Raw genomic sequence first — 72089 nt, forward strand, 5'->3', positions numbered from 1 at the left:
GTGCCGGCTCTGTTGCGATGAGCGACCGCAGTAGCGTACCCAGGAATTTATTTCGGGGGGGGGGTCCAAACAAAATATGAAGGTATTTTATATTAAAATTCCTAAAATTGCCCCTAAAATTAGGCTAAATTTTTAAAAAGTCGAAATGTGGGGGGTCCGGACCCCCAGGTACGTTCCCTGGGCGACCCCTGCGTACGTTCCTGAGCGACCGGCCAGGTGAGCTATCGGCTCGATTGGGGTGAGCTTTTGGCTTAGCTCACTTCTCGGTTCGGCTCGGTGGTGACTGAGCCGTGAGTCGAGCCGCTCGAGCCATTGACAACACTACCACATGCGGTAAAGGCAAACATAATTAGCTGTTATATTGGTGGAAGGAGCATTGGCAGAGGCTGAATGTATTCCTAGGTCCCATTTGGACAATGCATCAATGGAGCAAACACTTAGATTTAAAATATTTTTGGCATTACTCGAGTTTCTTACATTTTCAGGTTAGGTTAGAGCTTTGTACTTCTTTTAGCAGATCATACACTAAATGAAGAGCTGCGTTTAAATACAGGTGTGGACATATGGCATAAAAAATATAGTGCATAAAACGCGAACCAACTTGTGCTAGGAGGCCACTAAAAAGCACGAATGATATCTAACCGAGTAAGGCCACAGGCGAAGCAGGTGGGCCCGAGCTGTAGCGAGGTGATGCGTCCGCAGGGAGCAGGCTCGTCAGCGAGGGTGTATACGCATAAATGAGGATAATGGAACAACACACACTTACATATACAATACTTTCACTATCACTAAAAATTCATTTCAATATGCTGTGCACTGACAGTAATTACTTATATTCACACTCTCATTGCTTCACAAAAAAAAAAAAAGTTTCACATTGTATTTTACCTATAAATTTTCTATTGTGTAGAACCGGCTGCTCGAGTGAACCCATACTTTTTAATTTTATTTTTTTCTCTTAACTAATTAGTTGTCAATATGTGTTAGTTACCACCTGAGACTAACAGAACTCCAGTTTCAAACTATGTTGATTGGAAGATAATGGAGGGTCATTGTAGGAGAGAAAGTAGGAAAAATTCACTTAAATATGGAATACATTTTCATCTCTTTTGGGTTGGTCAAGGTCAAGGTGTAATGGACGGGTTATTAATAGTATTGAGTCCATACCTCAAACTCATACTATTCAAAGTTCCATACCTCATATTTGTATTGGTGATGATATCATGAAGTTAATCCAGACAATGTAATGAGTATGAGGCGGAGACCGAGGCCGACTCATGTGGAGCATGACAAGGTCCTTGACGAATCAATCAATCAATCAATCAATCAATAATAACTTTTCTCTGCCAAGCAGGCAGAGACGGGCTTCTAGCAATTCATGCTATTTTGCCCAATGCAATGGTATGAAGTTTTGGCAAGATGAGGTGATGAAACAAGTCATTGTCACAGGTCTGATTCTGGTTGATGTTCTTGGTGTGGTCCCGATGTTGTTTGTTGCCGATGATATATAGCTTTTGCATGGGAAGTGGTCCTCTACCGGTGGTCCTGTACGTGGCTGGGTGGTGATGTCTTGTTCGGAGGTGTACTTGCATCCGTGGAGAATTGCAGGTAGTTCAAGAAGTTGTGGTCTTCAGTCCAAAACCACTCGATGGGTGATGGTGTTCTTCAGTTTTATTTTGGCTTCTCGGACAGGAGATTCTTCTTGCGTGCTGTGTTCTTCAATGAAGTTTGCTGATGGTAGATGTAAATGTCTCCTGCTGTTGTAGTTATGGCTCTGAGGTGAGATTGAAAGATGGTTCTTGAAGCTTTTTCAATAATTGCTGTATGACCGGTTTTGATTAAGAGAAGGATTCTATGGAGTGACACGATTGGGTAAGTTGAATGAGACTAGCTAATCATGATTGGTGCTCTAAGTAGCCAATCAGCACTAGAGGAAATGGCCCTCATAAGGGTTGTGGTCCTGAATGCGTGAGAACAAATGATGTTTAAATTTAGTTCATTTCATCCAAAATTTAACATACAATGGATAATTTTGCAAAAATATCATCTGCTGCTTTAATTCGGACAAGTCTTTTTTGTAGATAGAACAGCATTTTCTTGAGTTGAGGATCTTGCAATAGTTGTAGTATGTCTGTCACATCATTGTCAATCAGATCAGTAGTGTTTTCTTGTGAAGATTGGTTTAACTGCGATGACGTGAAAGAAACGTATAATAGTAGAAGTGAGATAATAAGTTTTCTTCAACATTTAAACTCAGAAATGAAAAAGTGAGAACTCAAATATTATCAATTTAATGAGATATAAGATTTCCATTCATTCTACAGTATTTTTTTCTCCTGTTCTGTCTTGTTCATTCCAAGGTTAAATATCATCTTGAGATGCACATAGGAAACATCTACCGTGAATAAGTTCAAAAATTTGCAACTTTTGGTTCCTGAGCCCAAAGTATCCTACAAACCAGTGTTGCCAGACCAGTCAGTTGGAAAAGGAGGAGATTCGAAGATAAAAAAAAGGAGAAAGCAGTAGACACATACAGTGGTGGCGTTTGAATGTAAATCCGGGGTAGGAGCAATAAAATTTGCCATTATTACGGGCGCAGTAGTCAAAACAAGCAGTTCAGAATTCATTTCCGATGAACTATGTTGAGCAAATAAAAGGGAAAAGTCCCGATTTATATTAATATTATTTGATACACATATATGTGACGTAAAACGTAGTGAAAGAGCAAAGTGGAGTGGGAAAATGTCTTTTCATGCACGTAGCGATAACGTAGCTACATGGTGCAGTCACACGTGACCGTGGCGTAAGATGATTTCTTGCTGACGATCGTGGAGAAACGATCTAAGCCACTCTTCCAACCGAAGTCCCAATCTAAACAACACTTATTTGTAAATCTTACAGAAAGTCATAAAAACGCTAACCATAATGCATATAGAAGATGACATACAGTTGTATTCCTTTGGATTCATATTATATACAGTAAAGCTCTATAACTATATGCTCTACAGAGCTTTGTGTATTATAACAGAGAAATTTCACCTTTTTATGTGAGGAAACATTGAAAATTTAATATTAATAATAATATATTTCTTTAACTTCTCCTCTCGAAGTAAGGAAAAAGCAGAAGATTGTTTACTTTTCATTTTCTTTCGCAGTAGATCAGAAGAACGTAGAAAAATCAGGAGGTCTCCTGCAAAATCAGTAGATCTGGCAACACTGCTACAAACAAGAGTTAGCCCTTTCCGCTATGTGAGTAATCAAATAGAGGTAAGAATGATGCATAAGAATCTTGTTTCGAAATAAACATTGGGTAACAATGAACCAGTTGAAAATGACAATGATTACACCGAAGCATGCGCGCACCCAGAAATGTTTGCTGTAGAGACCTGTACGGACCGAATTTTTCGGCCCGAGCCCAATTCAGCCCGAATGTACCTAGGCCCGGTCCAGCCCGGGCCCGAAAAGTTTTGGAGATTTTCGGCTCGAGCTCGGCCCGGCCCGATAAGTTTTATAAAATTCTTGGCCCAAGCCCGGCCCGGGGCCGATAAATTTTAAAAGTTTCATTTTGTAACATTTTTCACGGACACACTTCTTCAATGTTTGCCTTTATTCTAATTATCGTTTAATGAAAGTCAATAATTATTAAAGAATTGCAATTAATCAGCCCCAGCCCAGCCCGACCTGAAGAGAAATTAGTGTCGGCCCGCCCAAGCCCGGCCCGGTCCAAAGAAATACCAGAGTCGGCCCGCCCCAGCCCGGCCCGCGGGCTGGGTCGGTCTTCGGGCTGAGCCCGGCCCGTGCAGGTCTATAGTTTGCTGGGAGGAGTCCAAAGTAATTTTTGGAAGATCCAATACATTTATGTAATACCATTGAACCTTTGTTATTCTGCATCCGAAAATACGATACGTAGTTGTTAATTACTGTCACCTATATTTTTACAAAAAATGGTAGAACTAGATTATATTTTATAAGAAAAGAAAGAGTACAGATAAGGCGTAAAATCAAACCTTTAGCCTACGTCAATCATTTATCTGTTAAGAAAGTCTACAAATGATAGTCGAATTTGGTGGAGGGGCCCGTTCCCGGTGGACCCCCGTGGATGCGCTCCTGAGCCGAAAATTTGGTAAACAATGTCGAAGAATTGAGTAAAGCAAGGGTACGCCGTGATGCCATCCCCTACCATTTCAGATCCACTTTTATCCCCGCGCAAAAGTAGATTTTCATTATTTTCCACGACGTTGTTTTATTTTTTAACCTTTTAATATTATCAAATTGGCTTGGTCGAATAAACCATTGACTCTCTAGGTAAGACTAACAAGCGTGCCAATTTTTAAGTTTCCAGCTAAATTTTTTCAAGTTATTTAGTTTTGAACACCTTTTTTTTTTTAATTTTTTGTCCCAAAGCGCGACGATAGAGTCGCAGAATAAATCTTACCCTCACCAGGAATAGAAAATGAAATGAATTGAAATCTTTCGTTTAACGTCCTACGATTATGTCCTTCAAGCTATAGGAGAGACGGATAACGAAGGTAAGTGAATAATGAAGGAAGCATTTGTGAAATGAAAATGTAGGAGGAAACAGGAGTACCCCCCCAACAAAAAACCGCGGATACGATGTTGTCCACCACAAACTTACTTCGCAGGGGATTGAACCAGGAATCCTACATACCAGAAATAAGCGCTCAACCATTGAAACCACCTTGTCCCCCCACAAAGAATATAATTTAGCACCTTACTGATCATACCATTGCAGCTATATCATCTATAACCTATGTATTTATTAAGCCTCGTAAATTTCTCGTCTCGGAAAGAGAGAAGAGTCAAGACGAGACGTACCTTTCCAAATTCGAGACGAGATGAGAAATAGTATCTAATATTTTCGTCTCGATAACGAGACGAGATATTCCACAAGTCTCGGGGGCAGCACTGTAGTTTATTCAAATCTTATATCTGAAACACTGTTTCAGTGTTACGTGATTCATAGTGTAAAAGCTATAAATTGATAAAATGATTCTATGAACACAATGAAGAGTTTTATTCATATTTAAATATATTCAAGTCATTACACAATATACTCGCATTATAAACATAATGTGAATATTATGGTATCACGCCATTTGTGGGGTTCTCTTGACATGGAGAGATTCTCGTAGCTTCTAAATCAAATTAAGATTAAATCAAAAGATAAATTTAGAACATAAAATTTTTAAAAAAGAAAACAAGACGAGAAGAGAATTTTATTTTTGAGAATCGAGGTGAGAGGAGAAAAAAAATCTTTGAGAATCGAGATGAGACGAGAAAGAATTCCTTGAGAATCGAGATGAAAGGAGAAAGAATTCTTTGAGAATCGAGATGAGACGAGAAAAAATTCTTTGAGAGTCGATATGAGACGAGAAAGAATTCCTTGAGAATCGAGGTGAAAGGAGAAAGAATTCTTTGAGAATCGAGGTGAGAGGAGAAAGAAAGCTTCAAGAATCGAGATGAAACGAGAAAGAACTCTTTGAGAATCGAGATGAAAGGAGAAATAATTCTATGAGAATCGAGGTGAAAGGAGAAGGAATTGTTCGCGAATCGTGATGAGACGAGGAAGAATTCCTTGAGGATCGAGATGAAAGGTGAAAAAATTCTTTAAGAATTGAGGTGAGACGAGAAAGATTTCTTTGAGAATCCAGGTGAAAGGAGAAAGAATTCTTCGAGAATCGAGATTAGACAAGAAAGTATTCTTTGCGATTGGAGGTGAGTGGAGAAAGAATTCTTTGAGAATTGAGGTGAGAGGAGAAAGAATTCTTCGAGAATCGAGATGAGACGAGAAAGAATTCTTTGAGAGTCGATATGAGACGAGAAATAATTCCTTGAGAATCGAGATGAAAGGAGAAAGAATTCTTTGAGAGTCGATATGAGACGAGAAAGAATTCTTCGATAATCGAGATGAGACGAGAAAGAATTCTTCGAGAATCAAAATGAGACGAGAAAGAATTCTTCGAGAATCGAGATGAAAGGAGAAAGAATTCTTTGAGAATCGAGGTTAGAGGAGGAATAATTCTTCGAGAATCGAGATTAGACAAGAAAGTATTCTTTGCGATTGGAGGTGAGTGGAGAAAGAATTCTTTGAGAATTGAGGTGAGAGGAGAAAGAATTCTTCGAGAATCGAGATGAAAGGAGAAAGAATTCTTCAAGAATCGAAATGAGACGAGAAAGAATTCTTCGAGATTCGAGATGAAAGGAGAAAGAATTCTATAAGAATCGAGGTTAGAGGAGAAATAATTCTTCAAGAATCGAGATGAGACGAGAAAGAATTCTTTGAGAATTGAGGAGAGAGGAAAAAAAATCTTTGAGATGAGAAAGAATTCTTTGAGAATAGAAACTAGACAAGAAAGAATTTTTCTAGAATCCAACAAGACCAGAAAACCGTCTGGATATGAATTTTTGGAAATAAATAAATATTATAGATAATGAATAATAGTGTAAATATTGTTAAGTGTGAGACAAAGCATCACCATATAAGGGGAAACAAAATTAATTAATTCTTCATGGGTACATTAAAAGGTAGAAAGTAATTTGTAAACAAGAAAATAATATAATTAAAATAATTTGTTATAGATGGCGCAATTAAGCAATTATTTGTTATTTAAATGAGAAAAGACAACATTACATAAGCGTTAGAATCTATTACACATGCGAAGCAATCTAATAATAGCAGCGAATAAGTTTAAAATTAAAAGAGTAACTAAACCATGATATAGAATTGTATTGAAATGTAATGAAAAACTTCCTATATATTTATTTCAAGTTTACTCTTAAAAATAAGCTTTTCATTCACAGAATTACACATACAGGATGAATCATTGCAATTATTAATGCGATAAGATCAACAAAGTAGGTAGATAGACATGATTTTTAATTTTCATTTGTAGTTAATTCGTACGGAAGGGAATACAGTAAAATCCCTCTAATCCGTCACCTTTGAGATTGGGGTATGGTCGGAAACCAAAAAGAAGGTCGGATGATTAGAAATTGCAGGAAAACACGGATTTACAACAAAACATAAAATATCTTAACTTTAAAAATGACTATATTGTTCTCTTCAGTAAAAACAAACTAAGAATAAGCACTAAAAACTGTACATTAAGGGGGCAGACTACTAAATATTTTTCAAAAGCTAACAAAGTTTCTTTTGCCCGATTTTCGTCAGTGAAAAGAGATAATGAAATGTAACTTACCAGAATAATAGATAATGGTATTCTACATCCGAAAATACGAATCGGAAGAATTATCAGTGTTGGTATCCATAGAAATTACAGTGTGCCCAAAATTTGAATTACCCAAAAATCTAGGTTAAGGCAGCGACTAGAAAAATGAACTCAACGGTAGTTGATTAATTATCATGTTGTCTTGGTTTCTTGTTTACTACTTTTTAAATAATATTTGTGTTTATTTTGTAATAACTTATTTATTTTGTAATAACTTCTGTAAGTATTTACAAAATAAATACAAACATTATTTAAAAAGTAGTAAACAAGGAACCAAGACAACATGATAAATAATCAACTACCGTTGAGTTCATTTTTCTAGTCACTGCCTTAACCTAGATTTTTGGGTAATTCAAATTTTGGACACACTGTAATTTCTATGGATGGCAACACTGATAATTCTTCCGATTCATATTTTCGCATGTAGAATACCATTATCTATCATTCTGGTAAGTTACATTTCATTATCTCTTTTCACTTACGAAACACGGGCAAAAGAAAATTTGTTAGCTTTTCAAAAATATTTAGTAGTCTGGCCCCTTAACTACAGTACAGAAAACACCCACTAAGGAAGAAACAATACAAGAGATGATGGGGCACTAAAGCAGAGAAGCAGTAACAGCAAGTAAACAACAATGCCGCAACGGCAGTAAACGACAATGGGCTTCATAAGTCAGCGAAGAGTCGGTATAAGTTCTGCTCGAGCACGGTCGGATCAACCGCAGTGGCGGACCAGCCGAGGGCAGACGAGAAGGGTTCTACTGTACCAGGCAAGTAGCCAGGATTTCGTGAAGGGGGGGGGGGGTCCGTGACATGAAATACTGTGGTCATCACACTAGAGGCTCGATCATTCTAAACAATTTTACTGGAACATATATTGGTTCGTTTAGCCAGGAATTCGTAACGGGGGGAGGGGGGAGGGCGTGACATGAAATTCTGAAGGCTCAGGAGCTCGATCGATCTAAACTATTTTACTATCAACATATATTGGTTTGTGAGGATATGTTGGTAAGTATTTTAATAAACTATGAATAAATCTCGAATAAAATTTTAAAAAATCTTATTGAAAAAGATTATACAATATTTACATCCTTCCTCTGTTTATTCAAATATAACAATTTTCCTTTCATTATGACCTCAACTATTATAAAAAGTACTGTACATATTCAATAATGTCTTGCAGTGGCGGCATAAGGCTAACTGGGGCCCGGGGCCAGTGAAGTAGATCGGGGCCTTTTTCGAACAATCGTGATTTGCACACTTCTTTTTTTGACAATCATTTACATAATCATTTTTTCTGTTTACTCCTCCCCCTTTCCCGTTGGTGTGGTGTTTAGATCGTTTTAATCTGATATATATATATATATATATATATATATATATATATATATATATATATATATATATATATATATATATATTAAACAAATGGGGTGACATTCAGCATCCCTGTCTACTTTTTAATACTTAGTTTTATTTATTTTTATTCATTTTAAACCAGGGTTGGCTGGTTTTAACCATGGTTTAAACCAGCAGGTTTTTTCAAAAAAACCAACTGGTTTAAACCAAAAAACGAAAATGTTCGTAAAAGTGTAAGTGTTTGTGAAATCTTGATGAACACACATTTGTGGGTTATCACGTTTCACTCCCGTATATTATTCGTATTACATTCAGACCTAAATTCCCCATTCATTACTCAAAAAGATTATACTACAAAAGCAACTTTTTTTATATTTATTCGTATTATATTCAGACCTAAATTCCCCATTCATTACTCAAAAAGATTATACTACAAAAGCAACTTTTTTTATATAAGTTTATAAATGTTTGTTTTGTGATCTTTTTTGTAGTTATTATTGTTATGTAATTGCAATCAAAGAAAAATTCTAAATATTGTTTTGTTTCAATGTTTACTATTGATAAAATACATCGAAATGCCGTACTTTGTGTGTGGGGGGGGAGGGTCATACAGACCTCATGAGAGACATTTAGTGAAATGAGAAGTATCTTCGATATTTATTTATGTATAAATGAGTCTGAGCCAAAGTGGACTCAAATAATTCGTATCTTTGTGATATGCAAATTAAGTCGTTGTATTTCTTTAATTTGGACCAATAAAAGTCGTTGTTAACTAACTTGAATTAAATTAGTTCTTCTGTACTCCGTAGTACTTTGAAATTGTCCATATGTAATTCAGTATAATGATTTCACTTGTGCAACTGTTTATCTTTTTGTCCTTCTGAAATGACTCTTGAGAGCTATATTAAGAAGCATGTAAAGATCAGTAGAACGTATTTTTATCAGGATTCCTTCGTGAGTGAGTCGGCAGACGTATCGCATTTGTGGCCAATTAGTCCTGGTTCCGAGTTCAAATGGAGGACAATTTCTGTCGGATGTAACTCGAGAAGCAGTTTTTATTCCGCTTTAAGCTTATGTGACCCCTTCCAGCATAACCCGGCTGTTGCATAATAACATCAAGGCGAAACAAACTTATTTCTGTCCATATATGATATGAATATATAGAGCAAATTATTTATACCAAATAAATCTGGTTTAAACAAAAAAAAAAAAAAAACTGGTTTAAACCAAAAAACCGTTTTTTTTTTCAATAAAAACCATGGTTTTTCCCAACCCTGTTTTAAACAAAGGACACGATAGAAAAGGATTAGGGATACAAGTGTAACGGAAACTACAACCCAGGACAAAAATAACATAATCTTAAGAACAAACAAAACGTAATAATCAAGAATCCAGAATTTATCCTACACCTATACTATCCTAGTATCAACGCGTACTGTAATTAGATGGAATAGTGGAATTAATGCTCCTAATAATACATTTAGAGAAAAATTTACTTACAAAATGTAACAATGAGCTGATATTGAAAAAAAAATGCAAATAATAATATAACCGATGCGATTTCTAAATGTAGGCTCTATGTTTTCTAGAATTCTTTGTTCGGTTCTCTCCTTTGGTGTTTCTCCTGTGCAATTTCTCATATGAGCCAGTTTATTCATAGTTTCTCCCTGTCTGAATTTGCGCTACATGGGTTTTATTTGATTAGATTTTTCTTCTACAATTAGCCCCATTCACTTTAACATTAGGTACCTCTCCAGTGATCATACACAATACTTAAACACTTTTTTTAAACCGAACTATCAGTAAATAATGGCTAGAATAGATTTCTCTCCTGGGTGTCTTTTTCATTTATCTTTCACTAGGTTTCTCTCCAGTGATAATGCACTATAAATCACTACTTTCGCCGAAGTATCAATGAATAGTTAAGCACTATAATATTTCTCTCCTGCTTGTCTATTTTATTATTTCCAGATTTCATACTTGTTTTATGATTATATTATTTTGTATTTAATAATTCAGTCATGTTTATATTCTATCACTTATGACTATTTCCTTTACCACTTACTAACATACTTAGTATTAGAATATATTATAACAAAAATTCCTGGATATATTGAATAATTGGGGATATATTTTAGATTAAATATGTGAGCACAGAATTCCACTACGGGTTATACCATCCTACTTTTCATTAACACCTATCACCAGTCAATTGACATATCGTGATGGCTTCTTATTACTCTTTCGGTACTTTTGTATTCTTATTACCTTAATTTGAAACATGAAACTACTTTCGACAGTAGTTTCACTACCATATTAGCCTGTGTTCCACCAACATTCATAATGATACCTTCCTTGCTTTGGTAACAGCGAAAGTCTCAACTATATTATCAAAATCCAAAGTGGACGCTATTTCGTTTTCGATAGAAAGAATGGCCAGATTCGTGAATCTTTCCTGACTCATTGTGGAACGCAAGTATGATTTTATCAATTTCATTTCGCTGAAAGACTTTCACACGATGCCACAGATACGTGTAGTGTTATCAAAATCTGAAGAGCGGTTGGCAAACTTTAGTAAATTTCAAGCCCCATTGAAGATACATATTTCAGGATGCTTTGTGGGGAAACGTCAAGCTGTTCTTTAGCTTTCTGAGCACACCTTACTGAACGGATTATATCCTTACAATCCTGAAATAATTCTAAGCCATCCAGGTCACTCGGGTAGAACAAAGCCAAGTCAGAGCAACATGCTTTTAGCCTTTCCTTGCTCTCATCATCTAGCTGCAGCACAAAGTTGGCCATGGAACACAGGAATCCAAAGCTGTCGTTCAGGTCATGCATCTGAGTAAAATGATCATACATTTGTTGTCTCATCTCATCTAGAATGTCATTGATAGAGCGCTTTACTTCGGCCTGTGCAGTCAGGGGTTCATTCTTTGCTTCTCCGGGCATGTATCTCTTTCTCCTGTGTGTATCTACAATTATGTTCCATGCCCTGCAACTTCCTTCAGCTGCAGATATGGTTTCCTTGCCCAGTTCAAGTCTCCAGGTATCAATGGTGTCAACCAGGCTCTGTAACTGAATAAGAGTTTGATTGAAACTCATATCCTGATATTGAAGGCATTTTTGGGTCCGACCAATATATGAGAGATCTACAGACGAGAAATATTGTAAAGCGATGAAGTTAAATGACTGGATGCTTGCAAGAAGAAGACCAGCATCTCCTCTAGTATCAAGTGTTTCAGTCGAAGTGTCATGCAGATCTTCCAACAGATCAATTACTTCATTCAATTGACTAGAAAGTGTCTTCAAAGCTTCTGCTTTTGAACTCCATCTAGTGTCAGTTTTACGTTTCAGACCAATCTTTACGTGGTTTTGCAGTACATTCCATCGGTGAGTAGATATAGAGAAGAATACCAAAAACGTTCCATTGCTCCAAACAGTGCTCGCCAGAACGTTAACGTGCGCAGCATGTAAGCCACAAGGTAGGGCTGTTCCGATAATCGAGTAATCGATAACAATTCGATAAAATTTCAAAACCGTTTCATCGATAAAGAATTTTAATTTTATCGAATTATCGAACTTTCAAGACTCCCGAAATGTTCGAGACTCCCGAAGTGTTCGAGGAACTCGAAATGTAAGAAACATTAGACAACTTCGAGACACTCGAACTGTTCTCGAATTGTTTGAAAGCAGCAAATACAGAAATATATCAATATGATCGTATTTGTCGAGTCGCTTGAATATTTAAATAAGTTCGGGATTATCGGAGTGTTCGAAAGAAACGATGTATTCGAGGTTATCATAGTTGTATATAATATGCAGAGAGTTCATTTTAAAACTTCTCTCCTTAGCAATGTAGTAAAGGAAAAGTTTTTCCCCCACAGATCTGTACAAGGTTTAAGCAGTCTGTCAGAAGAGAGAAAGAGGAAGAGAAAACATGCATCACCCGAATGAAATTGGAATCCAAGACAACATTAGTCTACTAATAGTCACTTTGCCAATTGCGCCAATAACGGGGCAGGCAGAAAAATAATTTTACATATGATTTCAACAAATACAACTTTGCAATAACTTATCATGAAAAAAGTTGTTTGACTAGTTTGGCTGAAAGAAGAAATCATTGGAGAGGTGAGGGAACCGAACTGTTCATCACTACTTTTGATAATACACGAAACTTCGATAATACTCGAAATGTTGATAATACCCGAAACTTCGATAATACTCGAAATTTCGATAATACCCGAAACTTCGATAATACCCTAAATTTCGATAATACCCGAAACTTTGACAATACTCGAAATTTCGATAATACCCGAAACTTCGATAATTTCAAATACACGAACGGTTTCGAGTAACCGATGACAACTCGATAAATTTTCACTCGCGAAGTTCGATAGGTCTTCAGCCTTATCGAACACCCCTACCAGAAGGTTCAATGAATTATTGTTACAAGGAACGAAAATGGCCAAAGGACTATGTTCCGTATCAAAGATTGAACTCCAGAATATTGCCCGGTCGTTGTAGGCTGATTTTATCACAAGATTGGCCTCTGCAATCTTAATATAAAGCATGTAACGTTGTAGTTACTTCATTATTTCAGCAGAAATACTATCAAAAGTCTTTCCTTTGACAGAGATAAAATCAATAAATGTTTCCTGAACTTGAACAGAATCACGTTGTATGTCAACAAATCGAATGATTTGTGACAACTGTTCCACATGAGAACAATCAGAAGTTGAGTTAAATATAATGCTGAAGTATTTTGAATATTTGAACACTTGTGTTCTTATTGAACATTTTCTTCATTCTAAATTTGTGGGCTGAAATGTAAACTCATACGCCAAAAAACAAGAGCAGAAATGGGGGAAACCAGCTGAGCAAAGGGGTTTTGCTCGCTGAAAATCCGACTTGTAAAGGACAAAAGAAAAAGACAGAAGAAAAAGAAGTGAATCTGCGACTATAGCGTCTGCACCTAAGAGCTTTCAGTTAGCAACAGAATAGTAGTACCCTAATAAAGCATTACGTTAATCCCTTCTTTCTACCCTTCTCTTGAACTGATATGTGAATAAATAAATAAATAAACAGTGATGTTTTAGGAAGCAGGCTAGCAGATGGGGCCCCATTACTTCCATCATTATACCTTAGAATGTAAACAACACAATATACTTTAACTTTCTTTTATTATATTTTAACCTACACAGGTTTTTCCTTTAAATTTCTCTGTGGCTATTGAACAAAGTGAAACTTTTATTTTATTCATATTTTAATCCACATACATTTTTTCCTTTAAATTTCTTTGGGGCCCCAAGAGAGTGAAACTTTTATTTTGTTTATTTTTCATCTACATTCAACTTTCTTCTTTGATATTCTTGGGGGTCACAAGACAGTGAAACGTTTACTTTATTTTTCACCTATATTCAGAGCTTTTTCCTTTAAATTTCTTTGGAAGCCTCCAAGATAATGAAACTGTTATTTTATTTATTTTTAATCTACATTCAGTTTTTTTCTTTAAATTTCTTTCGGGTCTCCAAGAGAGTGAGGCCCGAAGCTTATAGCTTGTAGGCCTATAGCTTATACCGAAATCCGGCACTGATGAGTTTTATTAGACAGATATTTTTGTTTTTTCATCCGTCATTTGGTGTAATATTGATTGACAATTAATTTCGTTTCCTTTTATGGAAGGTGTGGATTATGAACCTTGACAGCCCTTGTACGGCTCATGCTAACAAAGGTCCTAAGTAATTGTTTTTTACCTACCGTCGGGGGCCCCCAGAAAGTGGGGCCCGGGGCGAGGGCACCACTCGCCCCGCCCTTACGCCGCCACTGATGTCTTGTAAAATCTTTTACAATATCTGCGTTCCTTTTTCTGTGAATCAAATGTTAACAGAACTTTCTTTTCACATATATTTTTGTTTTTATTATTCTGTCAACTACTGTCTGTTTCAAATGACAGGTTAAAGGAGCAGTTGAAAATTGTTTTTGAAATAACATGTTTGATATTGCAAGGATGCGATGACGAAAAAATGTGATTAAAAATGCCCACGCTGTTACAAAACGGTACCATGCTTTCGGAAGCTTGAAATCTCCCTGACTAGTAGCAGAAATTCTGAGAATCCCGCAACGTTTCTAGAAGTTTCAAATTCCCTGACTCTTCCAGGATATCTCGCTCACTACGCCACCATGTATTGTAAGTAATAAAAATCTCTCCATAAGGAAGAGTAACCAAAAGCTTCCTGTAGTTTATTTTTAACGTTGATCCTTCATTTTGTTTCATCCTTCCTTAATTTTTTTTCTATTTCTGGTCTCGAATGGAGGGGTCCGGACCCCCCCCCCCTTTGGCTACGTGCCTGACTGTACTACCAAAAAACCTATGATGAAACAATAATAGGAAGAAAATACATGTTAATTTTCTTAAAGGAATCATAAGATAAGGAAAAAGAGTGAGAAAAATAGGAGAGTTAATTAATCGGGCAACTTCACACATATCTTACAAGTAACCGACCAAACTGTGGTACGCGCAGAAGAAATTCGTATATTGAACTGAAAAAAATTGCCTTGGAAAAAAAAACGGGAAAAAATCTTCTGAGAAAGGGAGATCGCTGGTTCGTCTCTTGGGACCTTTCCATCTTGACCAAACCATCTCCAGTCAATGTGACGGTTAAAGAGGTCCGATTCCGGAGGTAATTTGCAGCCAATCCAACCTTGGGGACTATTCCCATTTCTCTGTCTCTCTGCCTTTTATTTCGTTTTGGGAACCTTTATTTTCTTTTCCCTCTTCTTTCTCTCTATTCGAATTGTATGTGCGTTTGTGCCCTTGTGACACCCTTTCTCGCTGGCACTTGTGAACGAATCTTCAGAGCCTTTTCTTCGGGTTCTTTTGGTCACCCTCTCCTACACTTGTCATTGTCGAGTGTCCGCTTTTTCTTTCTTTCTTTCTTTCTCGTTTCGTTTTCGTGTCTTCCATTCCTTAGTGGTCCCAGGACACTTTTCTGTCTTTGGTTCGCAACCTCAAGTCCACTAACAATGTCACCTTGATTTATCAAGACTGACATGTCACACCCATCCCATCTTTTGTCCTTTCTGCGGATCAAACAATACATTTCTTCTTAACAGTCTTCACGGCGAAATTAAAATACCGCTAATTTTACAGTAATTATGTGATATCTTCAAATAGATAAAAGATAATCGAAATGTGGAACAAGTGCGCCCTAGACAATATTATTTTAGATGAGAAACCGTTATCACGACTCACTTATCTGCTTTCGATTTCGAGCCATTTTGAAAATCGGCATTTATTTTCGCGTTTCTAAACAGCTGAAAACGGAAAGCCACTAGGTGACTTGTGATAACGGTACCTCACGCAAAATAATATTGTCTAGGGCGTGCTCGTTCCATATTTCAATTATCTTTTATCTATTTGAAGATATCACATAATTACTGTAAAATTAGTGGTATTTTAATTTCTCCGGGATGAAGACTCTTAAGAGCAGTGCGTAAAATTCTACTTTTTAAAACTGTTTAAAAAAACTTCAAAATTCAAAATCTTTGACATTTTTGAGTTTAACGTCGCAGGATTATTCCCTTTAAGCTAAGGATGTTTCGGTAAATTAATGTTAATAAGTTTGTTTTGTTGTTTTAAATGACCTAATATAGTTAATTTGAATACAGACTTTTACTTATGGTAGCATAGTTGAAATACAAGACCTAATTCATATTATTTCATGGGGGGCGCGGTGGCTCAATGGTAGAGCGTTCACCTCCGGTGCTTGGGGTCCCTGGTTCGACCCCAGCTCGCGCTACGTGAAGTTTGTGGTGGACAAACACCGTGCTCGTGGTTTTTCTTGGGGTTCTCCTGTTTCCTCCCACTTTCTTCACTCCCACCATTTCATTCATTTCTCATAATCACCGTCTCCTTTAGCCTAACCGGCATAATCGTGGGACGTAAAACTGAAATATTCCATTTTATTTCATATTATTTCATAGTTATGAAAAGTAAACACAAACAATATGCCTACGCCAATAGATTTATTAACAATTATAATTGAGTCGTCTAGTTCCAGAACGGCTCTTGTTCATTTATAGAAAATTACGGAAAACTTAGAAAAAATGTAGAATCTGAATGATTTGTATAACTGGGAATACTTCAGTATGTTCATGTGAAAAACTTCATCATCAAATATTTCCGGTTCTAAAAAAAGATCATCAAATATTTCTGGTTCTACAAAACGCATCGATCCCACAGTTTTTCTCGGTTTTCTAGGATTTTATATAAATAGACAAAAGCCGCTTTGGGAGAACTCAATTGCAACTATTATTTAAATAGGAATAAAGCATAACTACTTGAGTCTTAGGTTTTTATAGTGAGAGTTTGTACTGTCTGCGCAAGACCTCCGCATTTCTTCCAGCTTCTTGTTTAGATGTTTACATACCATTATACTTAACAAAAGTGTAACTTACAGGATTGAGGTTAACAAGTCCTGGTTTCTGAGCACCATCCTATCTAGTTCCAAACCAAAAAGTAATAGAATATATGAGCCTTTGTGAATTTCTATAGACCGACGAAGAAGGAGCCCACTTGTCCAGTTTGGAAACCGTTTATACTAAGGATGTTATAAAATAGAGGATCTGGCCATATGTATTTTCATCTTATTAAATCAAAGAAGCCAAAAAACAACCGAGCATCGGGACGTCTGATTGGCTACTATCGTTTCCGCCATCGTCTGATTCGCTACTTTCGTTTCCGCCATGATCGTTAGCTCAAAACATTGCGATTTTATTGGGCGGAGTGGGCAAAGTAGGGGTGACGTATGGCTTCAAAATTTTGTTGTAAGGGCAGATCCTCTATTTTATAATATCCTTGGTTTATACTGTATACTCGTCGGTCTTGGTTTTCACTTGTTTACTTACTATTTTCATATTTTATTTTAAGGTTTTATCTAGTTGTTTACACCTGTATTCCTGGCTTTCCAGGAAACGAGATTGGTTGTTTGATTTGATTTCAGTTGATTTTGAGTTTAGCGTCCCTTTTAGTATCAAGGCTTTATGAGACGTTGACCTACTGATTAACGTGGAATCCGAACCACATGAGCTCCCGACGGGAATCGAGCCCGGGTCTCCCACGCCAAAGGCACATACGCTAAGATTGGCTGTTTTTCTCTTTTAAAATACAAAAATACATTTGCAGAAAAAAATATAAAATTGGATATACATAAGCTTGAATTATATTACAGGCAAATGATGATTAAAGCAAGTGAATGTTTATGGAAGAATTGGTGGAATGAGAAAGTGAGAGGTAAAGGGAATACCCCGGGAAAACAGAGGGCACGATGTTGTCCACCACAAACTTACCTGACCGGGCACCGAACCAGGGACCCCATGCACTAGAGATTTGCTCGGCACTCTACCATTGACCCACCGTATCTTCATTTCCAAACTCAATTCTGCATAGTATGGGAAGTCTGGTAGAACAATTGTCCATAGGTAACAAAGCAAAATCCTAAAAGTAAAATACCGAAGAATGGTTCCTTGAAATTGATTCAGCGTTCTAAGAATAGCTTATATTTCTTTTCTTAATCCTATTTGCGAAACCGGAAATGGTTGATCCACGATTTCCGGTCTCAGCATTGAATTTCTAAGGGATGGGCAAAACCGGTTTTTATAAAAACCGAAAACCGGTTTCTATAAAAACCGAAGCCCGAAAAAACATTTCGGTTTTCTCCAAAACCGGTTCGGCTTTTCACCAAAATCGGTTTCGGTTTTCCCCAAAACCGGTTCGGTTTTCACCGAAACTGGTTTCGGTGAAAACTTTTCGAAAACACACAAAATTATTTCTGTGGAAATGGATTCGGTTTCCGAAGAACAACGAAACACCATTCTCGTCAGAAATAGAATAAATTTTGGAGAAAAAAACGGAATCGGTTTTGAAGAAAACCGAAACCGAATCAGGTGAAAAAACGAACCGGTTTTGGAGAAAACCCAAACCGGTTTCGGTGAAAAACCGAAAAACCGGTTTTTTTGCCCACCTATAAGTTGGAAATCTTTCAATTTAACGTTCCTCAATTTAAATGCCCGTTCAGCTAAGGTAGACGGATGATTAAGGCAAGAGAATAATGATGCAATAATCAGTGAAATGAAAATGTAGAAGGAAATCGGAGTATCGAAGGAAAACCCACAGACACGATGTTGTCTACCACAAATTTACTTGACCGGGGATCAAACCAAGGACCCTATGCACCAGAAGTAAGCGCTCTACCACTGGGACACCGTGTTCCCGAAGATTGGAAATCAAATATAGTTTCGAAAAGAGAAACAAAATTCATATATTTTATACCCGGTAATTGTTAAAAGTGTGGTATTTAGTTTCTCCCCCGCAATTGTTTGGTTATTTTAGAGTAGCGAAACAGATTTTCAGATTTTCAGAATAAAAAGTGGAACACCCTACGAAAATTTACAATACATTCAAAGTTATTCGTCTGTTTTTTTTTTTTTTTTTTAAATACTAGAACTGATTATATAACAAGTCAACACTCACCAAAACTGAATGACAAAATGCAGCCTACATTATTCCAATCAGTTAAGTATTAATTAATTAATAACAGCGTGATTTTTTGAATATCGTACGAATGTTATTAACTCATTTTCTGGAGAAAAGCGAGACATTTGGAGTTCTGAACACACTGGGAAATAAAAACCGTATGTGACATACGTGAAAACGTAAGTTACATGCGTAAATCCTGTGGTTTCTGAATTTAAGTACTAATATAGGAATATCCTGCAAGAAAAGTATAACCAAAAACGTATGTTTTATAATGTTCCATCTATATGTACTTTCTATGTGGAAGTAATAATTGTGTATATAGTCGGTATGGATCTCACATACAGATGAACGTATAAACCATATAACTGAAATATATGATATACTGAAGACTGTTAGATATCAGACATGCTGCAGCGGTATAATGCAATCTAAGAGGGGGAAAAGGCAGTACGTGTGTAACATGTAGGTAAGCATGCTTTGCAGAGATTTACGTAGTAAACATACTGAATTCTTATATTTGTAATATACGGCTGTCCGGATAACGGATTTTTTTGTGCAATTTTTTAGGGCTACGGATGTTGTAAATCCGGAGTTGTCTCTACCAAACCTTGACGTCTGAAAACTCTAGTTTAGAGTTTTAATATCGCTTCGGACTACTGAAGCTACGGTACGTATTAACCGTTCAGTTACAGTTTTAATGTAGTATCCGAAGTACACGAGCTTCCGCCAGGGAAGTTGATTTCGGGTTCCTCCTCGCTGCACATGAAAAAAAAAAACTTCGTTATCTTATCTGCATGAAGCCAAGAAGAGTCTAAAATATTCGGACATGACGCAAAAGTGCGTCATTCATCAAAAAGACTAGTAAGTGTGTCACTTAGCGAGACGACCATCTAGAAAACCAAAACTGCTTCTATTGTTTGGGAAAACCAAACATTTACAAGAGACACTATTAACTCTTTACGTGCCTCAATGTAAAAAGTATTTTTCGCTGTTAGGAGTACGAGTAAATGTATTATTCCTGAGTAGTATTATCCAGAAAACGAGAAGTACAGTTTTAAATAACAGGTGAGACGACAAACATAATTTTTTGTCTCGTTTTCGAGGCAGGATGAGAAACAAAATTTTTGTCTCGTTTTCGAGAGCAAGACTAGAAACAAAATTTTGTTTCGTTTTCGAGACGACTAGAAACAAAATTTGTGTTTCGTAATCGAGACAAAGCAAGAAACAACATTTTTGTTTCGTTTTCGAGACAAGTCTAGAAACATTTTTTTTCTTTTTCGAGAGCAAGACTAGAAACAAAATTTTTGTTTCGTTATCGAGACAAGGCAAGAAACAAAATTTTTGTTTCGTTTACGAGAGCAAGACTAGAAACAAAATTTGTTTCGTTTTCGAGGCGGGATGAGAAACAAAATTTTTGTTTCGCTTTCGAGAGCAAGATTAGAAACAAAATTTTGTTTCGTTTTTGAGACGACTAGAAACAAAATTTTTGTTTCGTAATCGAGACAAAGCAAGAAACAACATTTTTGTTTCGTTTTCGAGACAAGTCTAGAAACATTTTTTTTCTTTTTCGAGAGCAAAACTAGAAACAAAATTTTTGTTTTGTTATCGAGACAAGGCAAGAAACAACATTTTTGTTTCGTAATCGAGAGCAAGACTAGAAACAAAATTTGTTTCGTTTTCGAGGCGGAATGAGAAACAAAATTTTTGTTTCGTTTTCGAGAGCAAGACTAGAAACAAAATTTTGTTTCGTTTTCGAGACGACTAGAAACAAAATTTGTGTTTCGTAATCGAGACAAAGCAAGAAACAACATTTTTGTTTCGTTTTCGAGACAAGTCTAGAAATATTTTTTTCTTTTTCGAGAGAAGAGGAGAAACAAAATTTTTGTTTCGTTTTCCAGACAAGACGAGAAACATAAAATTTTTGTCTTGTTTACTTTCAGCTTCTCATACTACCAATTCTTCCATTATTATCTCATTCCTTAATCATCCGTCTCTCATAGCCTAAAGGGCATAACCGTGTGACGTTAAACTGAAAGACAAAATACAAACAAATCATTACGTAATATCCTCTAATAATAAGTATGGTTTAAATGTTTTATAAAACACCCTTAATAGGTCTCTCATGACATACAAGAATTCTCATAGCGTGTGGATGAAATTAGAAGAAAAAATATATTATGACATAAATTTTGTCAAAATCAAACTTCAAAAAATATTTTCGATTTTCTCGGTGCTCTTTCCATCCCCATAATACTATTATGGAGTCAGGCCCGTAGCCAGCCCGAAAATGTAGGGGGGCTGGTGAAAGTTAGGGGGCACGATCAAAAAATATTATAGTTCATCGCCATATTATAGTTCATTTGCAAGCCTACTGTGAAAATTTTAGAGGGGGTAGTAAAAATTTAGGGGAGCCCGGCCCCCTACACCCCCCTGGATACGGGCCTGTATGGAGTGTAGCAAGTAGAATCTATTTAACTTTTCCGGAACTGTTTTCTATATCATTATCAAAAGTTATTGATAGCATGTTTTACAGTATCAGTTTCATCTCACTAGGTGGCACACTTGTTGTGATTCATGAATCTTTAGGTTTGAAGCAAATTCTTTTCGGTCGATATTCTCGAAAACTACGCATGAGGATGTATATTTACTCATATAATTTTATTCATCTCGATTTTATCTATCGTTTAGTATATATATCTTATGTCTAGCTACTTCGTTAAACTCTGGTAGACAGTAAAAATGATCACACACTACAAGTTTCAATTTCATCCGGCAGATGTCATCTGTTGGAGGGTATTTACTGCCATCTAACGGTTAGATGAGTAACTTCTAATCCCTTTGTTTCTCAATAGTAGAATACGTGATATGGATAACTACCGTTAAACTTGCCGTTATCCGTTAAGATGTTAACGGACTCCGTTAACGAACCCAGCCAAGATAATTGATGTAGCTATCTGTTGCTAAACAAAATGCAAAACTCTCTTTCGTTCAAGTGTTGTCATGTGTACTAACGGACAGTCGTCGTTATCTGTTAAGATTGTAACAGCTTTTAACGCCACTAATGAAGCCAGGCTGTAGCTATGTGTTGCAAAACACATAATTCAAAAATTCGAGTCTGTTCAAGACTTATCATTTGGAGGAACAAACAGAGAGACGGACAGGACACTCTTATAGGTCTAATTATTACAATGTTGTGAGTTCCATCTGCGTGATCCTAATGAAACAAAGAACTCTTTTTATTAATTCTCATTATTAGGGCGCGGATTTCTATGTGCTAACAAAACTGGAAAATATTTAGTTCTTATGTGCTAAAAATAACAAAAAATATTTGCTAAAAATTTAAAAAAAAATAGTTAACAAAAAGTAACAAGGAAAAGTATGGGAAAACGCCTAACATAAGAAAAATAAATACTGGTAGTCACCAAAAGCTCCTATTCATCAGATGTCGAAGTTCCATGAGCATTGCTGTGAATAACTACCATCTTTTCCAAAATGTCCATCGTAAAGTCATACCTATTGCCACGGAATAATGCCTTATATTGAGAAAAAGAACGTTCTATATCACACGTTGTTAACCTCGAGTATTTGAAAAGGGGCATATCACGAATATTCACACGACCATCAATTTCACTAGTGTTTTGGTTTTCCAATACTACATATATTTTACATTCGGTTTTATAGCCAATGTTTTTCTCAAATAAATTCTTATATTTTTTTTTCTTACGAGTTCATGTTTCGAAGCAGAAAGAACATTTAGTTGTCTTTCAACGCACTGTACTTCTTTAACCGAAATCTCCCGTAGTTTCTAGTTTCATTATAGAGTGAGTTAGGAAACCAAAATTGGCTGATATGAAAGCAAAGTCACAATCAAGCAACTGTCACTTACCAAAGTTTGAACGATTTCAATGGATGAAGCAATTGACTGGGCAGAATTTATGACGACGTTGCTTCTGCAGGTGGGAAATTGCTTGTAAATACGATGGATAGATTTATGTAGCCTATTCTTTTCTCGAAATGAATTTCTTTCGAGAAAAAGAAAACACTTCGTTGTGAAATTTAGAATAAAATAACGGAAAATTGTTGAAAATATGTACTTATTACAAAAAATGTCCAAAATATTTATTTACATAACTTTTTTTTTTTAAAAAAATATGTATTTTATATGAAATAAAATTTGTAATTTACACTTGCAGACTCTTAATTGGGATAATAAACTTTGTTTTGGGCTTGTACGTGTTTGAAAAAAAAAAAATGTTTTTACATACAAATCCGGGCATTACTTATTATAAAGCAAAACACCGATTAGTCTATGAGTAATGCTAGTATGCAAACTTCAAAACATTAAAGAGATACGGATTGCATAAACATCTAGGCGAAAATGTTTTGATATTCCTAATCTGTATATATATATAAAAAAGAAAGTAACTATGTCTGTGACTTAATAACCCTTGAAATACCCAACCGATCTCGATCAAATTTTTAACATAGATGAGGTTCTGGCCTCTGATGGGTTTTATCATTTCACTTTAACGGTACAACGTACGGGAGAAGGAGGGGAAATATTTAAAAATGACCGATATTAGTTTTCGGGGTCACTGAGATGAACAGTGACACTTCCGATGCAGTTTAAATCCAAATTCAGTCCCGCAAGTTGAGGGGAAGGGGAGATATTCATACAAATGATCGAAAATGATTGATATTACTGTCGAGTCGATAGTTTTTGTGGTCGCTGAGATGAAGAGTGATACTTCCGATGCAGTTTAAATCCAATTTCAGCTCTTTATCTCCAAAATGAAACTATTCTCCCCGTACGAAGAACGGGTATTCTGCTAGTCATTAATAACGCCGCGGTCGTTCATGCTAATTCTCAGTGATTCACAGTCACACTAATAGATGTTGCTAGCTTAGCTGCTTTCTACCTGACTCCAAAAGATGTTCTATTTGCAGACCAGTCGAAGGATTGGAGAAGAACTAGTTATTATAATAAACACAAAGCCGCACTCTATACGTCCATCAGATGGCAATTCAATTTATCTGTAGATGCTTGTTATCTACTTGAAATCTTGGATTTTCTTTTGAATATAGTTATGAAGAATAGTAACAAAATTTATTTCTAAATTTGATAAGGCTAATTTAATATATTAAATTTGTCAGACGTGCTAAATATTGTTGTCTCTGTTGTAATACTTCGAAGAAAGTGCTGTTCAAATTTTCTTATTCTCTTAATTAAAAGTAACTTTATTATACAATGACTATCTGCTATTGTTCCCGTCATCTAAAAAGTTCTTATTTTACTTTGTAATACATTCTTAAATTTCGTTAACACTTCACTGAAACGAAAAGAAAGGAAGGATTTTTTAAAAAATCTTGTGAAATTTTTACCTTAGACATTTTGTACAATTCAAGGCATAGAAAATGCTTAAAATTGTTAGGAAAATATATTGGATCACCACAAACTTCGAACCACTTCCAACAAAATTTTCTGGGTGCACGCCTGTATATATATATATATATACTATATATATATACCACTGCCCCCTATATATATATATATATATATATATATATATATATATATATATATATATATATATATATATATATATATTGCCACATTCCTGGGTCGTTCATGTATGCTCAAAAACTACAATTTTGACCCTTATGAATTTTGATGAGAATGGTATATTATTTTTATAAATTACCGAAATTTAAGGGGAAACAAAATCAGAATTTTCGATAAGGTTTGTGCGTGTCTAATCAACAATGCTTGAAGCGGAGAATTAATTTGCGTGTAGTTTCACTCAAATTTCATTGAATAGCTTAACAAAAAGTATGTTTTGAAAAGCATGGATATTCTCTCCTTAAAGTTTAACAATTCTTTTAGCGGGCTCATGGGTAAAACCACAAAATTCACCACGGCACTAAACGTGTTGGCACTTAACTAACTAACTAACTAACTCTATGGCCTATGGAACCCGGAGGTTCAGTGCCGCGTTCACAAAAGCTCTCCACTGACTTCTATCCTTAGCTAATTGCATCCAGTTTCTACTTTGTATTCCTATCTCTGCGAGATCCATCTTAATATTGTCCTCCCATCTTCGCCTAGGTCTTCCTAATGGTCGTTTTCCTATGGGTCTACCAGTCAAGACTTTGAAAGCGTTTCTACTTTCTTCCATTCTAGCTACATGACCTGTACACCTAAGCCTCCTAGACTTGACGATCCTAACAATGTTGGGTAAACCGTATAAATTATGTAGTTCTTCGTTATGAAGTTTCCGCCATTCCCCATTCCCGTTCCTCTTGGATCTGAATATTCGTCTCCGGATTTTGTTCTCAACTACTTATGTTCTTCCCTCAGAGTAAGCGACCATGTTTCGCAACCATACAGAACAACAGGCATGATTATCGTTTTATATATTTTAAGCTTAAAATTCCACGACTGAATTCACGACAACAGGAGATTTTCAGGTGAATAATAACACAAATTCCCTGCTTTAGTCGACATGCCTAATATGAAGTCATAGGAGCTAGGGGCACACCCAGGGAGGGGAGCACCGAACCCCCAAAACTTTCTAACTCAACATATATTTTTAGACCTTTTCAATAAAACTATACTTGTTTAACCAGGAAATGATTCAATACGTAGTGGCTTTTAGTGTTCGACTTCCCCGAAGCTTGGACCCCCCCCCTCCCAACAAAAAAAAATTCTACTTGTGGGCCTGACAGGAGCCTTCAAGTTTAAAGTTTAAGCAATGCATATTCCAAATATATACATAACTTTCGTAATAATATTGCCTGATTTGTAAGTTCCAGTTTTTTTAACGTACACATATCTTTCTTACCAACTGAACCACTTCTTTGTTTCTTAGTTTTTAAGCTTCCATTTCGGATTGGCAGATGGCGCTATCAGCTGTCATTATGATCATTACACAAACTGAACAAAAGAAGAAGAAGAAGAAGAAGAAGAAGAAGAAGAAGAAATAAAAGTTGATCTGGCGCCACAGCATACGATGAGTAACTTGCAAAGAATAGGTACGTATTAAGTAAGAACTCTGCTGTAGGCCTCAAAATATGTATACTTTAATTTTATTCTTTTTCTTAAAGAAAAAAAGACGGAAGGTAATAGGAACATATTATTTCAAGGAACCTGCCCCATCTAACGTGAGCTTTTATTTCCAAAACAAGGCAAGATAATATCGCAGAATCCTGGGTTACGATACGGTTATAGACATGTTATCACAAAGTACAGACCATTACGTGATAATGTTTTTGTTTAGACAAGCTTATTAACGAAAACAAGATTTTTCTTTTAAACAAAAAACAATCTACTTCCGCCTTTCTAGGTATCCATGTAGTCAAAGCCATCTAAAAATTAAAAAAAAAAATCTTATAGAAAATAATAATGGGCTCATCCCATAATTCTGTGAAAATAATTGCGTTTTTTCTTTTTTTTCTTTTCTTTTCTTTCTTTTCTTTTCTTTTTTTTTTTTTTTAATCATTTAAGTTTGATGTCCTCTTTCAGTTCCGATATTGGTTTAGACTAGATTTCCCAGTTTTCTGAAGCTCCAAACTAGGACATTGTTAATGCTAATATTTTATCAAAAGTTCTCGTGATAAATTCTCAACTTAACAAGACACATACATGCATAATGAAAATTTATAGTGCATGTTTTTCAAAATTGTAATGTAAGATCTTACACACCACTTAGAATTCAAACTTAGACACTAAATAAATATTAATATGCACAAAAATAGTATTATGATTTGTAGTGCAAATAATAATAATAATAATAATAATAATAATAATAATAATAATAATAATAATAATAATAATAATAATAATAATAATAATAATGAGAAAATCAATCTGAGGGAATTCTTTCTTCAGATCATCATTAAACTACACAATATTTTAGGCATTGTGAGTCAACTAATAGTAATGCTCAATTACATACACTCTGTACACTACAACACGACGACTCGATGCACGACTATAGTTGCCAACTCGTAGAAATTAAAATGGTTGCCAGATCGTAGATCTAAAATGATACTAGATCACAATGGAAAAAGGCACTAGAAGCTGTCAAATAATTATGAGTAGAAACTAAATTTGTCCGGCTGACCAGGACACGGACACGAAACCGAGCTGGACTTTGGCACCGGACCCCTTAAAACCGGAACTGTTCCGGTTAAACCGGGACGTCTGGCAAGTCTAGTTGAGGCGGATACAGTTACAGTTTAAAATAGAATCCGCAACTTTTAGGGTTTGTTTGCGTAACAAGTACATATTCTGAGAATCGAACCCGGTACCATGCACACTCGAAATTTGTCCACAAAGAAACATTATTTGTTTCTTCAGTTTTATTTGTCCTAGGTGTGGTTTCTCTTTTCATTACTAAGCTCGAACCTACGCTCTGAGATTGTATGTAACAAGTAGGGAGTGTCCTGTGCCCACATATGCAGGAGGAGTATGTTAAAACTGAAAGTGGCCGATTTCTGCACTTCAGGTTTGAATGGAGGGTTAAAAGAGAAAAGATCTAGGCCTACATACTGTTGAAACGCTAAATGGTTTACAGGAAACTGGTTCTCTGAATAAAGGTCAATACTGAATCAGAAATTACGGATTTTCATAACTTCCAGTTTTAATAAACAATTAAGGATGAAGAGATACATATTCTAGGATGGTTTAATTGATTGCATCCTATTTATTACTGTTTTTGCTATATAATGCTCAATGTTGAAATCGAAAATGGACGATTTCTACTGCTTCTACTTCGAATATAAACTCCATTATCGAAATTGGTTCCTAACTTTGACTAGTGTTGCCACGAGACGAGACGAGACGAGACTTCAGGCTGTCTCGTCTCGTCTCGTCTCGTGTAAAGCATGTCTCGTCTCGAAAAAATGCGCTCGTCCCGTCTTGTGTCTCGTCTCGTCTCGTGCAAAGCATGTCTCGTCTCGAAAAAATGCGCTCGTCTCGTCTTGTGTCTCGTCTCGAGAGGTTCTGTCTCGTCTCGTCTCGTTTTGTCTCATCTTGTCTCGTAAAAAATATAGCAGCATACCATGGGAACGAAAGTAAAATGTAGCAGACTGCACCATGCTAATCAAGATACAACTAAGTTACAAGTATTACCCAGAACACACAAGACAAGAAATGTCACGGTAGCTACACCGTGAAGCCTTCACCTCTGGTGTATGTGGTAGTCGGTTCGATCTCGGTTAGTGCCATGTGAACTTTGTGGTGGACAAACGTCGAATGTGTGTGGGGGCCGCGGTAGGTCAGTGGTAGAGCGTTCACCTCTGGTGCTTGGGGTCTCGGGTTCGATCCCAGCCAAGTGAACTTTGTGATGGACAAACACCATGTGCGTGGGTTTTCTCGGGGTTCTCCCGTTTCCTCCCACTTTCTTCATTCCACCATTTCATTCATTACTGATCATCACCGTCTCCTTTAGCCTAACCGGCATAACCGTGAGACGTAAAACTCAAAGATTTCATTTCATTTTTCGAATGTTTGTGTTTTCTCGAAGTTGTCTAGTATCCTACCACTTTCTTCATTCCACTAATTTTCCCATCAACATCCATTCGGGGTGGGCCAAAGTTGCCTAAAGGTCTTAAAAATAAATTCAAATAAACTCACAAGGCAAGGACAAATAGTTTACAAGATAATATAACTCTGCTGTTAGTTGTCTGAGACTTCTCGACCCTGGCTTCTCTTCTTCTTCTTCTTCTTTCTTTTTTTTAACATTCTGAAACATTGTAATTTGTTTCACCAGTTTCAATACACGAATATACAGTAAATTGCTCATAGGTACGTCGAAGATGAAGACACTAATGTCAAATAATGTTTACACGACAAGCAAAGTTCGATGTAAAGGTGTCACCATCCCCGGCACTATCGTCAGCCCACTTGCTTTATAGTGTCTATATATATATATATATATATATATATATATATAGAGAGAGAGAGAGAGATGGAAAGATATATAGATAAATAGAGAGATAGATATGTGTGTACACTTTGATTTCATATATTCCAGCCTTTAGGTTTCCATACCAATCCAAAAACTACTTTCCATTTTAGAATATTTAGATTTCTTGCAATTCTTCTTCTTCTTCTTCTTCTTTTTTTTTTAAAAAAAAAAGCTCGGAACCAAATAATTTTATTGAGTAATGGAAAGTATTTGATTGAAATGTTATATGTTACTGCACAGTAAGCTCTACTTAAAGTGCCATAGTAATGGTAGCTGAAAGACATCGGACCAAAGAATGCTTGGGGCCAGTCTTCACCTCCACGGTACATATCTGTTCCCATAACCGCGGGGTGTGTGCCACTATATGGTGGTTGCCCCGTTTGTGTAACAAACTCATGACAGTACACCCAGATTAGCTAGTGGTCTAAAAAAAGTTGATTTTTGGGTGGCCATTTTGAATTAAAGTTTCTTATATTGTCGTGATTTATTCGCAATCATACAACGTACATCTTCATACCAAGCTGAGCGGTCTGCGGCGATAGACCATCGGCTTCAAGGCCCCGGGTTCAGTCCCGGAAGGGTCATGTGTATGGATTTTAACAGCATTTGTTTTTTCGTATTGTGTCAGGGGGCGAAATCGTACGGGATAAAAGGATTTCAGTCTGAAAAAATTGGAAAGAATATCCTCCCCAGGATACTTTCATGGGAGTAAGAAATTAGTAAAAATATAGGATATACATTTTTTATAGCAGGTTTAAAATTATGGGTATCCTATTTCTTTTCTGTTAATTATGTTCTTCAATGTTCGAATTTTGATCATTCTCATGATATTTTCTGCTTTCAACGGAGTTCAATGAATATTATACCAAAACATTCTGTAAGAAACCATTTCTGAAGATAATTTAGGTCCTAATGAATACTATTCACTAGGAAAGGGAAGTATTCCCCTCCTCTCAACATGGAAGCAGAGGGCAATTTCACAGAGGTCAGATCAAACATTTCCGCGTAACAAAACGAAGGTCCCGCTGTGAAACCTCTTCACTTAAAGTGTTATTGTTAGTATCATAAATTTGCTGAAAGCAAACAATTTGAAGGGTTCGTCGATAATATCTTTGCTTGTTTTGTCCTTCGACCGCCTTCCAAACAAAGAGGTGAATTTTACAACATGACTGCTGTATAATAAGCGAGCGATTGGTAAAATGGTAAAAGTGTGTTTTTATGTGTATGTGTATGTGTGTGTGTGTGTGTGTGTGTGTGTGTGTGTGTGTGTGAGAGAGAGAGAGAGAGAGAGAGAGAGAGAAAACAAAATTTTAGTTGCAAGATGACATAGTTCAATTGATGTTTTCGGTTCATATAGCAAAAAGAATACCGCCACCAGAGAATAAAGACAAGTGTAGTGTGTTCTGTTCTCTTCCGCCATCTCAGCCAGAACTTTCAACTACAGCCTGTAATGAGTGTAGACCTTATCCAGTTTTTAAATTGAATAGATTGTCGTGGTAGTTCGGTTTCTTGACTTTGTAAAAATCTTCCCTGTCTTTGATTTTGTTTGTCATCATTTCAGCCAGAAATGAAAAAAATGAGAATTCCTCAGTTTACAGCAAGGGGAATTGAGGACAAGACATTAAGGATGATATTCCTGGAAGCTCATGTATCACGATTGTTTCATTCAATAGACAGAGGACACTTTTCTATGAAGGCTTTCAACATGTTTTCACACAAACATGTCTTCTCCTTTTGCAATCTATATGACTACTGGCAATTTCAATCTTGGCCATTTCCGCCAGCGTTTTCATTTTCGAGACACGAGACGAGACGAGACATTAAAGAGACGTCCCGTCTCGTCTCGTTTTCGAGACGGGACAAGTAGTCTGTCTCGTCTAAAAGGTTCTGTCTCGTCTCGTATCCCGTCTCGTTTACGAGACGAGACGAGACAAGACACGAGAAATGTCTCGTCTCGTGGCAACACTAACTTTGACCAGCTACATCCTTGTCAAAATGTACCCTGATCCAACAAAGTCGTTCTTGAGACTTTTTTGACTCCCGGATAACGGACACAGGGTAAATAATTATATATATAAATAAAGGAGTTTAAACGGACACATGGACAGAGTAAATATATAAAGAAGTTTGGACGGAGATATGGGCAGACAGGGTAAATATATAAAGAAATTTCGACGGACACATGTTCAGGCAGGGTAAATATATACAGGAGTTTGGACGGACACATAGACAGACAGGGTAAATATATAAAGGAGTTTGGACGGACACATGGACAGACAGGGTAAATATATAAAGAAATTTCGAGGACACATGATCAGACAGGAAAATATATAAAGGAGTTTGGACGGACATATGAGCAGACAGGGTACATATATAAAGGAGTTTGGACGGACACATGGACAGACAGGGTAAATATATAAAGAAATTTCGAGGACACATGATCAGACAGGAAAAATATATAAAGGAGTTTGGACGAACACATGGACAGACAGGGTAAATATATAAAGGAGTTTGGACGGGCACATGGAAAATAGAGTAAACATAAAGGAGTTTGGACGAACACATAGACAGACAGGGTAAATATATAAAGGAGTTTAGACGGACATATGAGCAGACAGGGTACATATATAAAGGAGTTTGGACGGACACATGGACAGACAGGGTAAATATATAAAGAAATTTCGAGGACACATGATCAGACAGGAAAAATATATAAAGGAGTTTGGACGAACACATGGACAGACAGGGTAAATATATAAAGGAGTTTGGACGGCCACATGGACAGACAGGGTAAATATATAAAGGAGTTTGGACGGACACATAGACAGACAGGGTAAATATATAAAGGAGTTTGGACGGACACATGGACAGACAGGGTAAATATATAAAGAAATTTCTAGGACACATGATCAGACAGGAAAAATATATAAAGGAGTTTGGACGAACACATGGACAGACAGGGTAAATATATAAAGAAATTTCGAGGACAAATGATCAGACAGGAAAAATATATAAAGGAGTTTGGACGGACACATGGACAGACAGGGTAAGTATATAAAGAAATTTCGAGGACACATGATCAGACAGGAAAAATATATAAAGGAGTTTGGACGAACACGTAGACAAGCAGGGTAAATATATGCAGGAGTTTGGACGAACACATGGAAAATAGAGTAAATACATAAAGGATTTTGGACGAACACATAGACAGACAGAGTAAATATACAAAGGAGTTTCGATGAACACATAGACAGACAGGGTAAATATATAAAGGAGTTTCGACGGACACATGGACAAATAGGGTAAATATATAAAGGAATTTGGACGGACACATGGGCAGACAAGGTAAATATATAAAGGAGTTTCGACTAACATATAGGCAGACAGGGTAAATATATAAAAGCGTTTGGACTAACACAGACAGACAGGGTAAATATATAAAGAAGTTTAGACGGACACATGGGCAGACAGGGCAAATACTTAACCCTTAGAATCCCGGGAAATAATACTGACGAACTGTCAAACATAGTTTGACACTGGGGGTCCTAGGGTTAAAGGCGTTTGGACGAACACATAGACAGAGAGTAAATATTTAAACGAGTTTTGAGGGACACATGGACATACAGGATAAATGTATAAAGAAGTTTAGAGGGACACAGATAGACAGGGTAAATATACAAAGGATTTTTTGACGAACACGTGGATAGAGAGGATAAATCTTGTTTTTTTGTTTCTCAATACTTCCTTCGTGCGTATTTTTTTTTTTGGCTCCCAGTATTTGTAATAAAATCCATATTGATGTATCGTTTGATGAAGTCTGACAAGGAAATTTCATCTGAACGGTCCCCCCTCAAAAAGAACTTACACAGAAATTGATGTCGCTGCCAAATTTTACCAAACTTTCGTCGCTGACTACCGTGTATCAGATATTTTCTTTCTGTAATTTGTAGACGTCAAAATCTAATTTTTCCGATGCGACTTCGCTGAAGAGCTCCGAATGCCTTATATGTTTCCAAATACAATGCCTTGCAATAAAACACTTGTAACTCGTATTTCAGTAGCGAAAGTAAATTGTTTCCTCTGAGAGGGGGAGATCTGAAGAGGAGAAGATTCTAACAATATTAAAAAAGCAAAATTTTCATTAACGTATTTAGGAAATTGTTTCTATTTCTTTCTTTTGTTAAATAAATTTTAGTATAAAACAATAAAGATATATTTTTTCTAAATGTATGCAAAATTAAATATGCAGTGCCCCGTAGTTTGTGTTTCATTCATTCCAGGAGCCCATTTGAACTTAGAAGTTTTGGAAATCCAAATTAAGAATTACGTACATAAGAAATAATGGATAGTGAACGTAATTCGTTACTGTATCCAAAGCAGGATGTTCGTAGGATTATTTCCAAGAGGGTGGCGGGATGATAGAAGATTGACACACAAGCGAATTCGCAAATATACACACTTTGAAGATTCAGGTACGTAACAGAACTGTTTTTTTTTTTAAAATTAGATATTGTGTTTTTTCATTTTGTATGATTAAACAATCTTTGTTTTCTGGAAGACCCCTCGTAAAATCAGTTTGCTCTGCTCAGCGAGACAAGAAGCATATTTTTAAATTCGAGAGGAGAAAGAGATATGATAATTCTTGACGCGTGTCAAGTTACACCAACCACCAACACTAAAACGACCGAAACATATCTCAGAATTATGGGCTATTTATGGGCTAATTAGGTGCTCTAATCCCAATTTTTGGGCTCATACTGTTTAATGGAAAATCGGATTCAAAATGGGCGAATCTAGCTTGATATCAAGCTAGAACCCCCCATATGGTTACAATGGCCCGATTGAAAAAAATCAAACGCCAGAATTATTGGCTATTTATGGGCTAATTAGGTGCTCTAATCCCAATTTTTGGGCTCATACTGTTTAATGGGAAATCGGATTCAAAATGGGCGAGTCTAGCTTGATATCAAGCTAGAACCCCCCATATGGTTACAATGGCCCGATTGAAAAAATTCAAACGCCAGAATTATTGGCTATTTATGGGCTAATTAGGTGCTCTAATCCCAATTTTTGGGCTCCCAATGTTTAATGGGAAATCGGATTTAAATGGGCGAGTTTAGCTTGATATCGAGCTAGAACCCCCCATATGGTTACGGTTACAATGGTCTGTTTGAAAAAATTCGAACTCCAGAATTATTGGCTATTTATGGGCTAATTAGTTGCTCTAATCCCAATTTTGGGGCTCCTAGTGTTTAGCGTGAAATCGGAATCAAAATGGACGAGTGTTGCTCGACATCAAGCTAGACCACCCCCCTATATGGTCACAATGGTCCGATCGAAAAAATTCAAACGCCAGAATTATGGGCTATTTATGGGCTAATTAGTTGCTCTAATCCCAATTTTTGGGCTCCTACTATAGCGGGAAATCGGATTCAAAATGGGCTAGTCTAGCTTGTCACCAAGCAAAAAAAAAAAAAAAAAAAGTACGGTTACAATTGTCCGACCCTAAAAATTCGAAAGCTAGATTTGTGGGCTATTTATGGGCTAATTAGTTGCTATAATCCTGATTTTTGGACTCGTAGCTTTTAGCGGGAAATCGGAATCAAAGTGGGCGAGTCTAGCTTGACATGAAGTAAGAACTCTCCTTACGGTTAGACGTCTCGAATCGAAGAAAATCAAACGTTAGAAATATCGGCTATTTATGGGGTAATTGATGCTGTAATTCCGAGTTTGGGGCTGCTACCTTTTAGCAGGAATTCTTTATCAAATTTTGAGATTTGGCTTAACTTCTATAACTATAAACAAAATATACATAAATAAAATTAAATGATAATGCTATTTAAAAAGTAGTTCACAGGATTCCAAGTCAGCATGATACGTAATCAAATGCAGTTGAGTTCGTTCCTCTAGTCGCTGCCTTAATTTAGATTTTGGGGGAAATGTTATTCTAGCAACACTGTAATCTCTATGAATTGCAACACTGAAAATTCTTTAGGTTCGTATTTTCCGTTATAGAATAACATTCTCTATGATAGTAGTAAGTTGCATTTCATTATCTCCTTTCACTTATGAAAAGACAAGCAAAAGAAAAATGGTAAATTTTGTGTTATTTGTAGCCTAGTATGTCAGGCTTTTAATCAGGATATATACTTAAAATATAGGACCTTATGCAGGGTAGTTTTGACGTATGATTAGTGTCATACTGAAGGCCTGGCTACTGCAGAAAACATATGTTAGCTGAACTTCTTAGTATGACACTAATCTCGCATCAGAACGACTCTGCATTAACCACATAGTTTTTATTTTCTCCCTCCTATATGATGCGTTAGGTGGAAGAAACACCGTGTTTTAGTTGATGTAATATGATTTAGCACTTTGTAAATCTTAACTTAAACCAGAACAGGGGAGGGGGCAGAAAAGTCATAATTTTTTTGTCTTGTTAGCGTGAGTTAGGTAGGTACCTAGGTAGAAAGGTGTTTGATTCATAGTTAAGTAGTACTGGTTTCGACCAATTATCTACCTTTTTTTCTGCACTAACAGAAGGCGGTCCTCCGCCTGCTTGTTTAGACAATAAACATAGCATAGGAATAAAACGGGAGAATTATGTGCAAAGAACAAAAGCTGGTTTGTTTTAACTGCTAAGAAAAAGGAATAAAAACAAACATCCCACATTTCTCAGTATGTGTGATGGACCAAAATGAGAAGACAAAAAAAGTAACAGTGAATAGACTTAAAAAAAAAAAAGTCAGTAATTTTTCCATTGTTACCTTTATTTAGTGTGTCTTGGCTCTTCGCGAAAAGAACTCCCCCTCGTAGAAAGCTGTTAAAACTTCCCCTCCGCTGCAGGAGGTAATACATTGTGCTAAAATTAGGGCTATTAGCGAACACACCTTTCAGTACCAGCCTCGTTGAATAGAGCTGTAAATATTCTCGTTTTAACCCAAAATGGCGATCAAATAATTGAGCCTAAATTAAGTTAGTGAAACCTGAAAATGGAGGTGTTTTCACATTCTTCTTTTCTTTATTTTATTCCCTTCCTCCCCATTCGTCTTCCTTTCTCTCACTTTTTCTGTCTTCTTTAATCTTTATTCTTTCAGTTCTTTTATTCTAGCCATGTTCCTACGTATTACCTATTCCTTTCGGAACAGTATAGTAAGAGAGGGGAATGAATGAAGAATTCCCGAGAGAGAATTTATTGCTGGCACAGAAGAAGTGTTGGTTTGCGCTTTTTTCAAATTACAGTTTTGTGCAAATAGAATGGTCAACAGGGAGATTTACTCGATGTATTTATCTCCTTAAAATTACTTTTATTTTCCTTTGTCACCACTATTTCTAACGTTTTTATCTACTTTTTCCCTTGATGCATATAGGACGAAACGAAATAGAACAGAAACTGGTTTTAGTTAGCTGTCGACACTAGCGCCATCACATGATCCAACTTGGCTCTTTTTAGCTAGCAATAGCCTACTCCTCTTTGGCAGCGGTTCCCAACCTTTCTATCATTCGAACTCACAACGGAGATCATGATACAAAGTATGTAATTGAAATTTTAGTTGTATTGAGTAGTCTGTGTTGTTGTCTATAGTTGATAAATCTGTTAAAGAAGCATAGATGTAAAACAGAGAATATTTCAAGCAAAAAAGGCTTTCGAAGAAAATAGAAGGTTCTTAGTGGAAATTGTCGACATGCAGCTCAAAGCATACACATTGAAGCAAATGCAATATGGTGTTGTATGGATGCAGGGCAAAACTTGGGAAGGAGGGGCTGACAATTGCCCCTCCATTTAAGGACCCCACTGGTCAAGGAGGCCGCATTTCAATATATGTATAACTTTCTTACTCCCTATGATACAGTACAAACAGGAGAGTATAAATGAAGCATAGAAGACATTCACCACATCCCAAAAACAAAAACAGAAAGGACTTCTATATGTGTGAAACGAAGCTCTGTCCATCTCAGTAAAATATCTAATATTAGAGTTTCCAGAAATTTGTATACTTACATAGTTCTTAATGCTGTAAACTGTGTCAAATATTATTACTTCCAATTAACTAGCGAATTATGGAATGGTCTACTATACTATTTCAAAAATAAATAAATAAATAAATAAATAATTTAAGGTGTTGCTGCTATCACATCATCCTGAGCAAAACGAATTTCCCTAAGATGAACAGAAGTGTAACCTGACCTCTACTTCAGATATACGCCTACTGGGAAATCAAAGAGTAATAAAAATAAAGTTATTAAGGTTTTAAATTCTACTGGGGACGTAAATTTCATGCATCATATTTTTATTGGGACTGAAATTCATATTTTTTCTGGAGGGTCAAAATAGTAGGGCTAATGTTTGTCCCTCCACTAAAAGCTCCAAGTTATGGCATTGTAGACCCCTATAGATATTAAGTAGAATTTTAGGGGAAGAAAAGCTTGAGAATGGAAGTTTTGAAATATTAGACAAAATGATAATATATATATGGGGTGCTAATGAACTATACCGACTAACTTTAAGAGGTGATTCCTCACATCAAAATAAGAGAAAAAGTTCATATGGACCTATGGCGAATAGTGCATAGTTTCAGAGCTAGGGCTGTCCAAAATCACGAAAAAGCCAAATTTCAAGAGGCCCTATTTCGAATTTGAGAGACTGTGGATTGTGGTCCTTATCAGCGTAAAGGAAGTAACGCATACGCAATCCAAAAATGCATATTTCATTAATGTTCAATGGATGTACGGATTATATCCTGCAGGGTGAAATTCCCAGACATGCCATGAACCGAATTTTGACATATGCTCTGACTTTATGATTGGTCCAAAGCAGGCAAACGAGAAGCCTTGATAGCAATGAACACGGAATCTTTTAGCGCGATGTCATAAGTATTAAGGATCGTCAGCAGCACGATCTCTCGTACTCGGAACAACGCATGGTGCGACGTTTTCTTTCACGCTTATAAGTGAAGAATACATGAAATATACCGTGACGAAATACGTATCACCACAGAAACATGGAGCTGTCGGTTCCTAACACTTCCGCCTTTCCTCCGAAGTATTAGATGTCCATTGTCGTCAAGAGTTTACCTCCTGCCTACTTTGGACCCTTCTTAAAACAGGGTATATCTGAAAACACTATTGAAAACATATCTGAGAATTACACCGTGTAGGGAATAACATTTACACCTATTGTCAATTGATGAAATATGCACTTTTCGATTGTGTATGCCTGGCTTAATTTGTGCTGATAAGAACCACCATTCACAGTCTCTCGAATTCGAAATAGGTCCTCTTGACATTTGACATTTTCGCGATTTTGTACATCCCTAGCTCTGAAACTATGCACTTTTGGCCATAGGTCCATATGAACTTTTCCTCTTATTTCGATGTGAGGACTCACCTCTTAAAGTTTGTCGATATAGTTCATTAATACCCTATATATATATATATCGTCGCGTAAGAACCAGATGAACGTAACTCCAAAAATGCGGTTTTCGTTTTCTTCAAGTTTGGACATAATTTTGAAAGCCCCACTTCGTGTAAATGGGACGTAACGCCATCTGTTCTCCTTGTCCATCATCTGTTGTAATGAAGCTCAATTATCATCTTATTAAAAACACATCTTTCTAAGAAAATAATATTTTGTCGTCTCGCCTGTAAACCAATGAAAATGGAATTACGTTTCTCTGATTCTCATGCGACGATATGTGGGTACCGTGTAAAGTACGAGAGAGAAATGTACGCAGCAAGGAAACGTGTTGATAAACAATTAGAGGATATCGAAAATTAAGATATTGGATAACTGAATACATTATGGATCATGGCGGAATCACGCTGTTTTTGAGTATAGAGGAAATGGTACAAGGAAAGACATCCAGAGGAAGGCCATGACTGAAATATGTACATAAACAAAACAAAACAAAAAAAATATGTACAAAAAAGAACTACAAGGAAATAAACAAAAGACTTGTTTAGGGTAAAAAAGTATGAAAAGCAGTATCAAACTAATCAAGAGATACTTGACTCAAGAAAGCAAGATAATAATCGTTATCAGCCCACGAAAAATCTTGGGATTGTATAACGACAAATGCCCGTAACACGATGAAGGTGTCCTAGTTTCATCTTGTAAGTGTTATAAAAGCTTTGTCTCGTCTCGACTCAAAAAATTTTCTCGTCTCGTTTTGTAAGTTTTTCTACAAGATTTATCTCTCTACATTTTCTTTTTTAATTGTATCTAGAATTTATCAAATTCCTTCTGCGTCACGAGAGGCTCACGAAGGGTGTGGTATAAAACAACACTTAAACCATATTTATTGTTGGAGTATATTGTATAATGACTTGCTTTATCTTTAAACGTTGATAAATGGTCTTCATTGTATTCGGACAATCACTTTATCAATGTATTGATTTTATATTATGAGCTATGTGACACTAAAACAGTGTTTGAGATCTAAGACCTGAATCATCTAGTGTTCTCCACGAGACGAGAATTTTCATGTTTTTGTCTTGTCTCGAATATATATTATTTTCGTTTAGACTTTTGTCTCGTTGGAAACAGTAATAAGGATTAACTCCTACTCAAGTTTCCAGCCTCTTTGTAATTGCGTAACTATCACACAACGGGGTCTCCTTTAGCTTATATGAACTTATAAAATAAATTCGTTATTATTTTTTTTTTAAAAAAAAGGTAAACCCTCGTAACATTCAGGACATTGTGCCCCATTAGGTGAAATAGTGGTGTTGAGTTCAAAAGTCCTGAATCTCTATAGGTTCTTAAGTTTACAAGTAATACGTACGTCCAAGGGTGTAAACATTAATCGAAAAATAATTAAAATTAAAGAGTACTCTCTTTTTGCTACTGTCGTAATGAAAGGCTTCGTTGTAGCGGGGGGAAGGGGGGACTGTACAATCAGTTTCATTTTTATATGTGGGAGACTTTTAGGCCTGTTACTCTAGGCTACGAGTGATGCATGAGTAGCACTATAACACTTTATTATGGTCGATTTTCTCGAAAACTTATAACATAACTCGTTATACACAGGTTCTCAGTCATAATTATAGCTAGATTAAATTACTAAAATTACTTAAAACAATTTATGCTGCTTTTATTGTGGCACACACACTGATTGAAATAGATACATACCTTTGTGATTATGCGTGCATCCCTTTTTATGATGGTTCCAGAATTGTGTCGTTTAATTACAAAACGTTGCTATGACAACGTAAAGACAAAAACTCATCACAAATCATCATATTAGAATCCATTTTGATTCTCCTTCCTTTTTCGTATTTTCTTCTTCTTCTTCAAACTGGTTAGTGCATATTTTAAAATCATACATTGCCCGGAAGTACAAGAAAAGATATTTAAAATTACACTGAAAATACAAGATGTTGCAAACTCTGCATGAGAAAATGAAATTCATCCCAAAATTAGTTTTACTTCCCAAAATTTATGCGCTGTTGGCTAAAAAAGGCAGATCAGCAGTCATTTCAAATTTTACTTTGGAAAGGAAGAACAAGATTCTCCGATACCAGTAGAATTTCACATATTTCTTAACTATTTTATTATAAAACTAACCTTTGGCTACCTGGTGTTCCTCCCCCAGACCCCCGCATTTTCTCGACCTACGGCCTGGCATCTCTTAAGTATCAGCCTTTGCATCAAAAGTGAATTTCGTTCATTTGCTCTTAATATTTCCTGAATTTGGCCAGCTGGGGGCTTTGCCTCCAGACCCCCGCGTTTTCGTATGGCTATGCACCTCTTAAACCTACAATTCTACCGAACTTCAAGTTCTTTTCGTAGTTCAACTACCTAAAAGATAAGATTTTGTATCCCAAGAAAACGCTGATTTAAATAACATGGAGATTTTTTATTTACCATTTAGACCCCCTAAAAACTAAAAATATTCAGTTTTGGCAATTTTCCTATGGGTTACTCCTGGAAAGATATAATCATGCCAAATTTCATCATTGTAGTTCTACAGGAAGTGCCTAAACACTTTAGGGTGTTGAAGATGTCCCACATAAATAACATGGGAAAGATTTTTAAGTTTCCCATAAAACTACTCTAAAATTAGAAATTTTTATTTTTAGTTATATTGTTAAATAATCCTAGATCTATAGAAAACGTACAAGCATACTGAATTTCAAGTTTTAGTTCCAATTCCAAGTACCTAAAACATGATATTATAGGCCCAAAAAAGATTCTTTTAAATAACGTTGAGAATTTCTTCATCCCCCTTTAGACCCTAAAACTTGAAAATATTCACTTTTGGCAATTTTCCTGTTGTTTAGTCCCGAAAATCTTCAATCATGCCAGATTTCAATTTTTCACGTCAATCGTAAGTACCAGTTATTTTGTGCTACTGAGTCCATGTAGTTTTATATATAGTTAGGAAGGATTTTTTAAAAATAATATATAGTTACAGTATTGATTAACCCTAAAATCATGGGAAGCAATTATACACCTGTGGCCCTAAATGACGCCCCTGAGAGACAATTCATAAAAATAAATTATCATAAAATTAATCGTATTAGAATGTGGAAGGAAAGAAGAGAACTTCGAAAATATCCACGGACATGAGGTTGTCTACCAAAAGATTACAAGTCCTGAGATAGAACCAGGGGTCCCCCACACGTTGAGATTCACCCTGGCCCAATTACGTATGAAGATTTACCTTAAGAGCGTCATTCTGTTTATGTCGGAGAAATGAGTTGAGTTGATTTTGAGTTTAACGTCCCTTTTCAGCAGCGAGGCTATATGAGACGTGGACCTACTGATTAACGTGGAATCCGAACCACGTGAGCTCCCGCCGGGAATTGAACCCGGATCTCCCGCGCCTGTCGGAGAGATGTATCGATCACAATGTCTTTCATTTTGGAACATGTCTTTTTCATTAAACGCTATCCATTGCTGTGGAATTTTATTCTGGCGCCATGTTTTACCTACCCAGTCTATTGTTTATATATCTACGTATAACCAGTGAATTATTCTGCCAAAGACTGTCATGTGTTTATCATCTTGAAGGAAGTGAAGATATCGCAATGTAAGTCCAAATAGCCGTGGTAAGATAACATGTTCGAGTCTTCCGCAAGGGGCAATTAAAACCATGCTAGCAGCTATGCTGTGTAGTTAAATATAAGTTTCAAGGGAGTTGCGTGACACATGCACTTTGAAACATGGAAGATTGACAACCTTGCAACAGGAAGCTGGTAAAGGCTTTTTCTTTTTTTTTAAAAAAAATATACAAAGCACAAATAATATATATAAAAGAAAAATAAAAACTTGTGCGCTTAAAAAAAATTCCCGTTGGCACATATACGTCATTCAAGTGGGAAAATCATTTTGTTCACTTCCCATTTTCTATACGTCGGCCATTATGCCATTTTTTTCCCTCGCGCATACCTACGTACACACTGCTGTTTTTCTTTACAGAGACAGTTCAACTTTGTTTTATATTACTTATACTTTGAGTTTTCTCTTTCTGCTGAAGTAGTCATTAGTCAAAAAAAAAAAAAAAAAAAAAAGTTGAGAATTCTCCTAATGCAATGCAACTAATAACAATGTTATAGCCAATCAATTCATAATCATATTGCAACTAATAACAATGTTATAACTAATCGATTCATAATCATATTGCAACTAATAACAATGTTATAGCCAATCAATTCATAATCATATTGCAACTAATAACAATGTTATAACTAATCGATTCATAATCATATTGCAACTAATAACAATGTTATAACCAATCGATTCATAATCATATTGCAACTAATAATAATGTTATAACCAATCGATTCATAATCGTATTGCAACTAAATAACAATAATCATATTGCAACTAATAATAATGTTATAACCAATCGATTCATAATCATATTGCAACTAAATAATAATGTTATAACCAATCGATTCATAATCATATTGCAACTAATAACAATGTTATGACCAATCGATTCATAATCATATTGCAACTAATAACAATGTTATAACCAATCGATTCATAATCATATTGCAACTAATAATAATGTTATAACCAATCGATTCATAATCGTATTGCAACTAAATAACAATAATCATATTGCAACTAATAATAATGTTATAACAAATCGATTCATAATCATATTGCAACTAAATAACAATGTTATAACCAATCGATTCATAATCATATTGCAACTAAATAACAATGTTATAACCAATCGATTCATAATCATATTGCAACTAAATAACAATGTTATAACCAATCGATTCATAATCATATTGCAACTAAATAATAATGTTATAACCAATCGATTCATAATCATATTGCAACTAAATAATAATGTTATAACCAATCGATTCATAATCATATTGCAACTAAATAATAATGTTATAACCAATCGATTCATAATCATATTGCAACTAATAACAATGCTATAACCAATCGATTCATAATCATATTGCAACTAATAACAATGCTATAACCAATCGATTCATAATCATATTGCAACTAATAACAATGATATAACCAATCGATTCATAATCATATTGCAACTAATAACAATGCTATAACCAATCAATTCATAATCATATTGCAACTAATAACAATGTTATGACCAATCAATTCATAATCATATTGCAACTAATAACAATTTTAGAACCAATCGATTCATAATCATATTGCAACTAATAACAATGTTATGACCAATCGATTCATAATCATATTGCAACTAATAACAATGTTATAGCCAATCAATTCATAATCATATTGCAACTAATAACAATGTTATAACTAATCGATTCATAATCATATTGCAACTAATAACAATGTTATAGCCAATCAATTCATAATCATATTGCAACTAATAACAATGTTATAACTAATCGATTCATAATCATATTGCAACTAATAACAATGTTATAGCCAATCGATTCATAATCATATTGCAACTAATAACAATGTTATAACTAATCGATTCATAATCATATTGCAACTAATAACAATGTTATAGCCAATCAATTCATAATCATATTGCAACTAATAACAATGTTATGACCAATCGATTCATAATCATATTGCAACTAATAACAATGTTATGACCAATCGATTCATAATCATATTGCAACTAATAACAATGTTATAGCCAATCAATTCATAATCATATTGCAACTAATAACAATGTTATAACTAATCGATTCATAATCATATTGCAACTAATAACAATTTTAGAACCAATCGATTCATAATCATATTGCAACTAAATAATAATGTTATAACCAATCGATTCATAATCATATTGCAACTAATAACAATGTTATGACCAATCGATTCATAATCATATTGCAACTAATAACAATGTTATAACCAATCGATTCATAATCATATTGCAACTAATAATAATGTTATAACCAATCGATTCATAATCGTATTGCAACTAAATAACAATAATCATATTGCAACTAATAATAATGTTATAACCAATCGATTCATAATCATATTGCAACTAAATAACAATGTTATAACCAATCGATTCATAATCATATTGCAACTAATAATAATGTTATAACCAATCGATTTATAATCGTATTGCAACTAAATAACAATAATCATATTGCAACTAATAATAATGTTATAACCAATCGATTCATAATCATATTGCAACTAATAATAATGTTATAACCAATCGATTCATAATCGTATTGCAACTAAATAACAATAATCATATTGCAACTAATAATAATGTTATAACCAATCGATTCATAATCATATTGCAACTAAATAATAATGTTATAACCAATCGATTCATAATCATATTGCAACTAATAACAATGTTATGACCAATCGATTCATAATCATATTGCAACTAATAACAATGTTATAACCAATCGATTCATAATCATATTGCAACTAATAATAATGTTATAACCAATCGATTCATAATCGTATTGCAACTAAATAACAATAATCATATTGCAACTAATAATAATGTTATAACAAATCGATTCATAATCATATTGCAACTAAATAACAATGTTATAACCAATCGATTCATAATCATATTGCAACTAAATAACAATGTTATAACCAATCGATTCATAATCATATTGCAACTAAATAACAATGTTATAACCAATCGATTCATAATCATATTGCAACTAAATAATAATGTTATAACCAATCGATTCATAATCATATTGCAACTAAATAATAATGTTATAACCAATCGATTCATAATCATATTGCAACTAAATAATAATGTTATAACCAATCGATTCATAATCATATTGCAACTAAATAATAATGTTATAACCAATCGATTCATAATCATATTGCAACTAATAACAATGCTATAACCAATCGATTCATAATCATATTGCAACTAATAACAATGATATAACCAATCGATTCATAATCATATTGCAACTAATAACAATGCTATAACCAATCAATTCATAATCATATTGCAACTAATAACAATGTTATGACCAATCAATTCATAATCATATTGCAACTAATAACAATTTTAGAACCAATCGATTCATAATCATATTGCAACTAATAACAATGTTATGACCAATCGATTCATAATCATATTGCAACTAATAACAATGTTATAGCCAATCAATTCATAATCATATTGCAACTAATAACAATGTTATAACTAATCGATTCATAATCATATTGCAACTAATAACAATGTTATAGCCAATCAATTCATAATCATATTGCAACTAATAACAATGTTATAACTAATCGATTCATAATCATATTGCAACTAATAACAATGTTATAGCCAATCGATTCATAATCATATTGCAACTAATAACAATGTTATAACTAAACGATTCATAATCATATTGCAACTAATAACAATGTTATAGCCAATCAATTCATAATCATATTGCAACTAATAACAATGTTATGACCAATCGATTCATAATCATATTGCAACTAATAACAATGTTATGACCAATCGATTCATAATCATATTGCAACTAATAACAATGTTATAGCCAATCAATTCATAATCATATTGCAACTAATAACAATGTTATAACTAATCGATTCATAATCATATTGCAACTAATAACAATTTTAGAACCAATCGATTCATAATCATATTGCAACTAAATAATAATGTTATAACCAATCGATTCATAATCATATTGCAACTAATAACAATGTTATGACCAATCGATTCATAATCATATTGCAACTAATAACAATGTTATAACCAATCGATTCATAATCATATTGCAACTAATAATAATGTTATAACCAATCGATTCATAATCGTATTGCAACTAAATAACAATAATCATATTGCAACTAATAATAATGTTATAACCAATCGATTCATAATCATATTGCAACTAAATAACAATGTTATAACCAATCGATTCATAATCATATTGCAACTAAATAACAATGTTATAACCAATCGATTCATAATGATATTGCAACTAAATAACAATGTTATAACCAATCGATTCATAATCATATTGCAACTAAATAATAATGTTATAACCAATCGATTCATAATCATATTGCAACTAAATAATAATGTTATAACCAATCGATTCATAATCATATTGCAACTAATAACAATGTTAGAACCAATCGATTCATAATCATATTGCGACTAATAACAATGTTATAACCAATCGATTCATAATCATATTGCAACTAATAACAATGTTATAACCAATCGATTCATAATCATATTGCAACTAATAACAATGCTATAACCAATCGATTCATAATCATATTGCAACTAATAACAATGCTATAACCAATCGATTCATAATCATATTGCAACTAATAACAATGCTATAACCAATCGATTCATAATCATATTGCGACTAATAACAATGTTATAACCAATCGATTCATAATCATATTGCAACTAATAACAACGTTATAACCAATCGATTCATAATCATATTGCGACTAATGTTATAACAATATGTACAAAACTTATGAATCAGTAGATCTCATTGGGCTGAACAATGTGATATGAATGAGCATGAATTCTTATGATCAGTTTTCGAAAAAAAATCAAGAAAAATGAATTTGCTTGTAAACCTAAAATACTCGATTTTGTATGTTAATTGTGCTGCATTGCTAAGGTAAAACAAATCTCGAGATACACCCTTATGAAGCTGTTAATTTGTGAAACTAGTAAGTTAACAGTGTATAATAATATGGCGAATATGACATATAACAAAATGATTATTAACTCTAAAACTTTTATTTCTAAGTTAAAATAATGTCCGAAGTTAAAACATATTGTTCATCAGTCAATAAATTACATGAAGTCAAATACAGTGATTTGTTTGTGGTTAAATTCCCAGACAATTTTCGAGAGGAATGGAGAATAACATAAAAATGGCGCTCCAAAGTATGTCATTCGCTGCCAATATCAGAATACGAGGGAGGATCAGAAACTAAAGTTAGTGTGTGTTAATTTTAGTACATTGCATTGGCAACTATGCAGACTATCAGCCAGCTGTCATGTCTGGCCCTAGTTGTATGTAAATACAAATGGCGACTCGTTTGGAAAACTGCTCTTGCGAAGAAGTCCGATCAGTTATTCGATTTCTGTGAGGGAAACATGAAACCACGGTTGAAATTCACGGCAGCTGGTAGAGGTTTATGGAGAAACTGTAATGTCTAGTCAGTATGTTACAGAATGGTGTTGAAAGTTAGCAGCTGGTAGAGAAAACGTCACCGACGAGAACGCAACCGAGAAGACCACCACACTGTTAAGGCAGTTTCGCAGGGATATCATCGACAACCCTCCCTACAGCCTGGACCTCGTTCCGAGCCCTGCCATCTGTTCCCACACGTTTCAGAAGACGAGGAAATGAAACACTTCGTGACAACGTGGCTGAACACTCAAGGGTAGGATTTTTACCACTAGGATATCTTCAAACTTATTCGTCTGCACGACAAGTGCCTCAACTGACATGAAAACTATATTGTAAAATTCTTTCAGTTTATAAGGGTACAGCAATTAATGTACTCGGGGTTTTGGAGTTTCCCTTCAAGTTTTATTGTAAGAAGTCTTCTTAAATACAAAGATTATAATAAGTAGTTCCTCTAATATAATGGGTTAGATTAAGATAGGAACCCGGTGACCAAGCGTCATGGGCCTTTGCAGGTGAGCTTTCTCTCGGTGACCAAGCGTCGTGAGAGGGGTTAAGATGAGGTTTCTTTCTCGGTGACCAGGCGTCGTAAGAGAGGGTAGGAACCCGGTGACCAAGCGTCGTGGGCTTAAGGAAAGGTACCTCTCGCTGACCAAGCGTCGGGAGAGGGGTGGTTCGATCAACCTGGGCAGATTGATGCTCGATGGTGCGTGCTGCCCTCTTTTATCCTAGAGTGTCGGCTGCCATCGGTGATCTCCGTCTTGCCGACTGCTGACGAATGTGGGCGACTCCTCTTCGGGTCCGTCGTCTGTGATGTTTTTGTTTATTATTAGCACGTGTTAGTACTCATGGTTATCACATGTTATGGGGACATGCGGAACCTTACAATATCGAGAAATAACGTAATGCATGTACTATCAGTTGGCTGTATTGGTTGTATGAGATAATAGACGTTTCACTTCAGGCTATATAGACGTTTCACTTCAGGCTTTGTAACCATACTTTCTGATTTCTCCTCGTAATAGCAAGTTCGTATTCTGCTAGAAAATATTGTTTATTTATTTATGTACAGTACACGTGAGAAACTAGCGTTTTAACTAATACATTGTGTGCATTGTTATATGTGATCTCCAAATGGTGACACTTACATGCCTAACAATGGCACAGATACACCTAAACGTTACGTGCATATTACATATATTAATAATGGTAATAATAACAATTATTTGAACAACTGTTTGTAGTGGTAAATGTAACCTTAAACCGCACGCAATTGTAATAGAAACTTTATTGTATTACAGTATTATTCTTTCAAGGACATAAACAACGGAAAACTAGAATATTTTTTTATCGACTAGAAGCCTCCATTTTTTTAAACTTAGGAGACCTCCTTTCTACAACTGATACCCTATTATTACTGTGTACGTGACAAGTGCATTTATTAAAATATCACTTGTCATTAAGAAGTACTCATCTTTGTTGAAAGATAGATTAACCTACTGGGAGAATTCATGTCGTGTTTGCTAAAGAGACAGAGAGAAAAAAGAGTACTGTGTACCTTTATTTGTTTATATTTTGCTATGATCTTATCTATTTTGATGTAACACAACTACCATCTTCTTTAGAGTTTAACAGAAAGTACTTTCTAAACACTTTGGTTTGTCCTTTATATACTTACCCTGTCTGTCCATATGTCCGTCCAAACTTCTTTATATATTTACCCTGTCTGAACATGTGTCCATCCAAACTCCTTTATATATTTACCTTGTCTGTCCTCGTGTGTGTGTGTCCAAACTCCTTTATATATTTACCCTGTCTGCCCATGCGTCCGTCTAAACTCCGTTATATATTTACCTTGTCTGTCCATATGCCTGTGTCCAAACTCCTTTATATATTTACCCTGTCTGTCCATATGTGTGTGTGTCCAAACTCCTGTATATATTTACCTTGTCTGTCCACATGTGTGTCCGTCCAAACTCATTTACCCTATATGTCTATATGTGTGTGTGTCCAAACTCCTTTATATATTTACCCTGTCTGTCCATATATGTGCGTGTCGAAACTCCTATATATATTTATCTTGCCTGCTCATGTGTCCGTCCAAACTCCTTTATATATTTACCTTGTCTGTCTAAACTTCTTTATATATTTACCCTGTTGCCCAGGTGTCCGTCCAAACTCCTTTATATATTTACTCTACTGTCCATGTGTCCGTTCAAACTCCTTTATATACATTTACTGTGTCTGTCCATGTGTCCGTTAAAATTCCTTTATATATTTACTCTGTCTATCCATGTGGCCGTCTGTCCGGAAGACAAAAAAATCAAGAACAAATTAGTGAAACACCATTAATTTTTGCCAGGATGTAAAAGATAAAAAATTAGGATTGAAGCACATTGATATTCAAACCGGAAGTGGTAGAAATCAACCATTTCCGGTTTTCATGTAAATGATTATAGAGCAAAAAACGGTAGTAGCGGTTTCCCGTAATCAATTGTGTCCCAAGAATACATCTCCATTCTCAACTCTACTAAAACCGAAAGTAAATGAAATCTAGTATAACTTCCAGTTTCAATATTGATCCTACATAGAGCAAACGCGATAGGATATGGCGAGAAGTAGTTTCATTAAAATCTATTTAGCATTCTAAAAATAGATACCATATCTGTTAAAATACTCTATTCAAACCAGAGTTGGCAGAAATCAACCACTTCCAGTTTTAACATTATTTGAGAAAATATCATGCCATTCGAACCAAATTTCTTCACGTGGTGTACACGTGACGTGACTACTTGTTTTTTCTGCATTTATTTAAAAATAAATTTTAAAAACAGAAAAAGTATTCGTCCAAATTGTTTGGAAATACAAACTAAAATTTTAGGAATAAAATTCTTAATTTATTTATTTATTTGAACATAAGTCTATATACATCAGTGGAATAACGTGGTTGCCAACTTAAGGGAAGGCAAGCTGTTATTTTTAATGTATTATTTTCTAAATATTTAATGCGTTAGTCTTAAATCTTTATTGCATTATTCTAGATATTTAATATGTTAGTCTGAAATCTTTATTGCAATATTCTAAACATTTAATGCGTTTGTCTTAAATCTTAATTACATTATTCTAAATATTTAATGCGGTATGCTTAAATATTTATTGCATTATTCTAAATATTTAATGCGTTAGGCTTAAATCTTTATTGCATTATTCTAGATATTTAATATGTTAGTCTTAAATCTTTATTGCAATATTATAAATATTTAATGCATTTGTTTTAAAACTTAATTGCATTGTTCTAAGTATTTAATGATTAAGATTTAAATCTTTATTGCATTATTCTAAATATTTAATGCGTTAGGCTTAAATCTGTGCTGCATTATTCTAAACATTTAATGTGTTAGTCTTAAATTTTTATTACATTATTCTAAACATTTAATGCGTTAGTCTTAAATCATTATTGCATTATTCTGTTTACACAGGGGAAATGGTGCTTTGCCGCAACTTTGAAGCTTCCATGCTTCGTCTTCATTTACGATTTTTCTGTATTGATATCATCCATTAATTGTAGTCTCCTACGCCTCCTCCCTCTTTTTCCTGCTACCATAACCTCTAAAACGTTCATGATTCAGTTCCTTCTTAGCCAATGTTTCAACCTGTTTCTCTTCCTCTTCTTAATAATATCTAAAATTGTTCTTTTCTCCCCTACTATTTCTAACACCCTGTCATTCGTTTTCCGCTCGACAAAGCTAATTCTCTCTATTCTTCTCTATACCCACATTTCGAAAGCTTTTAGTTGTTTTTCATCACATTTGCGTAATACCAATGTTTCTGCTCCATACAATACAATACTCCACACGAGGAATTTTATGAGCCTTTACTCAATTCTTTATTCAAGATTCCAGATAGTATCTCCTTCCTCCTAATGGCTTCTTTTGCCGTTCCTATAGGCCTACTTGCTTTTATTTCACGTTCATACTTCATATTATCAGTAATAATACTAGGTATCGAAAACTAGTTATATGTTCTATTTTCTCCACTCCCATTTCTATATTTCATACCGACTTCTTCGTTCTAATCACCATGGCTTTTCTCTTCCTAACATTTATTTTCATCCCATATTCTTCACAGCCCTTCCTCCAATTTTCTAACAACTTATTCATTTTCTCTTCAGAGTCAACAAACGCCATATCATTTGCAAATCACATACACCTATTCATTCTACCTCCTACCGAAATGCAGTCTTGTTTATGTAGGCTCTTTTTCACTATCTCTTCTAGGTAGATATTAAATACTTATAGTAATTATTAATAAATCGCTTTTCTATATGTTATTTACATAGACACAATTTTTAAGGAGCTTGGTGTGCCAAGCTCTTCTTTACATATTTACTCTGACAGTTTTAGTATCCATTCAGGAGACACTAAATCTCAACGGATTGCCATCAAGTTTGGCCAGGGTGTACATAAATCGTCAATAGTTAGGAATAGAATTCGTTGGCGAAGGTGATGCATCCAGTTGATCCAAACATATGTCCAATTAGAAATCGGTTCCCCATGTATTCCTATAGGAGTTATGAGGTCATCCTTGCTTGATATACTACCCGCAGCGCTGCTAAGATTAGTGGGTTAGTATAACCTCCAGGATACAAGACACGAAATCTGTCAGTGCAATTCAACACTGAAATAAAACTAAATGATTTTTTACTCGAGAAATCTAAAAACTTAAATATTTTCTATTTTCAAATATTCATCAGTCTTAATATTCAGCAATCTTAAACTATAGATCATTTAATTTGAGATACGAGAAAAACAATGCTATACTTAAGCCCAGGTGTGGTAAAATTTAGCTTGTTCAGGACTTTGGCTTACCAGAAACCAAATCAAACTTTTTATGTGGTATACACTGTGAAAAACGCTGTTATGTACAGCCTTGTTCAAAAATTTCTGCCTATCTACCGCAGTACAATGATCATATTCCTACAACAATCTGAAGGACATTTTAATACTGCTTGAAATAAGCTCAATTAACTACTAAAGATTGACATAATTTGACGTAATTTCGTCTACGGTAAAGAATATAGTGCTTTCTCCAAACAAAGATAAGGTCTCAAGTATTTTTCTTTATCTTATCTTTTCTCTTTTTTTTTTTTAAAAAAAAAACAAGACTGTAGTTGAACTTTTCAGAATGTAGAGATGACCATTTTCCAAAGGGTGTTCGCCCAGGCTTAGATTTGGTATTCTCAATAAACCTCGCCCACAAGGGGTTCACATTAGCTCAGGCTAGGGGTTTACTTTAGCTTAAAACTCGTTATTGTCACATGAGGCTCGCAGTTTCTCGTTCTCACGCACACTAACTTTATTGGAAAATGATGAAATGAAATCTCTAAGTTTTACGTCCCACGCATATACCGGCTAGGCTAAAGGACAGGGTGATGAGGAATGAAATGGTGGAATGAAGAAAGTGGGAGAAAACGGGAGAATCACCAGGAACCCACACAGACTGTGTTTGTCCAACACAAAGCTCAGTTGGCGCGAGCCGGGATCAAACCAAGGACCCCATACACCAGAAGTGAACACTCTACCAGTGAGCAACCGCGACCCCCACTCACTTTATTGCACGTAGCGTTAGAGATAAGAGTATATATTTTTCGTTTCGTCTCGAAAATGAGACCAGAATTATAATTTTAGAAAATCGAGACGAGACGAGAAATGTGCCAATTCTTGTCTTGAAAACAAGACGGGGCAGGAAATTTCGCAGGTCTCGTGGACAGCACTAGTTCACCCAAGTCTTAAATCTCAAATTCTATTTCAGTATTAAAAAAATCATAGTGTAAAAGACAATTAATAAACAAAGTCATTGTATGAACACAATGAAAAGTATTTATCAACATTTAACGATACACAAGTTATTAAAAGATATATTCGAATAATAAATATGATTTAATTGTTCTTATATTACACCCTTCGTGAACCTCTCGTAAAGCGGAAACATAAAATTTAGAAAAGAAAACAAAATTTAGAAAAGAAAACATAAAATTTATAGAAGAAAACATAAAATTTAGAAAAGAAATAAAATTTATAAAAGAAAACATAAAGTTTAGAAAAGAAAACATAAAATTTATAAAAGAAAACATAAAATTTATAAAAGAAAACAAAATTTAGAAAACATAAAGTTTAGAAAAGAAAACATAAAATTTAGAAAAAAAATAAAATTTAGAAAAGAAAACATAAAGTTTAGAAAAGAAAACATAAAATTTAAACATAAATTTACACAGCGAAACGACGAAAATTTCGAGACGAAATTAGAAAAAAAATTCCGAGAATTCAGGTGAGGCGAGAAAGAAATCTTTGAGAATCTAGACGAGATAAGACTTGTACAAAATTTACGAGACCCAGATGAGACAGCCTTACGTCTCGTCTCGTACACAACGCTACTCATTGGGCTTGAGTTCGCTAAGCGTTTGAGCTCGCATCTTCAATGGGGTTCATATTAGTTCATGTTCGCATTCACTGACTCACTGGAACTCGTGCTCACTGGAATTCGGGCTCTGGCACGTTATCCGGTTATAAACTTCGCGCTTTCACGGGCTGGCTCTCAATTCAATTGTCAGTTTTAAGAAGAGGATAAGTCCAAATAAGAAAATGATGAGAAGTAGAAGAAAAATGAAATGAAATGAAATGAAATATTTCAGTTAACATAATATGATTATGCTCTTAAGGCTAAGGAAGACGGATGATGGAAGAATTGGTAAAGTGGGAGTAAGCGGGAGTATCCAGAGAAAACCCACGGACATGATGTCCAGCACAAATGTACTTGACCGGGGATTAAATCTTAGACCTCAGACACGAGAGGTAAGCGCTCTACCATTGAGCCACCATGCGCCGCAGGAGTCGAAGAAAAAACTTTATAAGGTGGTATAGATTTCATTATATAACCACCAAGTTTGTACTACAACTTGAGAACTACCGTATACACTATACATCTCACGTATAGAGCAAAGCTTGGAGATAACGTCAGATACATTGTAGAGTATTAAGTAATTTTGCCATTTTTTCTCTTCATTTCCTTCTCTAAAACTGAGGATTCTATTATTAACTTTAAACCTGAGAGTTTGGCTTTCGAACAGTGTTTCTTTCAGGCATAGACCTACTTCTGGGAAGAGATGGGGGGGGGGGGAGGCTTTGATTTTTTTCCCCTTCATATTTTGATTTTGTTTCTTTTAAGATAACATTTTCTGCAAGAAAGAAAGTGTGCTTGAGAATTTCGACAACTTTGATTAGCAATACACGCTATATGAGTATAAAATAAACGTTCTCCTAACCAGGGACGTACGCAGGGTGTGGGTCCCTGGGGGTCCGAACCCTCCCCCGAAATTTCGACTTTTGTGTAAATTTAACCTAGGAATTTTAATATAAAATATCCTCATATTGAGTTTGAACTCCCCCTCCCCCCGAAATAAATTCCTGCGTACGCTGCTGCTCCTAACAAACGATTTATCTAGCATATTTGATCATTGTTTCGTTGCTAGTGTTGTTCAGGAGACCAGTAATACATTTTTAAATCCAACAAGAGAAAGATAAAAACTCTCGTCTCATTTTCGAAACGAGACGAGACGAGAAATTTCACGACAACAACACTAGTACGCCCGAGTTTCAGATTTTAAACGCTCATTTACTGTTACACGATTTATAGTATAAAAACATTAAATCAAAAAATGATTGAATGTTTAAAGATACTTAAGTACTTACACAAAATATTCCAATAATAAATAAGATTTAAATGTTGTTATACCATACGCATCGTGGGCCTCTCGTGATGTGTAAAGATTCTGATAGCTTCTGGATGAAATTAAGAGAAAAAAAAATCCGGTCATAAACTTTGAACATAAATTTGAAAAAGTTCTGACAAAGAGTTCCTCGAGAACGACAAGATGAGACTTACATAAAATTTACAAGCCGAAACGAAAATAAACTATTTCTCGTCTTGTCTCATGCCGTAGGCAACACCAATGACAATACATACTATATATTTAATAATATTTAGTAACCTAAAACTACTATTAACACTTATATCGATAACATTTATAAATATGTATATGTTGGTATGGACAACAGTCTGTAACATATGATTGTATTTTCTTCTATAGCCAGACCTGAATGAACATTTAAGTTTTTAAGGTTTGTGGCCAGAACATGCATAAATATATATTTTCTATACAGTTCTGATATAATACGTAAAGAAGCCCTTAATAGTGGATGTGTTCTCAATTATAAAGAAGTAATTCTGTAAAAATAAATAAATAAATAAATAAATAAATAAATAAAACGGTAAGTGCAGAAAATCTTCGGAAAATACATCAGTTTAAATATATTTTATCTTGAGTGTTATTATATTACTGAACATTTAGTGGAGTAAACTACGTTTTAATTAGTTCCAGAAATTCTAACATAACGAACTTCGGGCTAATATATAGATGTTATACACTTTAATTTTAAATATATTTAAATTAATACTTTCATTGTATATATTCGCCATAATTAAATCAAACGACATGTAGGCCTATGCTTGAGTAAAGCAATATCGTTTTCAATTTTGAACGATCCTCAAAAAATATTCAGGCTTCCTACCAGTGCTTTAATTATATAAATATTTCCTAAATTTTGAACTTTTTTTTTTTCACTGTAAAATTTACCTGAATATGTTACTTTCAGAAATCTACGGTTCATAATAAGAAACATGACAGTATTTTGCCAATATGGCGGCATTAGTGATCAAGTGAAGAGGAATCATTTTGATAAGAGAATTGGTCGGTCGGTCAAAGAAGGTGAACCAGTGGAAGAGAGGGAAGGGGAAGAAGAGAAAGGAGAGGGAAAATAGATTCTAATAGGGCGGAGGTCCCGGTCGGACAACCACCTTGGTAGGAGTGAACCAAAGCCAATTTTCCTGCACGTCTGAGCGCCTAATAACATAGTACTCTCTCTAAAATTACCCTGGATCCACGATTCAGTAAAATTACACAAAACTACACGGTTCATGAAAAACCAGGCCTTCCTTTCTTTTCTTTTCTCTTTCTTTCTTTCTTTTTTTCTAACCGAACTTCAACGCCCCTTGTCGAGGAACCTTTCTACAATGTAGCTGTTATTTTGATCTTTTTTTTTTTTTAATTTCTCCATTTCATGTTATATAACCAATGTAACCAATGCAATCAATGTAACGAATGCAATCAATCTAACCAATGAATATGTCGCTATGAATTCTAGTTGCCCGCCCCGCTGGCTTAGTGGCTATCGTGTACATCTTTGATGCACGAAGTTCTGGGTTAGATTCCAGTGGGAGATCGTTAAAATTTGAACACATTACAGTGCGACGGTTCGGATGAATTTCATTTACATTTATGCCACTTCATGGTCACGTGTCGGTTAAGTATGGCCGATTTGTCTGAGGAATTAGGTCGATGGCAAATTGCCTTGTGGATATATACGTACCACTGAAGGCATGTGAGGTTTTATTTGTTTCTTGACGTGTACTCCACGTTTCTGTTGGTTAGTCGAGAGTTCAGCACCTCTCTCAGAAGGAAGTCTATATTCAACGTGGAATTACAGCTTAATGTGGGATCCTAAGAACATAAGCTCCCGCCGAGAATTGAACTCGGTTCTCCCTGGAGAAAGACGTATACACTACGATATAACCAGGAAACATTCACAATTTTTCTGTTTATGTTTGAGCTGACAAGTTGATTGAGAATAAATGGATTGAATTATTGCAAACAAGAAAAAAATAGGTAAAAAAAAAAAAAAAAACATTATTTTCTAACCTAGTATTTTAGATAAAATAAGTATTTTAGGTTTAATGTTTAAAAGAGAAAAGTGGCTAATTCGCGTTTTTTCCATGCGGTCCTGGGTTCGATCCCCGTGAGACGTGTTTGTCTCGGTTTCAATCCCGTGTATATGGATCCCATCTAAACAATCATTTGATCAATGGATCAATCTTCCTATTTACATCGATATATTATTTATAATTATACACCGTTGCCGACGAAACGAGGCAAAGCAGGATTCTTGTGATGGAATGCACTGAGAAAAAAAAAATGTAGGTGGTGAACTTAAAAAGATAGGTTACATGCGTAATTTCTGTAGTTTTTGGACTTTACGTACAGCAGACGTATAACTGAAAACGCATGTTTTATAATACTTTCTGTATAAGTGTTCCATCTATACGTATACTACTTTCCATAGGAAACAATGTAGGTGGTCAGCATCTCACATCCAAATGAGCGTATATAACATTTAGCCGATGAAGGTAACATAAGTATATGTATGGGATATACGGAAAACTGTTAGATGTCAGACATCCTGCAACGGCATGATGTAACATCTAAGGACAGTGCCTATGTAGCATACGGATAACGTATGCTCAGTACTGTTTACTATAGTAAGCCAGAGGATTCCGTATATTTGTACAATATACCGCTGTCCGGAGAACGGATTTTTCTCTGTGTGAGAGAGAAATCTGTTTCAGTGATAGAGTGCTTACTTGTGATGTCTGCGGTCCCTGATTCGATCCCAGGGCCAAGTAAGTTTATGGTCTAGAACATCGTGTCCGTGATTTTTCTCGGGACACTCCCCTTTCCTCCCACATTCCCAACTAACCAATTCTTACTAGTTCTAAGCTACTAGTTTACGATTGACTTATATAATCCATTATTATTATTATTATTATTATTATTATTATTATTATTATTATTATTATTATTATTATTATTATTATTATTATTATTATTATTATTATTATTATTATTATAGTTTGTAGCCTATTGATTCAGGTTATACAGGGTGCTGCAAAGGTCCCGAGACGATCCAGTATCTCGCGAATTATACAGATCAGCAAAACAAACAAAAACAAGTGTTAAAAAGTTTTGAAAAAGCTATTCAATGATACCAAACGCAAACCCCTATCTCCACAACTTTAGGAGATAGGATAACTTTCAAATTTTAAATGTGAACCCCCATCTCTTATTGTACATTTGGATTCTTCAGAAAACGGGACAGTGATTTGACCCAGAATTGAAAACACTGCCTTCACAGATGGCGCTTAAATCGACACACACACAAATACGGGGATAGCCAAAACGTTATGAAAATGCGAATTGTGAATCCCGTACACTGTGGCCATACGGTTAGAGTACTGCTGGACTGCGGTGGCAGAGGTCCTCAGTGCGATTCCTGCGTAGAGTAACATTTTATATGTATATTATTTATAACCAAATAATGGATTCATATATTTTGACTTCGATAAAAATAATGTATTTGTCCGTAACTTATTGCAATACAAATACAAGAAAATACAAATTGCGACAAAAATGGTTTGTTTTTGATGAAAGTAGCCCTATGAACTCTAACCCTAATAACCCTATTACTAAGAACCAATTCATAAAGCTATTTTACAAAACAATTATTGAAAATTTGTATTCTATGCAGCTTGAATAAAGTACTAACTGAAGGTAAAACGTATGGACTTATTATTTGGGAAAATAACAAAAGAGGAATATGTTGCCTTAAGCGGGGATGGAACTTAGAACCTCTGACTCTACAGTTCACTACCCTAACCGCATGGCCACAGAGTGCGGAACTGACAATTCGTATTTTCATTATATTTTTGTGCCCCCTTTTTTGGTGTGTTGACTCAAGCTTCAACTGTAAAGTCACTGTTTTTAATTCGGAGTCAAATCACTGTCCCTTTTTCTGGAGAATCCAAATGTGCAATAAGAAATGAGGGTTCCATTTAAAATTTTAAAGTTACCCCCTGTACCCCCGAAAGGGGTGGCGATAGGGGGTTGCATTTGGTATCATTGGATAGCTTTTTCAAAACCATTTAACATGTATTTTTTGTTAGTCTTGCTGATCTGTATATTTTGCGAGATAATTGGACCATTCTAGTGTCTCAGTTGTAGATCGCTTACCTCTGGTGCGTGAGGTCCCTGGTTGGATTCCCGGCCCGGTCAAGTAAGTTTTTGGTGGAAAACATCGTGTCCGTGGGTGTTCTCGGGGTACTCCCGTCTTCTCCCACAATCTCATTCCACCAATTCTTCCACCATGACTTATCTTAATCATCGCCCCCTTAGCCTGAAGGGCATATATATATTACAAGCAGACCCAGATTTTAGGCACGGACCACATGAGACCGAGACCAGGGTGACAAATTTTGAAGGGCAAGAATTTTCTTTAAAAAAAAAACTATTTAAAAAGCGATAAAACTATTGAAAATACATATTTCACAACGACTCAATAAAATAAGCGAAGCCATTTTTTAAAAAATGACCGTAACTTCGATAATACTTTAGCAGATTAGTCGTACCAAATAGTGTCATAAGTCAGTTGGTTATTATAGTGATCAGTTGTCGGTGGATCTGCTGAAAACGGCGGCAGTAGGCAGCTGGGGGCGGCCTATTTGATTTGTTAGGGGTAGCAATTTCACAAGGGCCCATGGGCGCAAAACATGAAAATCCGGTCCTGACTGCAAGTGTCCTATATTTGGTTATAACGTGTTCCCAGTGCTCAAAGTTATTATAGTAGTAATAGTAGTGGTTGTGGTGGTGGTAGTAGCAGCAGTAGTAGTAATGGTAGTAGAATTAACGTGCATTTTTGTGTCTCTGTTATAATTTTACTTTCCTACAATTTGATACACTTTAATAGACCTTGACACGTGTTTTATTAGGATTAGAAAATAAGTCTATCGTTAAGAGTTAAGTGTGTCTAGAAATTTCACGAGTGTCGTTGATAACAGTAATTCACCGAAGTGTTACATATCGGACACTGTTTTGGTGTATCATAGAATAGAAGCTATAAATTGATGAAGTGATTCCCCGAACACAAAGAAGAGCATTTATGGACATTGAAAGATACGCAAGTCATTACACAACGAACTCCAATAATAAACATGGTTTAAATGTTGTGTAGCCTACCTCTCGTCGTGACGCAGAAGAATGACTTCTAGATGAAAATAAGTTTAAAAAAAGAAAGCAAAAAAAAAAAAGAAAAAAAAGAAAAAGAAATTTTGCACACAAATTTACAAGAAGAAACAAAAATCGAGACCAGGTCTCTTCTCTTCTCGTCTCTTCTTATCTCGTGGACAATATCAACTAAAACAAGAAAGTGGTTGCTGGACAGGGAATCAGACTTTGGTACTCTTTGTAAGTAAAGTGTTAGAAGTGAGGTCTGCATGAATACCAAACTTAGCCCATTTACATACCTAAGTAGGTTTAGCTGCTAAGTAAAATGAACCGGAGTAGGGTGGCCAGTTTCTTCTCTCTATGATTCTAAACAATACATGGAATGTTTGAACAAATGAACAGAAAGAGAATTACTTCACGTACGCAAGAACTCTGAGTAATTTCAACATAATTAAGTAATATATCAATATTTCTGCGATAGAAGAAGCAACCGCAGAAGACTTCTTTTTCTGTTAAACAGTGTGACCACCCAGCAAAAATGTTTCGTACTAAGCTATGCAGAAAAAAGTACTAGATTTGGGGGGAAAAGTACTAACATTTTATCTGCTCCCGTTTCACCCTATTTATGTCATTTTACGATATTAATATCTTATTAGAAGGTTTTCCTCAGTTCTTCCTAACCAATGAGTGGGGGAGTGACTCCTACATTCTTCAAGGAACCTCCAACTTTAAATTTTTTTTACCGTAAAAATTCGATACCAACAGTAAAAACTACTTACACTCTCCCAATTTGACTTTACACCCCCAAAGTAAAAATCCTGGCTTAATCCCTGCTTGGCTGTCCTATTAGAACTCATTGTAAAAGCACTAAATTAATACAAATATGACAAATATAAAGGATGTCGGGAGAAAACAAGAAATATCATAAAATGGACTTATTGAAAAAAAAAATAATCGAGTTTTAATTTCTCAATAGCCCACTGTTTAAACGCATCACCAAATATGTAGTATTGTTTACTGTGGTCGTTTATTAGTTGAGAAGCCACGTATGTCCCACTTCCGCTCTTGTATATACCACTACTTAAAAAAAAAAAAAAAAAGAAAGAAAAAGTTTCCAGAAACAGTAAAATTTTCAAACATTGTCGAATTTTCATGAAATTCCCTTTCCTCTTCCAAATGTATTTATGAGAAAAAAAGAGAAGGAAGAAGGTACTAGATCTAGTAGTAGCGATGATTAAATACTCTTATTCTGTAATAAAAAAATTAAGAAAATTATAAAACTTTTTATTGTGGTCCTTTCTCTGCCACAAACAAATACAAAATGACTAGTACAGTTCAAGGTGGGATTTGAACCATTGTAGTAAGTTGAATGCTCTCTCACCAGGAATCGAGTACAAGATCTCGTATATGAAATGCGCGTTTCTAATTACTACAACAGAGAAAGAAAGGTTGACGAAAATTTGTAGAAAGTCTTCATTTAAAATGAACTGAGTGTAAAGGCAACACTAGCTCTATCTATTTATTGAAAAACCAGTGTTTGCTAAAATTTTAATATATTTAAGGGTTATTGTATTATTGCCTGTTCAGTCCGATTATACAGCCATACACACACACACAAAATAAAAGTTCTGTGCACCGAATCCCAGAGTATAGATTCGATGTATGTTGTTAGGACGATTGACCGTGTCAATGGCCTATGTTTAGCACAAGGGGTTTAGCTCTTTTTTTTTTTTCTACAAAATGTTAAAATTTAGGTAATTTCTGTTCACATTACGTTAGTTTAGTTTAGTTTAGGTTAGGTTAGGTTAGTTTAGGTAAGTTTGGGTTAGGTTAGGTTAGTTTATGTTATATTATGTTAGTGTAGGGGCAGGCCCGTATTCAGGCCGTCTAGGGGGCCCGGGACTCCCTAAATTTTTGCTGGCCCCCTAAATTTTTGCTGGCCTTCCTAAAATTTTCACGCTAGGCTTGCAAATGAAGTATAATATGGTGATGAACTATCAAATGGTTGGATCGCCCCCCCCCCCCACTACATTTTTGGGCTGGCTATGGGCCTGTGTAGGGGTGCAGTATATTTTTTTAAAAAAAGATAGCATTTCATTTATTTCCTTTAATACTAGGTTAGTTTAGGTTAGTTCAGGTTAGCTTAGGTTAGTTTAGGGTAGGTTAGGTTAGATATGGTTACGTTATGTTACGTCTAAGTACTTCCATCATCCATCTCTCTTGTAAATTTTGTGATTTTACGTGCTTCTGGACCCTTCTGCTAAACATATTCCGTGTCAATTTTGTTTTAGGGGGCGAAAAACGTATGTGCTGTCCAAAATTCGCCAAAGAATTTCTCCCATTAAAAAAAAAATAATAACACGGACTATCGTCTTTGGGTTTTGAAATTTGGATTCTGTGTACCAAAATACACAGAATCCATAACCTGGGATTCAGTGCACAGAACTAAGAGAGAAAAAATATATGTAATGTTCGGCTCATTTGAATATTTCAGAACCGCGGTTAAAATCGGAAAGATATTTCGACTAATGTTGCCTACGAGAAGAAACGAAACAACAAGAAATCAGATTTTCTCGTCTCATTTCGTAATTTTTTTGTATAAATCTCGTCTCGTCTCGATTCTCGAAAAAAGATCTTCTTGTCTCGTCTTGTTTTACAAATTTATGCTCTGCTTCTTTTTTCTTTATTTTATCTAGAAGTTATCAGAATCCCTCTCGCCATGATTCGTTCACGAAGGGTGTGATATAACAACATTTAAACAATATTTATATTAAACAATATTATGTAATGACTTGCATGTCTTTAAACGTTGATAAATGCTTTTCATTGTCTTCCTAGAATCACTTTATCAATTTATACAGTAGTTTTTATGTACTGTGAATCATGTAACACCGAAATCACTGTTTGAGATCTAAAACTGGGATGGTGTTCTCCACGAGAATTATAAAATGTATCGTCTCCTCTCGAATTTAAGAAGGTACTTCTGGATCGTTTTGGAGGTGAGAATCGAGACGAGACAAGCAATTTCTTGTCTCATGAGAAAAACTAGGGCCTATTTTTAGCAGAAGGGGTCCAGCTATTTTCTCTAAAAAATGTTACAATTTTGGTAATTTCTGTTCTCATTCGGTTAGTTTAGGGTAGTTTAGGTTAGTTTAGGTTAGGTTACATTAGTTTAGTTTATGTTATATTAGTGTAGGAGTCCCGCATAATTATCCAAAAAATGATAGTATTTCGCTTATTTCTACCAATATTAGATTAGTTTAGGTTAGTTCAGGTTAGCTTAGGTTAGTTTATGTTAGGTTAGGTTAGATTTGGTTACGTTAGGTTACGTCTAAGTAGTTGCATTATTCATTTCTCCTGTAAATTTTGTGTCTTTTTACGTGCTTCTGCACCCCTTGTACTAAACATACTCCAAAACTAGTTATCCTATAGAGTCAATTTTTAGTTTTACCAAAAAAAAAAAAAAAAGAAAAGAAAAAAGAAAAAAGAAAAAAAAAGAAAAAAACCCTCCACATTTTCATGACGATTACACATGAGAATTTGTAGTCACCGATATAATTTTGGTTAGTTTGATGAAACCTTATCTTTGGATAACATGCTTTTTTTTTTTTTTGTTTTTTTGGTTAACGTAATACATTATATCTTATTGTTACTTCTATTATTATATTGGAGATAAGTTACATTACGTCAGAGATGATCATTTTGCATTAGACTTTTCTCGGGCTTGCGCTTACTGGCTATCTCAATCAGGGGCGGATACAGAGGGGGCGATCGGGACGATCGCGCCTCCCCCCCAGAAGAGGAAACTTTATTTTATATAAAATTTAAAACCCATCCCAGAGTTTGGAGCTCTTAAAAGTAGCAGTATTACAACCCACCGCCTCCACCCAGAAGTTCGTCCAGGATCTGCCCCTGATCTCAATGCAGCTTGCGTTCATTTCTAGTTCGCGCTCAGTAGTCTCAATGAGGCTCTCGTTTCTTTCAGCTCGTGCATCGTGTCTGTGGCTTTTCTCGGGATACCTCCGTTTCCTTCACACTCTTATTACACAATTTCTTTCATCATCATTCACTTGCCTTAATCATTGTATCCCTTAGCCTAAAGGGCATAATTGGGGGACGTTAAACTGAAAGATTTCATTTCATTTCATTTTCCTTCGAGCTCGAGCTCAGTCATTTTAATGAAGCTTGCGTTCCTGGGAGCCGACGCTCAGTAGTCTAACAGAGACTCGCATTTCGTTGAGCTCGCGGTGAGTAGTCTCAATGAAATTCCTTCGAGCTCTCACTCAGTAGTCTCACAGAAGCTCGGGTTCCTTCGAGCTCGTGCTCAGTAGTTTCGTTGATGCTCGCCTGACTCTAGGACTCGCAAATTAGTACATCTTCGCAATACGCTTGAGAAAATATTGGCAACCAAGACATTTTGAACATCTGGAAGGAAAACGTAAGAGTATGGATGAATGAAATGTTATTGACGGAGTTGGATACTTCCCACTTCGCATAGATGGACCAGCGAGACTGACAGGTTGACGTTTCAGGCGTGAGGTTAGAAAAGCAAAAATCGTTTCCTTCCTGTCTATACGGGATGGATACATGAAAGCAGAAACACACACACACGCAAAGAGAAAACTGAAGGAACCTCTGACCGACCAAGACGGACGTTATCCATGAAGTAACGAACTGACAGTACTATTACCACGACACTACTTCCCTCTTGCGAGAAAACGTTTCATTAATTCTTTGAAGATTGAGAGCAAGGTGGTAAGTTTAGACAGAGAAAAATCGACCAACTTTCTTTTTATTTTGTTTATTTCCTTCTTTTTTTTTCCCCAACCAACTCCGAGTTTGGTTGCAGACTGACTGCGCTTGCGGGAAGAGCTTTGTGGTAGAAAAGAAAAAAAGAAAGAACAAAAGCTTTAAAACATACCAGATAGAAAGAAAAAAAAAGATACAGAAAAAACAATATATATATATATATATATATATATATATATATATAGTGCTTTTGGCTAGTGCCTCGCACCTCACTTACTCAAGGCTGGTCAATTTCTCTGGCCGATTTTTCATTGCCACTGAAGGCTGCAAAGACAGAGCGCTGGAGCCTCCAGTGAATGCAGGAGTCTTAGCTCCATCAGAAGAAAGAAGAGGAACTACTACCTCGCTTTAAAAAAAAAAAAAAAAACACGTCCTTCTCAAACCTTTTTTTTTTTTTTTTTGTTCTTTCTGCGACCTTAGTAGCACAAAACTTATTACATACATACATACATATACATGCATATAACATGGTTTTTTGTGACTTATTACAAGAACAACACCGTGGATGAATGATTTGTTGTTGTATGTCGGTTCTTCACGATGTCTGCACTAGCTACCTGTTACGTTTTACAACATAGATACCGCGAATGGACTGAAAAGTATTGCCGCTACAAAAAGACCAAACATTCAGCCCCGTGACCAGGTTGTTCTTCTTACTTCTGACACAAGTTCTTTGCAAAAGATATATGATGCATGTCATTCTATATATGTGAATAGAAGCCAATGTGTGTATATATATATGCATGTATGTGTGTGTTTACAACTACTGCTACTAGAGAAGATGAAATATAGGTTTCCTGGTTAACATTGATATAAAAGGTCACATCGTTATGGTAACCCTTCTTCATTGACAAAATAATAGTATGAAAAGAGTGTACTAACATTTTTTTTTAATTGATTAATTGGTATTTACATCCTTTCTCAGCAGAGAGGCTATGTACCATGAACCTACTACAGTTTGTTGTAAAGTTGGATCTTATGAGTAGAATTAGGAATTAGATTTCTGAGCTTTTAGTATCTATGACCATGTTAGCTCATCACATATGAGAATTATGTCCCTCGGCAGTGGCGTAGGGAAGGGGCGGGCAGAGGCTCCCCCCCCCAAAGAGGTCCGACAATGAACTTTGGTACTTTGATGTTTGTAATTTTTATATGTTTTTATGTTTATACACTTTGTTTCTTTGTAATTTCTCTATATGTACCTATAGCAGCACTTGCCTCCCCCCCCCCAAACACACATCCTGGCTACGCTACTGTCCCTCGGCAATACCACTGTCCGGGGAATTGGAGAAGAAGAAGGGAATGGGAAAGGAAGGAAACAACCTGGCCATAAGCGCCCGAAGAAAATTTTCTAGGTGGGGCTCATCTCCCTGGTTGCTATATTACGTTTGTTTTTTTTTATTTGTATTCAGAAAAATCTTAAGAAATTTAATACATTTTCGTGAGCCAGGGGGGCCGGGGCCCCCACTCTGTCCCCACTCCCTTCGAGTGCCCATGGTCCTGAGACTATAATGTTAGATACGATCTCTGCATTTGCCTGGTGTGAATGCGGAAAATCCTCAAAAACTCCAATCAAGACGCTTGACCTGTGAAAGTTTTCTTTTTTTGAGAAAGTGTCCACTCGGAATCGAACCCAGGACTTCTTGTACCAAAGACGAAAACATTAGCGACTAGAATTCTATTTCCCGTCTCGTGAGTAACCTACCTTCGCTGTCCTCCCACCGATATTCGAACTTTTTTACCAAATGCATATGTGCTAGCCACTCTTATTTTTTTTTTAAATTAACTTTTCTGATTATATTTTTTTTCTTTTTTACACTTTGGTTACCATCACATTCGACATGTACAGTATTGTGCAAAACTCATATAAAAATGACATTTTTCAAGCCATTTGCGTGCAGTTCGATCATGTTTCATGTTGTACTTGTTTTTAACTAATACTTTTTTCATTTCTTTTCTTGTGTGTATTTCGGCTTGAGTCAAAGATAAAACAGATTTCCTAATAATAATAATAATAATAATAATAATAATAATAATAATAATAATAATAATAATAATAATAATAATAATAATACAGTGAAACATCGATTAACAGACACCTCTCAATAGCGGATACCTTCGTAATACGGACAGACTTTTTATTTTCGTCCCGTGATACAGAAGTTACAGAAATTTCACTGTGCTAAATTTTGATGCAGAAATTAAGACAAATACTCATAGATCTAAGCAAAAATACGACTTTCAATAGTAGATCTACTAATTATGCTTTTCGCACTTTTGAAATAAAATTAAATAAAACGGAATCATTTAGCTTTAACGTCCCTCGATTATACAGGTTAGGGTAAGGGAGACAATGATTAAATCAAGCGAATGATGATCGAAGAATTGGTGGAATGATAAATTGGGAGGAAACGGGAGTACTCCTAGAAAATCCACGGATCAAACCCAGGCATACCACGCTCGAGAGGTTTTTGCACTTTTAACCTTCATCTTTTAAGCATGAGGCACAGCACTCTTACATTATGCTAAGAAAGAGCGCCAGTAGAAGTTAATCTATCTGTCCTAACTATAGGGTCTATATAAAACTACATGAACTCACTCACTCACATAAAATAACGGGTACTTCCGGATGACTTGGAAAGTTTATATTAAGCATGATTGTAGCTTTTCGGGACTAACTCACAGGAAAACTGCCAAAAATCAATATTTGTAATTTTTAGGGGATTTAAAGGGGAATAAAGAAGTTCTCCATGTTATTTAAACGGGACTTTTGTTTTTGGACCTATAATCTCATGTTTTAGATACTTAGAATAAAAATTTGAAATTAGGTTTGCTTGTACGTTTTCATTAGCGTTACCTAGGTAAATCACCAAAAAATAAGAATTTCCAACTTTAGTGGGATTTTATTAGCAATTAAAAAATCTTCTCCATGTTATTTATATGGGACACCCCAAAATTATTGGGTATTTCCTGTAGGGTTACAATGATTAAATTTTTCATGATTGTAGCTTTTCGAGACTACCCCATAGGAAAATCTAATAGCCTATATAAAATTGAGAGTAACTATTAGTAAGAAAATCTAATAGCCTATGTAAAATTGTGACTTTATAACGCTTGAACAATCTGACCGATCTCAACCAAATTTTTAACATCCATGAGTTTCAAGTCTGTTTTTTTTTTTTTTTTTTTTGTCATTTCACTTGGACGGTATAACGTACGGGAGGGGGAGGGCAAATACATAAAAATAAATAAATCTTAATAACTCTTGACCCACCCGACCGATATTGATCAAATTTGCCACATATACTATGAGGTTCACACCCGGGATGGTTTTTCTTTAGCATTTCACTTTGACATTGTAACTTAGGAGAGGCAGAGGAATATATATATATATATATATATATATATATATATATATATATATATATATATATATATATATATATATATATATATATATATATATATATATATATATATATTCTTTGTACATGTGCAACTATCAGGATGTATTTTTACGTGCGATTCCTCTATGTTCGTGTGTGTAACTATCTAACTACGCAGGTAGCAAGATGGATTCAAGTCAGGCAAACTTTATATATATATATATAAATGACTGAATTAGTTACGAATTCATAGTTTTCGGGTTCGCAGAGATGAACAGTAGCACTTCCGATGCCGTTTAAATCTAAATTCTCTCCTTTATGTCCAAAATGAAATGTATTTTTCCCGTGCGAGGAACGAGTATTCTATAGTATCTTATATATGATACGCATTCACTTATATAACCATAAAATTACTGAATCAATCAGCAGCTGATCAATAGAGACCGGATGTTAGGCAAAATGCCTATTTTTTAATATTAAAGATATGGTCAAAAATAACGTTTTAGAGTTTATGTGGAGGGTTATAGTTTCGATTTAAGCCAATTTTATTTTGCCTATTTTGCCTATTTCGACCTTTACTGCCTAAATAATTGCGTTAGTGCCTAATATTGCCTATTCTGTACATTTTCTTCAAAATAAACCTTTATTGGGAAAATATATAACTTATATATTATAAAAATACGCACATATATACGCATATTAGGAGTTTGTAAACACAAGCACGTGGTACGTTACAATATATATATATATATATATATATATATATATATATATATATATATATATATATATATATATATATATATATATATATATATATATATATATATATATATATATATATATATATATATATAGGGTGAACTTCAAAGATGTGCACATACTTCGGGAAGTAATTAGTGATATCAAAAAAGACAAACAGTCCTCTTGTATTTTGTCGAATTCCGCGTCGTGTACAAGTGACAGAGGTGCCAACTTGGAATTGAAAATCGAATCCTCACAATTGGAACGGAACCGAAAGATGTGCACGTACTTCGAGAGGTGATTCGTGACATGAAAAGAAGACAAAAAGTCATCTTGAATGTCACGAATCACTTCCCGAAGTATGTGCACATCTTTCAGGTTCACCCAGTATATATGAAATGCATAACAAGCTTCGTTTTTATATTGTACAATAAAAGAAGATATTAACAAACAAGTATGTTTCTATATTCTTTGAACATTATTTATAACTTGAATCTATTTTTAATGGTATTGAGTGTTTATCTTCAGTATTTCGAGTTACATTTTAGTGCCTATTTTACTGCCTATTTTTTTAAATTTTTAGTGCCTATTTGCCTGCCTATTTTCCAGGTTTTTAGTGCCTGAACATCCGGTCTCTACTGATCAATATGAACCAAAATTGTAGACGTATCATCATTCATTACATGAGAACATGTAGTTTGTTTGTGGTTCACCAGTTCAGCGGGAGTACTTGAAAGGAAACGAATTTTTTATAGAGACAGAAAACTATGGTCTCCTACTTTAACATTCAGAGTGGAATTGGCATGCTAATAGTTCGACCTTTTCACAGGGCGAACCGAGCAACTACTCGGAGTCCCTCGCATGGAAGGGCTCCACGCTTCACAGTGTTATTGTGGATTCTTTAGAACATTTATATACAACAGACAATGTGTCATTGAATAAAATTCTGAGGCTTAGAAAATTCCAAATATTGAAACCAATTACAGTTCTACGAGTAGCCCATCTACAGGACGCTAACATATGCAACATGAATAAAAAATATTCCCATTATTCACTCAATCTAAATATTCAGTCTATTAGTTCATCCTGTAGGATCAGTACCAATCAGCACAGAAATTTGAAAATTTTCTTAGGGAGGGACACTAATATTTGGGTCCCTCTAGAAAATATGAAATTGAGGGCGCTATTAAAATGTGAAATAGGAAATTTACCCCCTTAGAATTTAAAACCCTCTTCTAGGAGGTCCAGATGGTATGTTACAGGGTAGGGCCCAGACTACATTTATGTTTTATCTTAATAAAATATATTTTGTTCACAGATGAAACAGTAGCAGGAATTTAAATTATCAGCTCTTTTGCAAATAATATAAAGCGGGCCCACAATATGCTTCCCTAGTTAAATTGAGGGAACAGTATTTGACACAACCAAAGGCCTTAAGAAATATAACTATGTTGTGTTTGGTGTCCCTAAAGTAGACATTTTACTGAAATGGGTCCAGAAAATACTTTTGAGTTTAGTTGAGTTGATTTTGAGTTTAGCATCCCTTTCAGCAGTGAGGCTAAATGAGACGGGACTCATTGATTAACGTGGAATCCGAACCATATGAGCTCCCGCCGGGAATCGAACCTGGGTCTTCCACGCTAAAGGCGGGAAAACACTTTTGCTTCATATAAGAGATTGTGTGCGTGTGTGTGTGTGCGCCGGTTTTGGAATGTAGTGATATTTCATGTTTCATTTATACGTATCGTATGATTTGGAGGAAGAACGTTTTATCTTGAAGTGCCCCCCCCCCCTCCGCTCGGGACTTTAAATGGAAAGGTAATGCCCTTGAGCCCCACAAGTTATGACCCTGGTACATATTTGGGATGTACTCTGTGAGGTCATCAATAGATGCTTTTTAACTCCGAGGAAGCACGTGTGTGAAGTTGCTGCCCCCCCCCCCACTTTCAAATTTGGATTCGAAAGCAAAGTCAATAGTTTGTTTCAAAAAATATAGATATATATATACAAAATAAAGTGGCGGGGGAAGGGGCAACTTCATACTGGCCTCCCCACTTTCAAATTTAGATTTAAAACCAATATCAATCTTGTTTTTTTTTTTTTTTTTTTTTTTTTAATTTTCGCTTGTTATTGATTGTTTTGAAGAACTAGTCGTTTGTTTAAGGGAAAATTCTTTGTCAAAAAGGTCTTTTCAATCTGAAGTATCTGTGTTAGTTACGTAATGTGTTGTTAGACGTAAGGAAGGGGTATAAGTGACATATTCGGCCATGTCCGACCTGTGATGTTGAACAAGGGGACCATGAAGACCTTAACTGGGTGTGTTTGTTTCATACACGACATGGTTGAGTGTACGTGTATGCATGTGTATGCAATTTCATCAACTGACAACCCACCATGTCTCTCTATACTCTTGAGGGCGTGAAGAAGTGGAAAAAAGAAAAGCGAAGACTAAAGAAAACCTTC

The sequence above is a fragment of the Thermobia domestica genome, chromosome 2 (assembly GCF_964235325.1).
Source record: "Thermobia domestica chromosome 2, izTheDome1.hap1.1, whole genome shotgun sequence".
Lineage (NCBI taxonomy): Eukaryota > Metazoa > Arthropoda > Insecta > Zygentoma > Lepismatidae > Thermobia > Thermobia domestica.